This window comes from Apteryx mantelli, chromosome 15 (genome assembly GCF_036417845.1).
Source record: "Apteryx mantelli isolate bAptMan1 chromosome 15, bAptMan1.hap1, whole genome shotgun sequence".
Lineage (NCBI taxonomy): Eukaryota > Metazoa > Chordata > Aves > Apterygiformes > Apterygidae > Apteryx > Apteryx mantelli.
The window spans coordinates 16,367,494-16,428,441 of NC_089992.1; the positions used below are offsets into that span (position 1 = coordinate 16,367,494).

The 60,948-nt window shown below is 38.7% G+C and overlaps 2 protein-coding genes and 1 long non-coding RNA gene across 5 annotated transcripts; 1 reads left to right on the forward strand and 2 right to left on the reverse strand.

Moving 5' to 3' along the window:
* Positions 1-8,486: 8,486 nt before the first annotated feature.
* On the forward strand, positions 8,487-36,365 carry TEX9 (testis expressed 9). Of its 2 annotated transcripts, XM_067305205.1 has the most exons (12): positions 8,487-8,543; positions 8,648-8,739; positions 10,591-10,654; positions 12,171-12,241; positions 15,852-15,900; positions 16,925-17,010; positions 18,557-18,735; positions 22,247-22,329; positions 24,751-24,924; positions 29,426-29,560; positions 30,093-30,227; positions 36,284-36,365. In XM_067305205.1, the coding sequence occupies exons 1-12, from the start codon at positions 8,502-8,504 to the stop codon at positions 36,359-36,361; spliced, it is 1,188 nt and encodes a 395-aa protein (XP_067161306.1). In that variant the 5' UTR covers positions 8,487-8,501; the 3' UTR covers positions 36,362-36,365. The 2 variants fall into 2 exon arrangements, with proteins under 2 accessions (XP_067161306.1, XP_067161307.1); XM_067305206.1 differs by lacking the exon at positions 29,426-29,560.
* A 1,514-nt stretch (positions 36,366-37,879) lies between these two features.
* On the reverse strand, positions 37,880-47,030 carry MNS1 (meiosis specific nuclear structural 1). Its single transcript, XM_013957246.2, has 9 exons — positions 46,970-47,030; positions 46,190-46,317; positions 44,725-44,827; positions 43,670-43,899; positions 42,667-42,883; positions 42,481-42,588; positions 40,911-41,168; positions 39,833-39,958; positions 37,880-37,978 (listed from the first exon to the last, which is right to left on the reverse strand). Exons 1-9 carry the CDS (start codon positions 46,970-46,972, stop codon positions 37,880-37,882), a joined length of 1,272 nt encoding a protein of 423 aa, XP_013812700.1. The 5' UTR covers positions 46,973-47,030.
* Positions 47,031-52,133: 5,103 nt separating this feature from the next.
* Positions 52,134-60,658, reverse strand: LOC136993417 (uncharacterized). 2 transcript variants are annotated; one of them, XR_010885704.1, is made up of 5 exons: positions 60,355-60,658; positions 59,101-59,211; positions 54,786-54,921; positions 52,781-52,875; positions 52,134-52,275 (listed from the first exon to the last, which is right to left on the reverse strand). It is a non-coding gene; the product is annotated as an uncharacterized lncRNA (long non-coding RNA). The 2 variants fall into 2 exon arrangements; XR_010885703.1 differs by lacking the exon at positions 52,134-52,275 and having other exon boundaries at positions 52,497-52,875.
* Positions 60,659-60,948: the final 290 nt, after the last annotated feature.

The following is a 60,948-nucleotide window of genomic DNA, read 5'->3' on the forward strand; positions in this document are numbered from 1 at the left end:
AAATAAGGTGAAGAAATCATCTGATTATAGGAAAAAGCATATACTCCCCAGAACAGAAAGATGAACATCTAACAAAACTATCTGGTAGTAAGGTCTAAGGGACTAATGATTTTGGTCTAAGGTTGAGGCACAAATTATTTTCTTTTTTTAAAATGTAACTTCACACATGACAGTATTTCAGATTGAGATTCGGGGAAGACTACTAATTTCAATAAAATGAATTATTATTTTGCAGCTTTGGGAACAAACTAGGAAAATAATGTTTGCATGTGTCATAACAGCTCCTCAATTAGAAAATGCTGTCTTTTACAGTAGGAGGAATTTCCATCACCAGTGAAGGATATTTCTCTTTTTGATGCTGCCATGTTCTGAAATCCTCTGACTCACCATACTGGAGGACCATATGCTTTTTTATAAATTTTCAATGAAGCAGACTGTTGCATTGCTAAGGGAACTTCCTCTCCTCTTTTTTTCACAAAAATACCAGCTACTTCTACAACAAAAAAGTCATACAATTGTTGTTACAGCATGGTAATATTACGGAAGCTACTTTGAGGAGTGGTCCGAAGACTATTTGCCAAACCTTTTGATCCTTAGTAATCAGAACAGAAGTGCCCAAAATCCAGAGATTAAAGGATTAGGCCTCAAGAAAGACTTGTGGTATTTCAAGAAAATGTGACTGATGCTCACCACTTATTTTTTACAGTGCTGATGAGATTTAGAGTTTAAGGTCCTTTCCTGTTCAGACATAAAAGCTGCTGTAATCAGAGTATTAATAGGGAAAAGTACTCTGGTTGGGGATTCAATATGTTTAAATTGTTGAGCCAAGGTTATTGTTTGGATTAGGTTAGAAAGGATGATACTAAAATACGTAAGCTCCAATAGCACAGCAAAGCAGAGAAGAATAAAGAAAAACTTTTTTTTTTAATAAATAGAATAGAATCTAGACACCGTAAGTATGTCGGTTATAGCTATATGAAAAATAACTTAGAATAGGCTAGAAACCAGGTGTAATCTGTATGTCCACACGGCTACTAGAAACAGAACAAACATTTTACCTGAACTGAAATGCGTATGAAAGCAGAAGTACAGACGCTGGAGATGGAAGAGACATACTGGGTCAGCCTGCCCAGCCCCCAGCGCTGCGGTCCCCCAGAGTCGCCGGGCTTTGTTCCCGCACCCCTTCCCTGCTTCTGCCACCCAGCACTTGCTGTGGGAACAGCTAACAGCCAGCACGGTTGTTTTACTAGAAAACAAAAGATAGCAGGCTATACAGGCACTTAACCATCTTGGTACATTTGTAGGTAACGTCTAAAGACTTTTTGCAGGTTTTACATATCCAAACAGCTAGCAGCTTTTGCACAAAAAAAAATGCATGGCTATTAATAATACTTGGTCTCCTTTGTATTTTAGGGAGGCATTATCTTGTGAGAAAATACCAGCATAAACATACATTCCAATACACAGTCATGCCATTTGAAACACTGCTGGATTATTATTACTGATTAGGGGAGAAAAAAACAAACCAACAGCTGTCTGGGGAATTCCCTCCATGTCTGGATTACTGATTTAATAGCTCCACATTGTCTAGATCCTATCACTCCACTAATATTTGAAAATACTATGAATTAGTTAACATCATTATTATTTTCTCTGTAAATGCATAAAACCCATATATTTTATCAAAATTACTCTGATTTTTAGGTGAGTTCAGTATTAGCTACCACTAGCACTAAAGAGCTCCATATGACAGGAACATGAAATATCATGGATATAGCAATTGTATCTTTCTTAAATAAAAACTAAGATGAGAACTTTGAGTTAAAAAAAATCTGACTTTTCAGAAAGCTGCTAAGTACTAAATTTCACATGCAACCCGTTCCAAAATTCTGCTCTTCCTCCTCTCCCCTCCAGGAAATCACAGCTAGAAAAATGAAGCAGAAATTTAAGGCAGAGAAACTAATCAGCTGTGAAGGGGGGGGTAAGTGTGACAGTTGCTTAGGTTGCAGTGATATGCCTTAGATACAAGTTCCGCATCCCCTGTAGTACACTGAGAAAACATAAAGAGGTGCCTCGCGGCTTTGCATTCCTCGGCAGCCTCTGCCCCGTGCTGCAGCAGCCCTGCCGCCGGCTTCCTTCCTGCTTGCTCCTCGCGGCCTCCCCGCTTGCGCGGTGTGCAGATCAGCGGCAGCTCCCGTCACGAGCACCCCGAGACGGGCAGCCCCGCCAACCCACGTACGCTTTCAGAGGGCATCAGGCTGCTCGGGAGCCACTCGCCCGAAAACACGCGCGCTGACGGAGAAGAGCACCAGGACTGTGAACGCAGCCACGGTGCAACAGAGAGGCTCTTGACGGCTGTTTAAGGCAGGCTGGGGAAACCTAAGCGCTACAGGCCGTCCTGCTCGCAGAGGATGGGCGCACCAGCAGGAAGGGCTCAGTTTGGGGGGGCTGCCGCAGCGCAGCCTCCCCTGCCCCAGCCCCAGTGCGCAGGCTGCCGCAGGCAGCGACCCGTCCCCCGAAACAGTCTTCCTTTCGCAGATGGAAGCGAAGAGGCAGTATTTTACCGCAGGCCTCTCTCCTACATATATCCTAATTGATTTTAGCTCTACCACATACCAAGGGCAATATATAACTCTTACCATCATTCTTTGTCTAAAAATGGTAAGCATTTTTGCATATATAAGACGCTACTTATGCTATTTATTTATTTAGCCTGAGGCTCATAAAAAAAGAACAAAAACATGAGCAAGGTATCAGTTTATTGTCTCTTCAGCCTAATACATTTGCAAGGATTTTTATGCAAAAATCCATTGTCCTAAAACACTATTGTTCCTCTGTTTCAGACAAGTTATGTACATACACAATAAATCCTGTCCCTCCCTATAATGTTGGCTATTGATGGCATTCAGGTCTTTACTAAATGTCCCAATTTTTATGAGAAGCATGGAAAATTCCATCTCATGAATCTTGAGCCGACTGGTAAGTGCAACAAGTCAATAACAATTTTGCTTTAGTAAAAACTTCAGTACTGAGCCCAACATTTTTAATGATGTAAAGATTTTTAATAATGTAAAAATAATAATGAACAGAACTTCAGGCATTTTCTATTACTGTCCAGTGAAAGAGGCAGGTATATACAAGTGGAACACAATACTTACAAATTGTGTAGGTTAGTGTTACATCTCTGGGAACTGAAGTTATATGCTGGAAATAAAGAACAAATATATCTATATAAATTATGTTACTTATGAGTCAAAGTTGTTTTTTTTTAACCAGATAAACTAACTGCTACTACTGCTTTAGGTAACAAACCGGACCAATTGCTGCACTACCAATGACCAAATGTGATGTAGCATGGAAGCATAAAAAGATACAAAAATACTTCCAGAATCTCAGAAGTACATAGATCAGTTCTTCATCTTAGATAATGAGGTTATTCTGATGACAAGTACACATACAGAGATATCTTTCATGATAGAGTATCTCAGATACGAAGTAGAACAAAAGAAAGCAGCACATTTTTGGATCCACTATTTTAAATGGAATATACTTGGATATAGTTCTATTGATTAACCTCTGGTTTTGGTTACTTCATAGAGCAATATAACTTTTTCATCTAGTAAAAAACCCTGCAAGAAACTCATGTTCTCCTCCAAAACCAAAAATCCAAGTAGTCTCACATTTCTGAATTGATAAAAGTGCTGCAGTCAGCACAGGAAGACTTTTTGTGATTGTCTCATAATATGATGTATTCCCTTACTTAATTTGATACATCTTTTTTGGACATTAATCTCTCAAAATGGATGAGCAATTTCTTCTCCAACACATTTTCCATTAAATGCTTATGAAGGATATTAAATGAAATGATGCTTTTATTGACGCACAGATGATTATATCACTGTTGGTTTACTTGAAAATGGATCTGAAATTTTGGTTTATCTATTACAGAAAGAGTAGCCAGGAAAAATATTTTAGATGTTGATTGTAACTTCTGCAGAAAGTTGTGGTTGGTTGGGTCCGGCATGCAGATTAAGATCCATCTCTAATTATTTCCTATCTGTTTAAGTCTAACAACATGTGTAGGATTGCACAAGACAAAGAGAATAGAACCTTGGCCCTGAGATTCTTAAAATCTATGTTGGCATACAGAAATCTCAAGTGGGATTAAACGAGCTTGTACAAATTACACAGCACTACGCATTATTCTCCTTGTAAATATGAACATTACTGCATTGATAAATAACAGCTGTAAGCTAGGAAGAAATCTTTTTAAAGGAAGAACTAAAATAAAAGAATAATAGCTGGAGTCAGACAGATCTAGGATCCTAGTTAAGGAACCCAGCTTTAAGGATGTGCTTCAATGATATTAATAACAAGAGAAGCACATGATTAAACACAATCCTGAATGGAGTTATATGGCGAATTGAGGCTATAAACCTTAGGTTTCTTGCTGAAGGAACACATCTTGCGAGTAAACTGCTGAGATACTGCATATATATTTAAAAATTTTCAAATACAACACATACAATGTTAAATGCTAATTAAAACCATCACCTGTATTTCTCTCCCCAGAAAATAATTCATATTACTGATAATTTTAAAGCAATAATAGATTTAATTTTAATATAGTAAGAAAACACACAACAAGAAAAATAGAAATACCAAATTTTCTTCTAGGTAATAAGTACAAACCAGAACCGTTTGTCATTCCAGTGTTTCTCTGCTACTACATGAACTTTCTTCCAGGTTCTGAATATGTCTAATGCATACAAGACCAATCTCCTTCCATGAAAGGACACATATTTTGCTCACAACATAACTGGGATTCAGTAAATTCTGAATACCACAGCAGTATTTTACAGTTCCTTTTTGGAAAAGCAGAATACTTGGAGGTGAAAAGACAAAATCCAGTCCTTTGTACCACAATGGCTTTCATACCCCATAGAAAAGATACTATGAACAAAAGATTTATCTAAAAGTGTAAAGAGAATAGCTTAATATAAAAATCTCATATTTTTATGTGGGGAGAGGAGGAAGGCCACAAAATTTGTGCCCGCAGAAGGAAGAGAACCAATGGTAGGTAACAAGTAAATAACGCATGTTCTTTGGCCTACACTTTATACTGACCCTCAGCTGTCTTCTACAATAAACTATACTAACATCATACCAGTTACACACTCTTCTGTCCAGAACAACTCAGTTATACTGATTGAGCTTTTTTGTTCTGTATATCTACCTCCTCCTTCTCTGAAAGATAAGTGGTAATGCAGTGAACCACATAATTTGGAATGTATACATTTTTGTTAGAGCCATTTAATTCTGGGATCTTATCTCCCTCAATAAACGTTATAAAACAAACAAAAATTTAAACACATGGAGACTACAGAAGAGTGATGATGTGCTATCCTAATCACGGAAGGATACAAGCAATAGGTCCCAAGCACAGCTCAAAACGATCACAAATGCTGATCTGTTTGAAATCTACATCTAAATCTGATGTATACATAGTTTTGGAAAGACAAAAACATTTTGATTTTACAACCATGTTTGAGCCAGCTTTTAAAAAACTATTATATGGAAATTGTGAATTTGCTAACAAATAATGTTGGATAAATCTCAGACCATACCAATGTTATGCTTTAATATGCTTTTTTTGCAGATAAATACTGAGATAAATTTTCCTAGCTCCTTATGCATCTTGCTATTGGTTGCCATCTCTAATATAAGCCTATTCTCTACCCAGTTACCAACTATGTATTACAGAATTAACAACAACTGTTAAGGTCGCATCAGGTCAACTTCAAAGTGATAAAACCTTAATGGACTAAGGGATCAAGAATATAACACCACCTCTTATTGCTGATTTCTATGTCTCGCCAGAGAAATACTTAAAACGCTAAGAAATATTTATTTAGACATACCAATCTTTTAATATTATTTCAAAACATAAGTAGTTGATTTCTAAACCCAGTTGATACATTCCATACAAAGATATTTCAATAAAACAAATCATATTAAATAAATCATGTAGTGGATCTTATAAAAATTGTGCAGAACCTGCAGTCCTAATATATATGTATGTTATTCTTCCCAGAGAGCTTTAAACAAAAAGAAAATTGTGTTACTGTGTTTGTTAACATACTTAATCATTTATGATATAATAAATTACCCTTCTTTTGCTTATTAACAGTTAGCTAAAAGCTGCCTAGAAAACCAGTGGCTCTAATCTCTCTAATCCCAACCAGTGATTTTGTTGCTTGAGTATCTAACTAGCAGCGATCCTCTAGCTAATACTTTTGACATTTTTAACATGTCATGATTTTATAGCTAGATTGGATGAGAACTTCAAAAATAATAATTATACTACTAAAATTATATTTCATTTTTGAAAAATAAATAGTATTTTTCTTTGGAAAAAAGATGCTGCTGTTGGTAAACAGCACATTGCTCCGTGTAGCTCATCCTGCCAACCTTATTTCCATTCTCTGGATTCCTCTGTTTCTCTTAGAATCCCAAAATATTTCTAAAACCTCACTTTGGTTTTAACATTTTAATCTCTTGAGGAATCTATGATTTATTTCTTAACAACATCTGTCTTTCCCCCTTTGGAGGTTTGGTTTCTACTATTGACCTCTCCCTTGTTCCTCCAAATCAAAAACTTAACTGATGGAGTTAAAATTCCCCTCATCTTTATTTTAAAGGCCATGGTTAACCTCTTTTTAGTCTTACTGTCAAAAAAGAACGATAATGGACTGACTTCTTGGCTATTTTTTCAGAAGTGCTCATTCTTCCTTTTTTCCCCATTTATATCAATACCAATGTTACTGTTGGGCACTTTCATTTTCTGTTTTGATGATATTCCTATTTTTTACCTTTCACTAATCACATTTGCCATGTCTTTCACTTCACTGCCCTTTATCTCACTATGTCACATTTCTACTGCTCAAAGTTATTCTCCTCCAAGCACTTTTTTTGCAACTAATACTTATGCAGAAAACCTTCAACTAGTCATAGCCCTTCCACTTTCAGTTAAGTCCTTTTGTTTCCTCTGTGTGAATCTCTTCATTAAAATCATATACACTCCATGAAATTCAATATATAGAACTGTATAACTCCCTCTATATAGCTACCTAGATATACACGTGGTTTTATGTGTGCTCATGTGTGCAGAGAAAGACAGAGATGGTTATGAACAGACCCTGCACGGTCAACCAGATCCTGCACAGGCTCAGTACTTCTCAGTATCTTGCTTTTCTAATTTTTCCTCAGCGCTACAAAGTGGGTAAAAGTGAAGGACTGAGTGAGTGTCAGGAAGAGAATCAATTAGTGTATGGAGGGGCAGCATCAATTAGTAACTTGTGAAAAGAAAAATGAATGAATGAGCAAGTGAGTGGGAGAATGAATGATGTGTGAAAAGAGGAGTGAGTAAGCGGGTGACTGTAAAGGAGAAAAAAGAAAATCAAACTGTGGGAGCGAGGAGCAAGAGGAATGCAGAGATTCAAAAGCAAAGAGGACAAGGCTGAAAAAAAGCAAAAGCAATCACAGGAACAGAAAATGCACAGCGAGAAAGACAACAGAGCAAAAGAGCAGTAAATCGAAGTGATACAGCTGTCATAAAACAACTGCAAAAGCATAAGCTTCATAAACTAATATAAAGGGATGGCAAAAGGACAATATGTAGCAAGGACAAGCTGCAAGGGGAAGGCTTTCTGTTGTAAATCAGTTTATTGTAATAAACCTTCACTGAATGATAGAAAAGGATGAAGAGAGGTAATTAGCATCTCTTCATGCACATACTTCCTGACCTTCAGATTCATAAACCTTTCTGTGCTTTCACAGTTCTCGCTATGGGCAGACGCCCTCGAGACGTGTCTCTGACTCGGACTGAACCCCTCCACCGCAGGGCCTCGAGGGGCCCGTCACGGGCAGGTCGCAAGGCCTATTCCGGCCTTCAAACACACACTTGTTGCTTTGGCAGTGAGGTCTTTTGACGTTTAACCTCATCCTCCCCGCTGGACTCGTTTTTCAAGCCACCGATCCCCTCTTTCACCTGCTTTTTACATCTCCCTCTCCCAAGGTCTCGGCCGTCCCGGCGCCATGTTGGGAGCCGGGGGGCCGTGAAGGGCTCTCGCCCGAGGGTCCGGTGCCCGCTTTGGGGCTGCAACCGCCGTTTCAGAGGGCTCCTGACGCAGTCGAGCAGCGCCCGGGGGAGGCCATGAAGCGTTTCACAGCTTCGCTCCGCCTGGCGGCCAGAAGCCAACCGCGGCTGCCCACGCCTGCAATGGCGGCGGCCGGCGCCCGCCCCCCGGTGCCCCACGCAGCCACGAGCAAACGGGGCAGCAGAGGGAGCCGGGGGGCCGCTCGCAGAGCGAGAGGAGGGGCGCGGGAAGAGACGGGGCCGCCCCGCCCCGCCCCGCCCCGCCCCTAACGGTCGGCCGCCTCAGCGCCCCGGTTGCCGTGGGGAAGGCGACGCCGCGCAGCAGCGCCGCGGCGGGAACAAAATGGCGGCGGGCGCAGGCCGGCGGGGCGGGGGCGCGGCCGGGGTAAGGCGGCGGCGCTCCTGCCCCGGCGCGGGGGGGCCCGCCGGGGTGGCGGGGGGACGCGGCCGGGGGGCGCAGGCCCGCACGCTAACCCCTCCTCGCTGCAGGTGCGGAGGCCGCCCGGCGCCCGCTCGCAGCCCGGCGCCGCGGGGAGCAGCGTGGTGAGCGGCGCCCTGCTGGCCAAGGAAGAGGAGTACAAGTAAGGAGGCGCCCGGGCGCCGCTCCTCGCCGCCCGGCCCGGCGGGGGTGGGGGGCTCCCCGGGGCCGCGCAGGCCTCCCCGCTGGCTCTGATAAACGTTCATAGTTAGTTTAGGTGTAGCTGGATCTCCCTTGCTTTCCCAGAGTGCGCAGATGAGAGCACTGAGAGCAAACTTAATTTTTTTTTCCCCTTCCTGGGGCACAGCCTTTTATTGCCACTTACACAACGAGCCGGGTGCAGGCCGTGCACAGTTCTAGGCCTTACTTCAGGCATGTAATTCAGGACATCTAATTTCTGCTTTTAGAGCAGTGGCACCACTAGTGTGTGTATTTAAATTACAAATATCCAATTTATCCAAATCCAAATATCCAAGACATATGGCAATAGTTAAAGGGATATCAAATTATGGTGAAGAAAGCACATCATTGCCCCTTGTTTTAAGGCACTAATGTGCCTACCTGTCAGTGGTAAAGACATACCGTGATTCCTTAAAAAAAAAAAAAAAAACCACACCCCACACATTTATATACAGGTTAATGTAAGCTTATGTTTTTGCATGTAACTATGTACAGTATAGTGGCATATTTTAGTTACACGATTATGTGATGTAATCATACCTGACTCCTCTCCCAACCCCTGCTAAGTATACCTCAGGTAAAGATTGCAAATAAAAACCAGAAAGCGTTGAGGAATTAAAGTAGTAGAATATGCATTAAGCAGTGACACAACAGAAAAACCATCTATAGCTATTTTGGCTATATGCAGTTGTTCTAGAAATACTGATACTATTTTTTTTGTATTATTATTTCAGAAGATTTTCCACTATAGTGTCATGAACATTGTTTTTTTTATTCTAGAAGAAAAAAATGGAACTGAATCCTGCTCTGTGCTATACCTCAGTTATTGCCCTCTTTCCTTTACGATAAAGGATTAGTTTTATATACACATTAGTATTGGGTTCTCAAGGAAACCTATACTGACACAAAACAAAATAACATAAGCTTATTTTGTTTGTGGATATTAACAGCTAATTTTGTAAAGGACAAGTAGTTTTAACTTAAATAGAAGGAGGCAAAGTTTCAGTCAGCTTTCATGAATCGTAGGTATCCATCAGTTTCAGTTTCCAATAAATAATGTGTGCATTGACTGTCAGAGACTGCAAATTTTATTTTTTTTTATTTTTATTTTTTTTGCAACTCTGTCAGCCAAGGTGAGAATAAGTCCAAACTGATGTAGAAGGTAAGTAACTTACTATTTTCAGGCACATTTCTAGTAATACTACAGGTATGTAGTTGTTTTATATTGATATAATTCCCAACAAGACGTAATTTTAGAAGAAAACAAAAAAACCCTGCCCATTTTCCTTACCTGTGAGATCAACACTCAAACCAAATCGAACTCGTAAGACAGTCTGAAATAAGTAAAAGATTAGGCAGAGATCAAGAGCACTATGGCTGAATGTTACTGTTTTGTCTTATTTAGGATAGTAAGGCATTTTTTTCCTCCCATCATTCATTTTATTCCTTTTGACTTTCTATCATTGAATTTAGAGTTTCAGTATTCCTCACGTGACAAGAACAGGACTTACCAAGTTAAACAAGTGCTTGTCAAGATTATAGTCTAAGCCTTACTGTTTAGTATGTATATTGGATTTTATTACTATTGATCTGACAGAAACCCAGAAAATTATTGAAATACAGCTTGGTTAATACTCTGAAGTGTATTTTGGTGTTCCTTTGTAGGAGTTATTATTAAAACTTCACTTAGTTCAGGCAGAGATACTGTCATGTCTGCATTTATTTACTTAAGTCTTTCAGAAACTCAGTGACAAGCATTCTTACTCTGTTTCAGGCGATTGAATGCAGAATTAGAAGCAAAAACAGAAAAGCTGGTGCATCAAGCTGAAGAAATAATGGTGAGTAGGTTATGCAGACTGTTACATAATTTAGCCTTGGTTCACATGAACCAGGGTCAAGTTTCAAAAGAAATAATTTAGACCATGACAAGTAAAGGTATTTTGTTTTCAAATTAAATCTAAGCCTTTAATTTTTTTCCAAAATTGTGAACTTTTAATAAAAAACATGCCGAAATAGTTTTGATGTAATTTAATCAGGCGGATATGTGTTCATGTAGATGCTTAAAGCTTTTGTGCAGATTATACATAAAATTATGTAGGTGTCTTTATGATGTTTAAGAAAAGTCTCTGCAGATGGTTTTATGTCTTTAAACAAAGAAAATGCTATTTCAGTATTTGAAAACCAGATACTGCTGCAATAACATCCTAATGAAATAGGATTTGTATTGTTCAAATTGAAAGAAATACAAAGAATAAGCAATATAAATAGAAAATATGTTGTTAGTAAAAAGGAAACTATCTTAAAGAAAAATCCTGTTTGTTTGTCAATATTATGTTTCTCTAACTTTGGTGTGGCTGTGTACCAGATATAGTGAAGTTTTGATAGAAAATTTGGCAAATAGAAAAAGTCTGGCTTATATCCAAAACAGTTTGGAGAAGGAGGAAACATCAAATTTGTCATATAAATAACCTAGGAAGGTGTTCTACATATTAGATATATTCAAGGTTGCAGTCCTTCAAATAAGGCTTAACGAACAAATTTTAAAACTCCTGGAAAACTGTAATTCTCATATGCTCTTTGTCTACTCTTGAAACTTCATTTTTGTCCCTTGAAAACATTCTCCTCCTGAGGAGGATGTGGTAAACTGAGGCTAACTGCTTGGCATTTGAACAGAAGCAGGTGAAGTATCTGAAATAGCATCTAGTCTCTTTCTTTTGAAGTCCAGCAAAAACACCCCCCCTTTTTTTTTTAATATAATAAATGCAGCAGAGAACAAATATTCTTAGGACACTTAAAATACCACATGGCACTGCCAGATTGCACAGATATACATTTAACAACAAAAGAAACAGGACAACTGCATTTAGTACTGGATTATGCTTTCTAACTGTAATTTGGTATCATAGAAGCTATCTAAACATTCAGTGTTTGACTGAATTGTTCTCTAATGTACTTGCAGCAGATCAGTGTCCAAATTATGGCTGTATTGCATGAATAAAGAGTTAGTTTTGAAGCTTATTGTGCAGCATGGAAAACAAAGTTTTTTCCATCTGCTGCACATTGCTATTCCTGCATTTCAGAGAAAGGAGGCAGAGTATCAGCATCTCAGATGATATTGTGTGAAAAGTTTTACAGGCAAAAGGCAAGTACATGTTGTGGAACAAAAGTAAATATTTGAGGATATCAACGATACTTTAAATTTTAGCTATCTTTTCATGTGTTTGAGAAATTCTTTTCCATGACAGCTCACTTGCTTCAGAATGGTAGACTAAATTTCTTGTGATTTACTAATATATAATCCATCTGTTGCAGATTATGTTACCCAATAAATGACTTCTTTTTCCCCTAATAAAGAAAGGCCAACAGGAGATACTATCTAGACCAGTTTCAGTACAGACTAAGTCATGCGAAGCTGACAGACAGAGGTATGTGCTTTACAGTTGTTAGATATAATTTATGGGGAGTTTTGGCTCTGATCCTGTACACTCTGACTTGCCCAAGTCATGGCCCCGTTTCCTCCATTGCAGCATACTAGATTGGAGGAATCTAAAATTTATTATTATTATTTGAAACAATTGATACTGAAGAATTTAGTGTTGTTCCTTGTTTTTTCAAGGAATAGCTTTATTGTTGCTGAAAGTATTGTATCTATGAGGCTAAGTATTGCTGACATCTGTAAAAATGCAAGTAAAGATAACAGGTGTTATTTGCAATACAAAAGAGTAGATGCTCAGTAGTAGGTGGTTTTTAACCAGTTCAGTTGAAAAAGGGAAGGAGTAGATACTGGTTCTTTTGGTTCTAATTTAACTTGGCCTAAATACCTCTGGGATGGGAAGTGCTTGATCAAAAAAAACTAAGACAGCCAGACATTCAGCTGCCACCCTCTGGAATTTGGGTATCATTACACTTCTGAGGCAGATCTACCTTTTGGCCTGTGTAAACATATGCACCGCTGCACTTTTTGGCCTGTATATTCAAACATGTTAGTGCCAGAGTGGATAGACGACATTATTATTTATGTAGCTGTTCAAGGGCTCATATATTGATAGCATAAAAAGTAGGTGAATTTAAGATTTACAAAGTTTATCAAAGATTCAGATCTCTTTAAGTTCCTAAATTTATGATGTGACTAATCTGAAAAATAAAGATACAATGTCAAACTACAAGCTGCTTCAAATATTAAGCTGCAGTTGGGAAACTGTTTTGAAATTATATTTATGAAAGTCTGCTAGAGATGACATAGCTTTTACTCTACACAAAAGTAATTAAAACAAAAAGTGAGGTTTTGTGTACCTGAAAAAGGATTTTTCAGTACACAAAAAGGTATGACAGCAAGTCTGTGATGGAAGCCTGGCTACATCAGCAAAAAGCTTTGCCACTATAATCAAAACTATTGCTGAGCTATTTTGAAACTTAAACAATTGGTCGTGGAGAAAAAAAAAGAAACAATGCATCTTCAATATAGTCATTCTTTGCAAACAAATTCCAGATTTTGCTTTAATTTTATGTTGTTAGATGGATTGAGTACTAGAGAGAAGATTTTTTAAGAACTTCAAACTAGTGTTGAGTTATAGGACTGCTTTACCAAGCAATGTGATTGGAGGAATCAGCCCTACAAACGGAGTTAACAGCTTTGATGCAGTATATTTGGAAAAAAATGGAAGTGCTGGAAAAATTAGGAAAATGTTGATAATTAGCATGTCAGTAGCAGCTGATATGCCAATTACCTATATAAATAAAAAAGGTCTTAAAACAACTGCCATCTCTGTTGTAAACATTTACACAAAAGAAGAGTAGAACACCTATGTTGTACTGAAAAAAATTAGAAGTGTATGCTAGGAATTGGGCACACACATCCATGAGTGAACATTGAGGCTATTCAATTAGATTAGTTCCAAGTATTTAATATATATGTATTTTTGGGGGGTTTACAAACAGAGTCCATAAATCTAAAGGAAGCACTTGAGATAGTTTTGAAAGCAGTTATATTGCTCTGCTTAAGGAGAATGAATGCTAAAGCAACTGGAAAGAGGGGAAAAGACAGAAGCAAAGTAATAGAATCAAAGAAAGACCAGTTAAGGTAGGAAAATTGAGTAAGCAAAGTTTAAAAAAAAAAAAAAGGCGAAAATTTAAGTCAGTTTATTAATTTTTAAAAAGTCATTCTGGAGTTTTTCTAGTTTAGTTTTCACACAGAAACTTGAAGTGCATAGACACAAAGCAGCTCTGGTGACACTGCTTTATGATCGGCTTTTGTTTATACTTTCACTCTTTAGACCATTGCCGGGCTCATGGCGATGGGAACTGTACGTGCATGGGCAGGCGCGCTATAGGCTTGAATAGGATTAGCAAACACAAAGGATTTGCTCATGCCCACGCACCTTGTGTTTACATGCGGAGATGGAATTGTTAAACATTAGCTTCCGTTTCAGTGTCACCACACTCAGCTAGCTACTCATTTATATACCTTTTCAGGTTTTACACATTAATTTCACTTACCAAATGGCTATACAACCATTTTTTGAGGGTTTTAAAATAAGTTGTCACGTGGGGAAGAAGAAAAAAAACGTTAAGACTAATAAGTTTGAGGAACTTCGTGAACAAAGAGTTGTTTTGGTTTTTTTTTAAAGAAAGCCTTGAGCCAATACACATGCTAAGAACAAATTAATCTATTGATGGAAAGAATACTCCTGTTTTCTTGAGCACAAGGGTGTTGTATTTTCCTATCTTCCAGAATAATACATAACTGGTATTTCTGTGGCAGCAAATCCTAGCCTTCTGCATGCTCCTAAAGCTGGCCAATAGGAGGGAAGCATGAGGAAAATAGGGTAAATAGACAAAAACTAATCATCCTATTCTTGAAGTCTGCTGCCAACCATGCAAAGATGATTTTTCTAGGGTTTTTTGGATTAGTAAAATCTGGAGCTTTGTGCAGATAATTTTTGTTGTTGAGTGGAAGTCCATAAATTTTTTAAAGGCAAAATCTAAACATTTATCCAAATCAACTGTATCAAAAAATTATGGTGACCGATATATATACATTTTAAGTCTTATTACAGAACTTTTATAAGCCTGCATGTTAATTGAATTGTCAAAAAAATGTAAAAGGTAACACAAAACTAACCTTCCAGTGCATTAGTATAGCTCCACATAACTCAGACTCTGGAAGTGAATAAAAAAAAATTATCCATATGGCAAGAAACTTGGAATGAAAAATACATGGAATACTAAAACTTTCTGCTTGTTTCCAACATATTTTAAAAGACTCATTTAACATGAGGTTTAGAAGCTAAAAACTATGGTATTCAGCAAAATAAGCAGATAAGAAGGCTGCTTTTTTATTCCTGCTTTTTCACCTGTAAAAATTGATACAATATTTGTTATATGTATTTCAGAGAAAATTCTGTCAGGCTTAATTTATAAGTTGTTTCCATCTCTTAATTCACTTGACGGTCCCTGTCAATTCACTTGACAACAGTCAATATAAGCATACCATAGCACTCCCCCCCAGGATGCAAAAACTGGCTTATATCTTCCTTCTCTCTGTATTAATTAAGGAATTTGAATGTAGGGGGTTTTTTGTTTGTTTTTAATATGCCAGGTAAGTGTATTGACCACTGAGCTTTGATAATTGTTTGTCTCTCCTCCTGAAGCTGTTAATGCTCTGCGTACTGGGCAAGTATTCCCTGGTTCAGGAAGTCATTGATTTAATAACCTGGTAGTTGCAGCAATCACCTGAATTGCTAGGGACTAGACTCAGATTCCTGTAAACTGCTGTATTAGAGGCTTTACTGGAGTAGCTACCCCAGACTCACCAGGTGATTCAGAGAACAGATGAGATAGGATGGAAGGGCAGAGAAAGGGACTGGATTTGTGATCAAATTTAATATATGTTCCCACCTTAGCTATGTTGTTTATTCTGGATATATGAAATATTCTCCTGATTGTGATAGGAATTTTTAATATTTACTGTCTAAGGTTTGTTTTGGTACTCAAGTTCAGTGAATTTTACTTAATTTTTATGTATTTATTTTGCAGAGATTCACTCTGTCCTGAAGCCTCTTCTTTTACACACTCATATGTCAAGGTATCAAACTCAAAACTATCCTGACTGATATCCTGTTCCAGTGTAATTTCCACATACTACTTCTGGTTTTGAGGCTATGCTACATAGATGATATACTGGGGGCAAGGGTAAAAAAAAAAAAAAAGAAAAGTGATGTTCGAAGCAGAGTGGTAAAGAGATGGACCATGGTACCCTAGATTTTGGGGGGGGGCTGTACTACTGGTAGCTGGGTAGACTGCCAGCATTTAATTTCTGTGTTTTACATTTCTCTTCTGTAAAGGTTTATCTGTTACTTCTCAGAAGTGCTCAGTATTTTGAGGTTCTCAATTTAAGAACACTAAGTACAAAACAGTAGAACATACTTCAGTTCCTCCTTCTTCCCCTCTCCCTGATATAACACTAAAGGCAGTACTATTGTCTTTTAAATATAATAATAAAAAAGTAGTCAGAGTAACAATACAAGAAGGAAAATGCAATGGGAAAAGAAAGTTAGGAAGAAACCAATGAAATGCACTAGTCTCTAATCACAATTAGATTGAATCTTTTGTGAGATGAGCTAAAGCTTCCAAAATGTTGTCTTCAGTTGTTTGTCACAGTACAATAGAGAAAGACGATTTCTGAAAATGATTTATTTGGGAGAGATCTACAAACACATAGCTAGATCTTCCTTCTACAGGGAATTCTACAGGAAATAAACGTGGTTCAAAGAAATGCAGTCTGCTAACAGTCTGATAGTTAATATCTTGATAATGACTGACAGCCTTGCTTATGCATGACTTTATCATATGTGTGTGTGCAAAAAACTCCCCCTAGCAAATGGCTATTGGATGTATTATAATTTGGACACATGGACACAATTTGCAAGATAAGACTTGTACAAGTCAAGCTAGGAAAGCGCTGTGCTTTCCTGAGATTCTGAGACTTTGACAGTCATATTTTTAAGAGTATCCTTGAGTCTGAATATATGAAAATTGAAAAAGAAAAGACACTAGCAAAAAGTCATTCCAAACTAATAAAAACCACTACTTTCTGAAAAATTTTGTAGCTACCAAACAAGAAGAACTGTAGTTCCATACCCATGGCTCAGAACAGACCGCACTCTGGAAGGCAAGGAAAAAGGCCGTCTTCAAGGTAATTACTTATACACATCTCTTTTTTGTAATGAGATATTTTAGATGCTGTTTTTGTCTGTCAGTATATTTGTGTAAACTTGCATTACATGAATTCTTGTATATCTATATATGTACATATTTGTAAAAGTTAATGCATCAAACCTTGCTGCCCCACCCCAGTCAGCTCCATCATGTAGCTATCTCAGTTTACCTGCATAGAGCACCTAAAATCATTAGTGAACACATGTGATTAGTATTAAAACAACAAAACTGTTTTTCACTCAGACACTTCTCAAGGCTGACAGGTAAACCCTGTGTTTCAATGAAGGATGCATGCCTACATCTAGGAAAATGTATTGTCTGGGGCAACCCAAGGAAGCACACTTAAGTGGTGTAGAAGAGAACTGCAGTTTGTGACTGGACTTGTGATGGGAAACATTAGGCCCTCTAGGGTCTAATTATAATGCTATTTTGGTGAATTTGGGCTCCCAGGATGGGAGATAGGAGTGATAGTGCCACAGCTGTTAAGAGGCCTGCACTTGGAGCTGAAAAGCTTCAACTCTGTAGACAGCAAATTCAAGCTTGCAAAAGCAAGAAATGGAGATCTGAACAAAAGAAACAGGGAAATCATACATAAAATCCTGCAGCAAATGAAAACTGCCACAAGAGAAGATATGGACAAATACCAAAATAGGATGAAAACTATCTGCAAAATGGGAGAGTGTGGAACAGACACACACCAAGAGTGTCTTTAGCACTCAAGAATCACTTGTGGACCCTTTGGACAGTTGGGCAGTTCAGGAGAGGCTGTAATGCTGACACTGCATCCTGAGATTTAGTAGTGGAGTTGTGCAGATACAGGACCTGCAAGGCGAACCTCATGCCTAGCTGTAGGAGAAAGTGAGCTAACAGGAGTGTTGAGGCTAGTATTGGGATAAGAACTTAGGAACTTCAGTTCCTGGGGGAAACTAATTCATCTTCTGCTTATAAAAGAGATCTGAAGAGATACCCTGTTTAGCAAATAAGGTATGTGTCACCTATCTTGTGTTTGCTGGCCTTATGAAAACTTTGGTAGTCGACTTCTAGGATCAAAGAAGTTTCCTAGTCCAGGCATAATGATACAGAAATTGTAGCTAGTAAGACAAGAGTACATCTAGAAAGGACAGTTGTAGAAGCGAACAAGCTGAGGGAGGGGGAATCAGCAGAATTTACAGCAGAAGATAGTAGCTATGTCCAAAAGAGCATTCCTTTGTTTCTTTCTGTTATTGCAATTTAGTTGTGAAGTTGTTGGATGAGAAAGAAACCATGTTAAAGTCTTCTTAGTAGAATATGGTACTGTTTTTTTGCTTCCTTTATTATAATATATAAACTCCTGTAAGTGTTTAGTGTGGAATACAGTAAGGAGATTTTAGGTAAAGAAAATGAGAAATTGCCATTGATGCATCATTCATGTGCTTGTGAATGATGAAGTTGTATTAGGTAAATGACTTTGGATACTCTTAAATATAGCAAATACAGTTCTTTTTTTGTATTGTAGATTTAAAATCTAGTTTTTTTTTCCCTAGTTCAACAATAAGAAACATAGAAATACAAAATGCTGATGATGTTGCAGTACTAGAGGATTGCACAGATTTTTCTCTAGTGAAAACAATAAGCGGAATTGAAGAAAAACTAGAGAAGGGAGACTTGCCAGATTGTCTAGATGATGATATTATTCCAAGTGTTGGAAATGAAATTGGAGCAGGTAGGTTTCCTCCTATGGCTAAGTAGTTTTTATTTTTGTTTCCTATTAGAAATGAGTTCATTGGAGCTGGGCGGGGGGGGAGTGTTCTCTAGAAATTACAGAGAAAGTTTTTAAACCCCTTAAATTATATTATGGTAAGAGGAAAAGGTTTTTCTTCTTTATGTAGTCCCAAAGAAATATGAGGTTTTATATGAATAATCACATGAAAAGGTGATTTTTTTTCTAGATTTCCTCCTTTGGACTAAGTTACATATGCTGAATAGAGGTAAACACTATTGATTTCACTGGGAAAGTGCATATATATGATTTTAAGCTTGTATTTCTGAAAAGATTAACCTTAGTCCTATGCACACATTCTGCCTTTTGAGAAAAACCCTTTCATCAGATTAATGCTGTAGATCTTAGTAAGTGGCTTAAATGAAGTAATATTTTGGTTACAGTGCTTGAATGAGAATCCTCCAGATACTTTCCTGCTCCAAATGGCATCTTTTTGTTTGTCCTAGAAATAGAGTAGAAAAGGAGATTGCAGCATTTGTCAGTGAAGCTAAAGGCATGGTGCACATCTGTCTTTTTGGCTCTGATGTGGTAAAAGCAGGTTTATGTATTTTCTTACTACATTAAGGCAAGCATGAAGTTAGAGATTCACTGCAGTGGTGCAAAATGCCTAAAGTCTCTCATTTTAGTCTAACAGTTTGGTGTCAACAAGCATGCCAGCATAGAAATAGCTTGATTTTTACCCTCAGGTAATTCCATGCAAGTCTTCCTTTAATAACTCTCCCAACACAGATCCTCAGAATATTTATGTAGTTCTCATTCCTGAACTAAAAATAAATTGCTTTGGACAGCACACCATGTAAATTCAAGGTAACTCAGTGGGAGTTACTTTTGGTGTCTAGTAATAAGAAGGTCTTCTATGTCAAGAGGATGTTTTTGAGTACTGAGGGTTGTTTCCTCTAACTTTAATGATGAAATAAAATGAAAAAATACTCTGGATTGACTTTGTTTTTTGAATTCATCCTTGTGCATTCAGAACATTTTGAATGCCTCCCAGACCAGAGCTCAGTCTTTAATGTGTTAAGTAAGCTACTGCAGAGCACAGTAGTGGTGTCAAACTCAGCAGTAACAGGCTTCACATTGAAGTGGATTTAGATACTTAATCAGTCCTGTAACAGGGGGACTAATTCCCTAGCAGGAGATTGATTAGGCTTATGTGCCTGTGCTTGACTTACCAAGACAATGTGCTCAAACTTCCATAGCATAGTCCTTTCCCTCAGCTTCTGCTCTGCTCTTCCTGGATGTGGGTTTCACGCCTTTCCTTCATAATCACAGGGTGTCACCATGTAGCTAGTCTGCCCTCCCAGTAACTTGCATGATTTTTCTCAGGGTCTATTTTTGTGGGTAATAATTCAACTCTGCCATAACAAGCAATGACAAAAGCACACAAAAATGTAGAATTTTGAAGACAAATCTCTATTTTTATCTAATACACACAAACATATATATATATATATAAACAAAATACCTGAATGTGTTATCTTGCTTCATGCTGTCTCAGGAGCTCAAGACTCTTATTCTTTCCTGTAGAATGGAGAAGTCTCTCTGGTTTTCTTTTTCCTGAAGTGTTGGTTACTTTATAATCTAAAGACCATCCTATTAAGTGACACTCCCCCCTTATCAGCCTCATCAAGTGATTAAAATTGACCAAATAGGAATTTAATTGTTTAATTACCTTGGTCTGTTGAGAGAATCCAAACTAATTTTGGATAATAGCCACCTCCCAAGGATGGTCTGGTTCTTGTGCTTTTGAATTTTCAAAAAGATTTACTACAAAGTGGTCTTAATGAAACAAAGCTGACTAAGATAGAAGGGAAAGTTGTCTGGGGACTAACAACTGAGTGAAAGAGGAGACAAAATAGTATAGAGAAGCAACCATTTTTCACAGTAACTGGCATGACCCTACAGCAATCTGTTACAAACCTTACGCCGTTCAATATACAGAAGAATAATCTGGAAAAAGGGAAAGATAGCAACTAAAGAAATCTATGGATAAAACTGATTTTAGGATAGTTAAAACTGACATTGAAGTTTTGCAAAAGAATCTCATAATACTGAATGAGTTGATAAAATGGAGAATTATATTCACCATTAAAAATGCAAAGTAATGCTGATAGGGGAAAAAAAACCCTTATTGAGGGAAATATGAAAGATTCTGTAATGAAATCACCAATGGTAAAGGGAAAACTGTCTTTTAGTAATGCAAAAACTAGCAAATACCACATTAAATTGGATTTAAAACAAGCTATACAAAGTGCTTTATTTCACATAATGCATAATTAAATTGGGAAGCTCTTTGTCACGGAATGCTGTGGATGCCAAGCTATAACACATTTCAAGAAGAAAATTAGATGAATTAATCGTATAGAGGTACATCATAGACTATTAAAGTTGATAGCTTGAATATGATTCCCAGCTCAGGAAGTCTAGCTAGCAAGGACTTAGCAGGAAGAAAAAAGACAATCTGTTTGTATCTTATTTTTTCAGAGTGTTTCCCTAATTGCTACTTTCTGCTGGCCTCCAGAGAGTTAGGCTAACAAGTTGCAATCAGCAGTCGATAAGGGAAGGTGGGAGCAGTAAAAAAACTTCCTATTACAAGCAAACTGACAAATGTCAAAGCAAAAGCATGTTGACACCCATCCCTTCACATTCTGTTCAAGATACTCCTTCTCCACTTTACTCTACAATCTACAGCTAGAAATAACCTCCTAGAAATAGTGCTTTTTCCTATGTAACTTAACTCATATTGTTTCCATGCTTTGTGCCTGTGGAAGTTCAGAGGAAATTCCTCATGAGCTATCTGGGGAGAGGATGGGCAACAGAGGGTAGAAGAACATACTCTGTTCCCACGCGGCTTGTTTTCTTGTGCCATTAGTATATTTCTTAATTGTCGAAGAGCAAGAAAGTACCTCATCGGGAAAAACATCTGATTAGACTGGTTCAATTTTAAACTAGTAATTGAATATTGTTAGCAGTGCACTTACAGTAATGTAGACTTCTACATGGGAAAGGTATTTACCTTGCTTTTTATGAGAGTTTTGTAATCTACATGTAATTCCTTGTTGTGAGAAATTTAAAATCACTTAGGGTGTAACTACACAAATTGCAGCAACAGATAATTGCAATGTAGACATGCTGCTATTAGTTTTCAACTTTCAGAATTACCAGTCGTTTACATTTTAAAGATGCTGAGTTCAGTCATCAAAAAAGAGAAATCTATCCAAAGCTTTGCCTAAGAATGAGAAACTTACATGATTTTATTTGGAAAATTAAGTTTTAATTTGCCTGTTTCTGTTTAATAATTGTAAACAGTCAGCGTAATGTGTTTTTAAAAACAAGAAGATGAAAATGAGTTGTTCTTACTTTGGTTCTGCTTGATACTATCTCTTCTGTTTTACATGATATTTCAGAGAGTACTTAGATTGTGGGTATCAAATGTAACTTTTTATGTTCACAGAAGCTCAAATCAGATTTCTTAAGGCAAAGTTACGTGTTATGCAGGAGGAGCTGGATAGTGTAGTATGTGAATGCAGGAAAAAGGTAAGAGTTGAGTTTTCTTATCAGTAGAAACTGCAAATAATCACAGTAGGTTTCCTTTGCCTTTAGGTTTCCTATTAGGATTTTTTTGTTGCTTCATCTTCAAGTATTCAAGAGCTAAGGTTCTCTCTTTAAAAATTTTCTAAGAACTTAGAGTCAGGAGTAATACTTTTAATATAAATGTGATCTTTGGACTCAAAGCTTGTCAGATCCACTTCATGAAATGAATTTGAGGCAGGAAAGCACCACTGAGACTGAAGACATGCTGCAGTGCAGGGACTCTCTGGTGCTGCAGGGTGTCCTCTCCAGCACTGCTGGGGAAGGAAGCATAATCAGAGCCTGAAAAGGTGGAGGAGGATATGGTAGCAGTCAAATACAGATTTGGGGTACAGAGAGAAGTCGAGTGGTGTCCAGAGCTGGGTGACAAGAAATGTTTAGGGCAGAATGAGGAGTAAAAACGTTTGAGAAACTTAGATACCATGGGTGTCCTTGGCAGAAAAAAGTTTCTGATGGAACTGCTGATCTGTAGTCCAATTTAAGTGGGATATTATAACCAAAATAGAAACCAGGGTTTCTCCATTTTCAAGATTACACTTGCTGCAAGGACTGTATTTGGGATTGTGTATTTGGGCAGATCATAACGTGAAGTTAAGGCAGGGTAAAGCTACACTGATACCTTACTAACAGAATGTGCTGCAAGTGAGTTTTATGATCTGCAGTGTCTGGCAGTATGTTTTCTGGTGGTGTTTAAACATCTATTGAGCTATAAAACCTAAAAGGGTTTGGGTCCATCTGCCTGAGGGATCACCTCTTTTTCTTGTATGTGTAATCAAGCAAGGTTTTTGAACTAACTCTCCCTTTCTCACAAGTGGATTATTCTTAGCAGTGGTCTCTTAACTTCAGAATGTTTTTTCTGTCTAGTTTCCAGGCCCAAATATGATGATCACATTCAGGACATATGGCAAGACCCATGTGTTTTCTCCCAAGCTTTTGATTTAAGGTTAAGGAGCAGGATGATGTTAACTAGGTTTTTGGGGATGGATATCTAGAGAACATCTTTAGAAAGAATCAAATTTTGATGTTTTAGATCTGTCCTTTATACTTTATTATTCCATTTTTATCAGTACAGCTGCCTGTACATTTTAATACTTTCATTTTGCTGTGATCAGAAGAAAATTGTTACATTAGATTTTAAATCAAATACCATTTTGTCAGTAGTTACTGAACTTCATCATTCCATGTCAAAATACTACAGAGCTCAGGGGCTCTATCAGATGACAGAAGAAAACCTTGTACCCATTCTCTTGGTTCCATAGCACAGAGCATGTAAATGTATCATTTTGGGTACTGGTTTGTGTGTTGTGGAAATAACTGTATTGCATTCTCAAGGTCACACAAATTTCATATTTGTGGTGCCTTGAGACAGATTTTTTGTTTTGTTTTGTTCCAATTCACAGTACAATTTTTATAAGGAAGGAATAAATCAGTTTTAAATATAAATAAGTAGGAGTTCCTGAGGTACATTCAGTCACCTGATATTTGTGGTAAAGCACGTGTCCTCAGGGATTAAAGGGTAGGAGAGAGACTCATTCTCGTAGAAACTCCATTTTAGCATGTGCCTTGATTTCTTTCTTTCTTTTTTTTTTTTTTTTAAGAAATGAAGGGCTTAGTATATCTGTGAACTTTCTTACGTTAATATTCACTTATAATATTTAAAAGGTTATAGAAGAAAAAATCCTTTAAATCATAATGCTTGAAGTGGGATGTAATTGTCAGTAGGTCATGAAGCTAATACAGGATTCACTTGATGTTAAGTGTAACCTGCATTAGAATTTTTGATGTCCCCTGGCACATTAGTTTGCTTTTAAGCAGAAACCAGATAATCTTCTGAAGCATAATGGATTGATTTATCAGTAATTGTATTCTCTTTTTTTCCCCAGATTTTTTCCTAATGTGTGCATTCAGCTATTGTTACAAAAATGTCGGAAAATATTTATGTGCCATTGTTATTAATATTTTTCTATAAAATTTTGATAGTGAGTACTAGTAAGCTTTGAATTATGGGAGATCACATTTGTTTTACATACTACAAGACAGTCACAAGTAAAAGACTGTAGAAAATTAAATGAGGAGAAAAATATTTGTTTTCTAAAGTACTGCCTTGGTAAACTGTGGCTCTAAGGGTTTGGGGTTTTTTAATTTTTTTTTTGTCTTAATTGTTTCCTTTTTCAAAGTGTTGTGAAATCCATCATGCAGGATCTTGCCATTTTTTGAAATAACAATTAAAAAAAGTAGCACTGGTTATCATCATATCTACAATACATACATTTGTATTGCCTTTTATTTACAAAACATTAGCATCATGTTATCCTACTGCTTCCTTGCAACATTCAAAAATTTTTTTTAATTTCCTACTTCCAACAGGGTGATGAAAATCAGAATTTAAAATCTCAGCTTAAAGATACTGAGGAAGAGAACACTAGACTGCAACGAACAATCAATATGCAGCAGTCTCAGACTGAAAAGTACAAAATGCTGTCACAAGAAGCAAACAAAAAAAGTGAAGGATTACAACAAGAGATCATAGCACTAGAAAAGGTATTGCAGATACTGCTCTCATTTAGCTCAAAAAAGGAATAAAAAGCATCAAATCACCTTCTTTACCTGAGTTTTACAGATTTGTGTCCAACTATTATTTCATTAAAATTTCTATCTCCGATAGTAGTTTCAGAAATTGTATTTTTAAAGGGAAAAAAGATACTCTGTTAGTTGTTTTTCTCATGCTTCTACAATCATGTTTTTCTGTATTTTTAAATTAAATTCTTCTGTAAAAGATCCACAAGAGGCGAAACAACCTATTCAGAAACTGCAGTCAAACTCACAAAGGAGGAATCTTGAAAAATGCAAGGAAATTTTATTTTTATGGTTTTAATTATAATTATTAAAAATTAATTCTATTAATAGTTTTATTATAACTGTAGAACGTGTTGAATGATTGAAAAAAAAAAAAAAAACCCACCTGCAGCCTGTATTAATAATTTCTGGAGGTGGAGGAGGAAAGCATGTCTAATTGTTCTTGAAAATGGACTGTTTCAAAACCAGTCGCTCCAATTTGGATGAATCAAAATCAGCCTGGCTCCTACTGTAGGCCACATATGCAAAATTGTATATGTGCCTAGTTACAGCAGATGGCTCACATACTCATCTTTGTTTGTTTGGAACCTAATCTAGGAGCAGCATGTGTTTCTTCTTTAATTACTCAGAGCTAGAGAGGCTGACTTCAAAATGAAACATGTAATATAACCAGGATAATGCATTGTTTAAAAATTTGTGGAAGACTGAACACAACCCTTAGCCTAACAAACTCTTATTTATACCTCCATTAAATATTACAATGCAACAGTACAGGCATACTTTCATCTTAATGGTGTGTAATATTGGAATTTTAGAACTAGAATGTATTAAGTGTGAGTGTTCTTTTTTTGCGGGTACTTTGAGGTTTCAGTTCACCTAAGTAAGTATCCTAACTGTTGATTCTGTCAGGAAAAAATACTCCGTAGTTATACTTATTCTACTCTTTTGCTCATAGAAAATAGGGCTAAGAGGCCTTACAAAGTCATTTAGTCCCTTCTCTTAAACCAGAACAGGATAGATTGTATCTGAACCGCCTTGGACATAAGTTTGTTTAACCTGTTCTTGAAACCTTCAGTGACAGCAATTTCCATAATTTCCTCAGACAATCTACGCTGTTGCTCACACACAGTCACAGTTAGAACGTTTCTCCCAATGTTTAGGAGATGTCCCTTCTTTCACATATGCTGTGCAGCCTGTTTACAATGGATGTGGTAAAGGTTTATTCCTGTCTGCTGTACAGCTACTGTATCCAGATTACAGTCTCTTTCCTCAATTGTCTTTGCTCGATTTACCAACCTTGGTTGTTTCAGTTATTCCCAATAAGTTGTATTTTCAGGAATTTGTCAAGGTCACTTGTTAGACGTGATCATGACAAATAGCGGTAGTTCTTTAAAATATTGGGAAGGCAGAAAAGGCAAGCTTGTACAGTATATGTAATGAATGGTTCTCTTCAGATTCAGAAGTGATTTTAAATATTTCTTCTGATATAAAACTTTTCTAACCAGCCTGAAAACATGGATTTAAAGAATCATCTTGAAGTAACTGCTTAAATCTCCTACGGATTTTGCAATCTGAAAACTGTTTTGTTCTTTAAGTATGAAGTATTATTCAACAGTACATAATATATAGTTGTAGATGAATTCTAGGTATGTGTTAAAAACAATTTCATGTGAGTTGGAGTCTGAATGTGTGCTGCTGTCCTGCTAAACTCTCAAGACTGATACTTTCAGTGTAGAGAAATTTTTCTGTGAAGTTCAGATGGCCCAACGTAACCTCTGGTTTTTGGGGAACTTTTTTTGCCATTTCATTAAGAAATTTAATTTTTTATTTGTAGTCTTCTCAGTATCCTTAGCAAACAAAGATCTTAACGTGTTTACAAATGCATTAATATCACTATACATCCCAAGCTTGTAACTGTGTGTGCCCATGTTATGTGACACCCAGCTGATGGTTGTCTGAATTAATCATTTGAATAAATGTTGAAGATTCAAGTGTGATTTCTGTAGTGACATAAATAACGGAAAACTTAAGTTGAGAGACATGCTTTCCCAAGGTTGCTTAGATTTTCAGCAACTAACATGGCTTCTTTCTTCCTCTAGCTGCATTTTTGTATGTACCTAGACAAAGGGTCTCACCTAGTTTTCATGGTTTACCTGTAATAACATGGTAATTTGTTTGCTCTTTTTACATTTCATTCTTTTGGTGTTTGGTGTCTCCAGACCTCTCTACTGGAACACACCCACCTCAGCAGCAGCCGACTTCTGGTGCTCCCCCGAACTTCTCTCCTTTTCTTTCAAGCATTCCTCTTTTTTTTCCCCATCTAGTGGCTCTGGTAAATAGCATCACCTCTCCTTTCTTTTTTGACCATCATAGTTACAAAAACATTCCTTTCTCTGTGTTCTCTCACTTGTTATAACCTTAGACAAGGGTCATGGAAACATGTATATTTTGCACTAATTCCCTTAAGGCTTTGTGCAGGGAATTTAATAATTTGCCATGAAGAAGGGCTTGATGTTAGGCAGACATTAGCTCTGAAGAGTTTTGTGGGAGACAGCAGCTGCAGAACATTCTGAAGGTAAAGTGCTATGTGTGCTTGTACTGGGCAGAAAGAAAGCCTGCTAGAAGGTTACTTATAGACTCACTCACTGGCATCACACCCTTTTGATATTCAAGTGCCTCAACCATGCCGAAACAGTGGAGAAAAGCAAGAGATTGAAGTGGGATGCAGTTTTGGAACATAGGAGTTGCATTATATGAAGAATTAATCCACCTTTTAAAGTATAGAAGAATTGGCAGAAAACTTTCCTGGTTATAAAATAAAATACTTATTTCTGGCATTTTTAAGATGAAAATGTTGGAGTCAAATATATTTAACAATATACCCTCACTGGATGGCTTGCAAAATATCCTTGATAAGGTATTATATATGACAATAAATGTCAAAAAGCCTTAAAAGAATGATTACGCTTCTTTGATTAAATGACATGAAATGTTTGAAAGGCTATATTCCAAAGCTTTTTGTATCAATGCAGAGTAAAATACCTAGCAGTAAAGATTTAATTGACCCTATTCACAGCTTCATTATCTTGATATAAGACGAAGAGATTTGCATACTGTGCAGCTTGTTTTCTATGGAAACCTGGGGAGCAGTTCCCAGCAAATGAATTTGCTTTCCTTGAAAATGTATGTGCATGTGCGTGGTCCGGGGAGAGACTCCACTGCCCCACTGTCCAGTCTTTTACCCATCTCTTACCAATCAGATGAACAGGTTATCAACAAAATTTAGTAGAACAAAGGCTGTTTTTGTGAACTCTTGGAGGAGGCACACTCAACAATTGAATTTTGAAGGATTAGTGAAATACAGCTTATTCTGGATTTTCACTCCTTCTGTTTTCTTCAACCATTTTGGAGAAGATACAAAGGCTTCCAGAAGCACCTGGTCTGTCATAATTTGCCAAAATGTTTTTGCCGTATAGATTTGTCAATTAGACATTTACTTGAGGTACAGTATAAGAATATTAAAATTGTATTTTTAATACAAAAAAAATGTATTTTTAAATGTATTAAGTGATGTGGAAGTTTAAAATAACCACCACAAGTGCTCATGTGGAATTGAGAGACTAGAACAATTGCTCAGAAACAAAATAGCCTGACGGTAAAGGCTTAAAAGCCCCCCCCCCCCCCCCCATTTTGGTTGAATGAACCTGTCTTTTTGCACCTACTACTGGAAGTTTGATAGGATTAAAAAGAAAAAAGTCTACTGCTTTTCCACAAATGACAAGATGTGCTCTTTCTGCCAAAATTGTTTCTTTCATTTATTCTACTTTGTCTTTTATCTGTATTCCCTGATTTCTAATCTCATTACTCTGTTCCTCAACTTGGTCTCTTTCTCATTTTCCCACTCATAGCACTGTGAAATACTAGCACCAGAGATGAGAGGGAACTGTTTACCCTGTTGCCATAAACACTTGAACTATTATCTCCTAGATGAAATAGTTATCACCCTCAGCCATCTTCAGTTAGGCTGTTTTAACTTTTTAATGCTAATTACTGATTTGTGCTAATATCTGGGGAAAAGAGGCAAAAGAAACAGGTGGTGAAAAAGCAGCTGGGGATACTAGTCACTGTTCCAAAATCTGTCACAAGATTGGGCATACAACATTTTTTTCTGACAGAGTACACAAGGTTTTTTAGTTAGTCCTGTGGTCTTACATGATCAGCTCCACAATATTCAAAGAGAATATTCAAGATTAGAAAGATAGCTTTTCAAGATTTTCAAGAAAGAAAAAGAGGTAGATGTTATAACAGTGGAATAAGGGGGCCTAGAGACTGATTCTGTTTGGAGGCCAAAAAAGTCCACAGCAAGATTTCAAGAATGAGCCTTGATGTAAATGTATTGCTTATATGGGATCCATTAAATACCATTATTCATAATGTCTGTTTTTCTCTTTGGCTTCTTACATAGGAATTAGAGAATCTAAAGCGTGTACAAAAGCAGGCCTCAACCAGTCAGAGTGCAACAGAATTTCGCTTAAATAGGGCCATGGAAGAAGCAGAAAGGTATAAAGTAGAGCTGAATAAACTGAAGCAAAGTAACAAGGTACAGTGGCTTAGAAAAAAAAATTCAATTTGTAATCACTCAAAAATGCTAGAATGAGGCAAAAGGCTTGATCAGCTTTGGAAGTATTTTCTCTCTTGTAGACAATTTCAGCATTAACTTGTAATCAGTCACCAAACGGCTTGATTCAGTATCTCTGATGATACTACTAGAACCTATGCTGGAGGTAAAAATACATAGAATAAAGCTATAGTCTATCTGTATTTTTCCCTTTTGTTTGAAAATTAGATGTGTTTAGAAAGAGGGAGCAGTACATATACATCCCTCATATATACACTAGCAAACAGTGATATTAATGTGTCTTGTGTTTGCTCAATAGTTCCAATAAGTATTGTTATCTTTGAGTTTTTCTTTTCTTTTAGGCTTTGGTGAGGGAATATTTTGATTTGTTCTGTTTCTTTTCTGAATTGTCACATGTGGCTACTGTTTGTCATTTTGATATGGTATGCCAAGTTTCATTGGTTAAAACACCACTTCCAAGAATAACAAGTTTCTTCTTTTTTCTCTGTGGTAGGATGCAGCTAACCAAGAACTCAGAACGATTGAAGAGTTAAAAACAGAAAACAAGAAACTGCAGAAACAAAAAGGAGAGCTAATGACAGGTTTTAAGAAGCAGTTAAAGTTAATCGATATTTTAAAGAGACAAAAGGTAAGAACCCAAATACTGTTATACTTCAGTTAACAACTTTAAGCTAAATGTGTCAGTTGTCAGGTAACATACTGTATAATGAGCATGGAGACCAGGAAATTTCAATGCAAGAGCAGCAGCCTCACTTTTATGAGTGCGTGTTGCCAACATTGTCCTTCATAGCAAAGGCTGATCCTCTCTTGAATTGACTCCATTCCTAACTTGGAACATATCCTGTCCTGGTGAAAGACTACTGCTGATAAGCTTTGGGACTAAGAGTGTCTGTTTGTTCAAAAGCAAATACAGTGCAGGTAATAACAGCAGGCTCCCAGTGGGGCTGTGTTAGTAGAATCCATCTTGGCATGCGAGGTTTTTTTTTTCATTCATCATATTGTTGTATCAGCAGCTATTGCAGAATGCCCTCTCAAGATTAAGCTATTACATTTCAGACCTAAATTCTTCATGGGTTGCCTCAATGTGTGTCCTTCTTTACTAGTAACTTTATGACAGGCTAAGGAATTCATTGCCTCTGGGTAATTTATATTCCAGGGTTCTGTATATATGCACTTCTGCCCAGGTGTAGATCTCCCTTTGTGCCAAAATATATGTGTGTGTGTGTGTGTATTTAGACTAAGTATAGATTTACTGGACAGAAAGAGGAGTTGACCTATATCCTTTTATAATTTCTGAAATATCATGGAATATTCTGGAATCGCACAATATAGTAACACCTGCATGGCTGCATGGGTGTTCCCATCCACGCCGCACTTGCAAATAGCCTTATTTTGATCATCGTTTGGTTCTACATTCATTTTGTATCATCTCCCTCCATTCCTCTTTCTCAGGTCATAAAAGGGAGGACCAGGGGCTATTGCCTTTTAGTTTCTTTTAGTAGTAGCTGAAGCTGAAATTGAATAGAGAATTGGTGGTAGAATACTTGCTGAACATCATCGTTGTTGAGGATTGGTCCTGAATAGTGGGTTCAGGTGAAGATTTGGCATATTGAGAAATTATGGATTATGGAAATTATGGATCAAAGGAGGAGTCAACTCTACCTGTTTCTTCTTTAGCATACTCTCTCAGATATGAACAAGTCCGTGGCTAATCCCATAATTTGGGATTGGAAAGATTTGGAAGGGAAACTACACACACTGTGGTATTGAGACAAACTGAACAGGAAAGATGGATTAAAACTTGTTTAAATAATCTGATGGAAGTAATACACTTTATCTAATCCAACATTTGGTGTAGCCTTGATGAAATTCTAAGTGATTCTTTTTTTATATACATACTCTTTTGTTGCTCTATCAAAGATAAAATTGCTTTTCTGAATGACTAGTATGTGGTTCTGAAAAAAAAAAAAGGTGAATAATGTAATCATGGAATTCTGATACTGTTTTAGGAATCAGGATTAGATGAGTCCTAACTGTCTGCTTCTTTGAAAAAAATATATTTTTTTTCAGTTATGTATTAATATCTCCTGCTCAGGATAAGGATAGTAATTAGTGGTACAGCTTTAATTGAAAACTGTCATAGTGAACAGTGGATTTGTAGTTCAGATAGTTAAGGATTTTTTAGCTATGATCTATCATATTTGGTAAAGCTCCACTAATGTCTCCCCAAAGTGGGGTATTTTACTTGGAAAGAGACACCTTGGACCCTGCAGAGTGGGTAGATACCTTGCATCTCTCAATATATATTTTCACAATAGACCTGCCAAATGAGCTTTGATGGCACAGATTGAAAGATCTGTAGGTTTTCATGAAAGGAGATTAGAATGAGAGGAGCACATACTGAGCTATGTTGCCCAAACCAAAGAAATCTTTCCACTTACTATCTCATCTAGGTCTTATAGTTTCATCACACCTTTTATTTACAAAAGCAGTGCATTAAGATTGCATGCTACTGTTTGTATTGATTTTCCTTGTAAGGCTGCATGACACAGGTGAGTCGCTGAGCTCCAACAGTTATTTGCAGAATGAAAATCTGCAGGACTATGTGCTTCAGAATTGTCTATATAGGATCTTAACATTATAGAGAGGTTGATTTCTGATTGCTTACTGTGCTGAATCTTGATCAGTGCAGGTAGCTGGAGAATGTGTTAGAATGAAGAACACCAGAGATACATTTTGTGATGGAAATAGGCTTTTCTTTAAGTACTCTCAAACCTAAACTGTCAAAGAGCTGAAGAATGCAGTGAATGCTGACTTGTTGAGTAGTAGCACCTTAGAAGAGCAAGCCTTTGAGATAAGGAAAGAGAGTAATACTTGCATTTACCCTTCAGAGTGCTGCAGTGATCACCAGACATCTTGTAAACACTCTTGGAACTTTTGAGCCTCCATAGAGGAGAGTTGTGCATGAAGTGGCAATTTCATATAGCAAAGTGCAGATGCTTATTCTAAGAATGGAGAGTTGCAATATGGAAACATACCACTGAATTTGAAATACAACTCTAACAAACAAGGGACAGAGGAGGATAGGTAATAGGAGTAAGCCTGAAACTGATGACATACCTGTTTGGGATAATACTGATACCATTAATCTGTTTAAAAAGAATTTTCATTCACCTCTTTTAGGATACCTGTTTTTCAGTAAGTTTCTAAATACTGCTTACAAAAAAATGGCTGCAGAAGAAGCTAGTGAGACTTCTGGGGTACCACCAGTCTTAGGAGAAAAAAAAAAAAAAAAGAAAAGAAAAGGACTGCAGTTCTGAGTCTGCTGCGTGTTATTTGACTGAACCAAAAAGTTCACTATCTCAGACAGTAAATCTCCTATAACAGTTTGTGCCTCTTAGATAATACTGGAGTATTAATGTCTGCAGACTTGTATTATTTATTAGTTACAGTGCTGCATATTGAGTGTACTGATAGGCGCTTGTAATGATGTTTGAGAGTAGTAATTAGAATTTGCAGCTCCCTTCTAGAGGGGTGCTTCTGTAGCACTCTACTTTCTGTAGAGAAACTTGGAGCTGCTCCTACCAGCAGAGGTAATCATGCTTCGAAAGAGTATGGTCATTTCAGATATTTTTTATTCACTTTGAGATGTTCTATCAGATTTTGTTCAGCTTGAGAACCAAGTGCATTTTTGCAATGCGGTCTTTCTCTTTTTTCCATTTCTATCTTTTCCATACAAGATGCATCCTTCTATAGCCGCACTCTAGTCCTATGGTTGTTCCAAACAAATCTCCAGAATGCCTATAAATAGTTTCAGTGTTCCTGAAGACATTTCATCTGTTCAGCAAATTACTTCTCTATTTGTATTTCATATGACACTATTATAATTGAACACTTTATCTCATCCTCCATTCCCTCCAGGATCCAGCTCCTTGACCAGGTCACTTATTACTTGTTGGGTTTTTAGTTAGTGGCCTGCAGAGCTAAGGGTGTAACTGTTCTCACTGAGTTGGGAAGCCAGTGTTGGTCTGTTGCTCGTATCTTGAAAGCTTAATATAGCTAGGCTAAGAGGGACTTTAACGGGGAGCTTCATACCTCAGCAGCACCTGCTGCAGCTCACCTGCCTGCGTGAGGGACTGCGAGAAGGTAGTTACCGTCTCCTGGCGTTCCTTGCCAGGCTGCGTCGCCAGACCCAGGGAGGCCTCCTCCTCGCTCCACGAGTTGTATGGCCGGGCCTGCAAGAGGAACAGCGATGGCAGCCTGCTTTTTTTTCCTATATGGAAACAGGTCTTAAAAGACACCTTTAATCCTCCAGTTTCTGAGCACCTTTGGTCTGTTTCTTTAAATGGCAGTACTTGACAGTCACTTCCCTTTTCTGACATTCTGGGGGCAGAAAATCATTCTTTAGATTTCCTGAAGGGAGATGCACGGGCCCTGACTCATCTGCTGATGGCCCAGGTTTTGTAGGAGATGGAAGGAAATGACCTAAGGAGGAGCTGGGGCTACTAATGCACTTCCAGTAGAAGAGATTTTTTTCCTACCAGCAACAGGGCACAGAGGAGATCTTGGGAATTCATCTAACAGAAATAGTGTTAGCTTAACATTGTTTGGCCTTTCTAGCTCTTCAAGTTTGAGAATGAAAAAGATGTAGTATTCACTCAACATATACTCTGTACACAAACTAGCCTGTCATTCTCTGGACCATGAATTCACTGAAATGGGTGTCAAGGCATAGTAGTTCTGTTCCCCTGTGAATCAAAAACATAGCCTCAGATGAATGTTACAAAACTCGACTAAATATATTTAACAAGCAAACACTGTATCAGAACTGCAGATAGACAGAGTAGAGGAAGCTACTTATCCTTTGTATTAAAAACATTAACTACTTACAGAAAACATGCTGTTAATTTTCATCCTTGCAAACAGACTGTGGTTGGAAGAAGCTGAAAGAGAATGGCACTAACTCTGCCTTTTATAACTTCTGGTAGGAAGAGAAGGGAAGGGCAGTCAAAGCTCACATGTGACCAATATACATAATCACCTGAAGAACTTCAATTTTATTTTGCCAAAGCCTTTTATTGAATTCATCAGAAAAACCTAGTTTGGACCATTTGTGTGCCAGATTCAGATGCATGTAGCAGGTGCAGCTAGCCTGAAGGTGAGGATATGCTACCACATGAAGAATGATAAAGATCTCAAAAAGGCATTGAATATCAGCAGTAGGATGAGTTGCAGCTGGCAGCAAGTAGTTGCTGGTGTTCAAATTGGTCTCTCAGACCATTCTCTGCTTGTCTTGAAAGTGAGATTTTTGTAGAAATTCTTAGTTTTAAAAAGGGATTAAGGGAAGTTACTGTGAGCTTTGCAGAGCTGGAGGGTACTGTATTACATGTGGGAGTTGGATCCTCTTTCTTCTGTTATGAACTGACAATATGTATGTAAAAAAAATTCAGATCCTTTGTATACCCCAGCTGTTTCCTGTGCTTCAAAACATAGCTGTCTTATTAAAAAGTACATTCTAAATAAAAACTATTTAGTTTGGACACTTTCCTTGCCACTTTAAATGAGCACAGGTAAAAAGATTGTGTCGTTCTCAGTGTGAGGATTTGCTTCCATCAGCTTTCGGGGCTTTCTGGCTGCTGCCCCTTTTTAATGGGTAGTTTGTTTTGTTGGGGCATAGTGCCATTTAAATACTAATACTTGTTTTCTCTTTAGCTACCTTGATATTTTTCCAAGTAATTCCATTTTTTGGATCTGAAAATAGCTTGTTATAAGTTAAAAAGCTGGTTTTGGCTAATACGTGTTCCCTTTAAAGTACTGTTCTCTGCTTTACATAGTAGAAATACAGAATCCAGGCTACTGTAGCTGAAAGTCATGATGTTTACACGTATACATAGGGGTGTGTGTATCTATCTGCCTATTTGCCACGGTGGATTGTAGTTCTATGATGTGTATGTGTTTATACACACACACACACACACACACACACACACATATATATATGCACACGTATAGCAACATAGCAACCAGTGGTCAGCGCCAGGTATCTCTTTATGTTGTATCGCAGTTACTCTTTGTTTTATGCTGATTATGTTCATTTATAACAGCAGTACATTATTTTGCTAAAATACTAATCTAATGCTAAATTATGTGCACTAGAAGAAGCACTATCATTCTGAGTATGAATATCAATGATATATTTGCTTTGTAATAGCTTTAAAGTTGAGATGAATATTGATCAGCTTGAAAGTGTACAAATTTTCTGAAGGTGTCACAAGGGTTGTCAGATTTTTCAGTAATTTCCATGCCCTATTAATACTGTAATATCTTTAAAGCAATGCAAGGAACTAAGGAAAAGCTACAGGTCTTCATTTACTAGAGTGGAAATTGCAATATTTAGCACAAAAAATGTGTTTCCCCTTCCTCTCCACTTTTTTTTTTTTTTAAACATGTTAATACTACAAAATAGCAGAAAAATTGTTGCAGAAAAATATGAATAGCAGCTGCAGCTTGAACAGGTGAACATCCATCAATACCACAATATGAAAAAGTAGACTGATAGAGCAAACTAGATATCTTAAAAAACTCGAAGCAGCCTTTAGATATCCCAGCTACACAGGACTTTATATTAGTCATTCATGCTGTTTTGTCCTCTGCTTCTAGCTAATTTAATTTCTTTTCTTTAAGATGCACATTGAAGCTGCTAAGATGCTTTCTTTTACTGAAGAGGAATTCATGAAAGCGCTGGACTGGGGAAATTCTTGATTCAATGAAAAAGCAACTTGAAACACAAGTCAGATAGTACATTATTTTGGAACTGTAGATAAGTACCCCTTGTTAATTATACCTATATATCCCGCTAAATTCATTTTGTTGATTTTGCTTATGTTGAAATTGTTTAACTTGTAAAAGCCTTGCTAGCTTAAATTGTGTTGTAATATCCTCTGAAATCTAAATCTCTGCTGAAGTGGTACTGAAATTGTCCATTCTGTAGTGAGCAGACAAGCACAGAACATGCAAGGACTATTCCAACAAGTAAACTCTGTTACTGGTTTGTTCTGTTTCACTATTTAAAAACTGCCTTAGATAAGGTGATATTCAGGCCAAAGGGAAGGCTGTGTTTAATTTCAAAAAACTTCTCATTGCATCAGGAAGAAAGGAACCTATGATCCATTTGAGAAGAAAATGTCAGGTCCATTTTAAAATAAGTGTTTTGAAAATAACTGGTATTATCTGTTCTCTGCAACAGATCCCCTCCCCCCTGCCCCAGCTAATCAGACTGGCAATCTAGTTTAAGCATCAGCATCTCTTTTATAGAAGTGTTGATAATTTGCTTATACCCTGGCTGGCAAAAACATACGTGAGACTTGCCCCTCAATCTCAAATAGGATCCATAATTCAATATAGTTGTATTGTTTAAAATTGCTGCTTTATTTAGTCAAGATGAAAGGCTGGAATCTTTCCCTGGCCATCAGATACTGCTTAGGGATACATGGCTCTATTTTCACAGGTGCTGTATAGACATTGCCTCCTTAAAGACCTTGTAATGGTGTCTTCATAATCAAGAACTAGGTAAAAGTTTGAGTGTAGATGAGCTGAACATATTGTGTGTACATTAATGAACAAAAACTGTCCAAGTCTGTGCTGCTTGCTTGAATCTGTCATACCTCAGCTATTTCAATTGATTCCTCCCTCAGAGTAATTTAATAGGAACATGAAACATAAGTGACAGGTTTATCACTGAAAGAAGGGAATAAACAATGATTCTGACCTCAGAACGAAAACTGTTTGTACACTTAAGACCCTACTAGAAGCAAAGGAACATGACTAGCAGTGAAACAAGCAACTCGGACCTGCCATTTGAGATAAGACAATCTACATTTAGATTAGTATTTTAATAGTGTAATGGCAATGTAGATAAACCTTCAAATTAAAAATAAAAATAGTGCTTTAAGATAATCATATAGTCCCTACTGAGATAGACAGCTGAATTTACACTAGCTTAAGTTTCTGTAAAGTTACTGGAAAAAAACATTTTAAACATTGCTGCAGGACTAACTTCATTGTCTTACGTAAAGTGATAGAGAAATCTATAACAAATAGTTTATTGGTGAGGGGAAAAAAAAAATACAACATATACTTAAATAAAACTAGCTGCTCATCAGTTTAGAACTCTGGTCTTAAAATGGAGAAGGAACTTCTCACTGTTAACAGCAAATGGAAATTTTCATTAGAAACCAGATGACATCTAGTGACGAACCAGAGGATGAGATGGGGGAAATTTCAGTGCTCTGCTGAAAATGTATTGCCACTTCTCTTCTGATAAGCCAACCTGAATTCCTCACCAAGCATGTTAACGTCATCTTCATCTTTGAGTATTCCCTGAAATAAGGAGAAAGAAACACACATGAGAAGATTAAACAAAATACAGAGATTATTACGGATCCTTGAAATTTCCTGTGGAAGTGAATGTAATAGCTTGTATCCATGGTACTTAAGTGTTACCTTTAAAAACAAACTCTGTGACTGTTAAAATGTCAAGAATGACAGCCCTGAAACTCTTCATCAAAAATTCAACAGATGCATTTCTAATCAGTAGCTTTGGTGCTAACCTAGAACTATTTTTGTTCTTCAAGCAAATGATGGCGAGAAGCCAGAGAAGGTTCCAGCATTAGCACTATACAAAAGACAACATTCATCTGTATTCTGTTTCTAATAAAAGTGACTACAGTTGGCAGAGCACAGGTTTAGGCTTAGGAAAATCAAGTAACTGCATTAAGGAGGCATTGGCTGGGTTGGGGCTTTATCCCCACCTTTACCTGTGTTGAAATTAGTCCATGCAAATAAGCTATTTTGCAAATTAGCTGGTGTTGAACAACTTAATCAGAAACTGTGTTTTGGAAATGAGTGTTCTTTGGGGAAGGGAAGCAGTGGGACACAGGAATCACACATTTCCCTAGCTAAATCTCTAGCTGAAACTGTATTAATTTTAGAGCTAATGCTTAAGAAAAGAAAAAAGTTAACACCAGTACACAAAACATTGCTTAAATCTAACTGGAGTTGTCTGATGCAATTTAGATAATTTTTAAAAAAGCAACCTGTTTATTTTTGTAAAATGCATGATCCACAGAACATACCTTGCAGTCTTTAGAAAAAAGATTACAAATTGTATTTGTATCTGATGCTTCAGTGAGGTACAACTTTCCTATTTAACTATTTGGAGTGAAGTTCTGTGAAACATGATCACTCTATTCAGATGTCGTGTTGAAGTGGAGAAAAGAACAAACTAGAACATCAACACCATGCAACAGGTAGGAGCTCTGAAATAGCCAAAGCTTCCTCCAAAAGTAAATTCAAACCAGAAAATTATATCAAAATACTGCCAGTTTGAGTTATCTTTTAAATAATTACATTAGTAATTAAGCCTTTAAGTAATGACATTAAGTAGTTATATTAGGTTCTACATGACTCATTGAAAATTCAACTCCAAATTTTACAAATTCATATACCAAATTAGCATATCTAAATTTTAATAAAAATTATGCTTTGCACTGCTAAATTTACAATGTTTTTCAGTATGCAGAAAAGGAGAGTGTATTAAAATATCTGGTTAATTCCCTCCCTGCTGTAAATTCATTTTTACATTCCTAAAGCAGCTCTTTGTTCATTTGTGTACCATCAGGTGATACTGCTTCCATCTTTTTAACTTTCAAAAATGTAAGGATGAACGGTGAGCTCTGAAACTCTTCTGCAAGCACTGCAGTTTACTGCAGTGTCACAGAGAAGAGGCCTCGTTTCCATGGTCACAGAAGACTCAGAAGACAGGCGACATTATAAGAATCCGCTCCCAAAATCCCAACCCAGAAATTTAGTGCAAACAGCCTTTAAGATATAGCAGAGACCTTTTTAGCTGGGACAGAACTGCTTTAAAACTTACATTCCATATTCCAAAAACTTTGGATGTGCAAAGGGCTGTGTTGACACTTTGAGCATGTTCCATACAAGCCATTAGTACTGGAATATGGCCCCTTCAAAGCCCCCCGTACAGCAAGAGTTCTTTTTGTTCTTTGCTTCCCAAATCAAAAGAACAAAAGTGAGCACAGGGGAGGCTGACACAATAAGGACATCCACTGATTCCAGGTAATTTACATAGTATTGCAACTTCACCTTAAACTATCCAAGAGAAAACTGATTTGCAGAACAAACATTTAAAGCATTAAAATATAATTCACTTACTCTAGGAAGATAACCTAATAATTTAGATGCATGCTCCTTCAGGAGTTTCTGTCTCTCTTCTTCAACAATTACACGAATGTTTTCTTGTCTTCTCTCTTCTAACTGCCTTTCTTCAAGTTCACGTTCCTGCAATGAACAAGTTTTCATTACTGTTCAGTTTCAGTTCTGTGAATGTTCATTTTCACCACTATCTACATTAGTGTATATAGAAATTTTTCTTAGTGGAGTAAATTTTTGAACTTTCATTTCCTCTTCTGGGTCTGCAGTGTCTACAAGGAATTAACTAACTCCTGGTCACAGCAAATTCATTTGAAAAAGATGAAAAAATGGATGTCAAAAACAAAGCACTGTTTAAACAAGCCATGTTTAGTAACTAGAAAAAAAAAAATCTCAGACAAGAGGGAAGCCTCTGAAAAGCAAGACATGGGGCCAGTCTGTTATGTAAATGTTTACTCTCATATTAGAACCCCTTTTTAAAGATCAGTAAGTGAAGTTGTGATTCCAAGTCAATCTGTTTCTACCCTAATATTCTAACTCAGGAAAAACAGGCATGTATTCTCATGCTGATGACTAGAAATTGCAATTCACATTACACATATGATTTATACTCTAAAAAACAAGTCCACAAACTGCAAAATAGAATCTCATGACTTGTTCTTAGTTTACATGTGAGCATTTTCTTTCTCAGATGCTAATCCAAGAGACTTAATTTAGCAACTGAAATCAAGGCTGGGTTTTCCCCCTTCTCACATATTATCAGTGACAGAGCTGTACAACAGTTGCATTGCTGATCATATACCTCTTTAAGAGCTATTTGCAGAGCACATCATGTATACAGGGATGTACAGGTGTTACTGACTCTCGAGCAGAACAAAGTTAGCTCTAAAAAGACTTCTTTCTTGTCAGCAAACCAAACCACAGTCTTGCTCCCTGCTTTGTACATTCTCTGCAATTGCCCTGTCACCTTTCCCTAATTAACAGTAGCCTTTGTAATAGTTACTTAGGACAGGGAAAGTATTGACCTATTGAAACATCACAGCTCAGACTGAAGGCAAAAGTGAAAAATAACTTCTCTTACTTTATCTGCAAGAAACTGTTTGTGACGGTCTTCAATAAGTTTTTCCACAGCCCTTCTGTGTTCAAGCTGTTTCATTCTTCGTTTCTGAGCGTTCATCTGTTCGATACGATCATCCTCTGCAAATTTGGCTAACATCTCTTGTCTGAAGGCTTCCTCCTCTTCTTGCATAGCTTGTTGCACTATCTTCTTTAAAGCAAATTGCTCTTCATATGTTTGCCTTAAGTCTAGGCGTTGCCTTATTCTCTTTTCAATTTCAGCCTAAAAATGAAATTCAATAAAATACTATATATTGAAAAAAACTTTGGAAAAATTTTGATTACTGTCAGACAGTCCATTTGATTTGTTGTGGCATGAATTTACTGTATTCATTACATTCTAGCATAAATAAATGCAAACACTCTGTATTTGACAACAAAGTCTGAATTATTAACCAGTTTGGTCAAGTAACAAGTCTCTCAAAATTGTCAAAATTAAGTCCAGAACAAAAGGAGAATTATTATTTTTATGACTATGAAGTGAAACAAGAAGACAGTCCCTTGAACAGCTCTCTAAAAATAACAGTGTTAATGTACTTGAGTCTGTGTTACATTTTATTTGTTACCCATGGCAAGATAAGGAGAGGGCAGCATGTGGAAAAAAGCAAATGGACATGTGAAAAGCAAAGAGCTGATTAACCTGCTTAGGTTAAACCTGCACTTTAAAGTTACTGGCATTCTCCTTCATGAGATGAATAAATTTATAAAGGGGACCATAAGGGTCCCCTTCACCTTCGCTTCTCTTCCTGGTTGAAATAAAAACATAAATATATGTTAGGGACTGCAGAGGAAACTCATCAAAGGAGGGAATTTTCCCTCCCAAACTAAGTTACTTTACAAACTGCTTGTCTGACTAAGAACATTTAGGAAATAAAGGCTGTTGGAAACCTACACTTTTGCCAGAACAGGAAGTGGAAACAATTCAAATTCAGTTCATTTAAAACATCTAAAAATGTGTCAGCATTAAGCTTTTTGCTTTGAGACACCTTACAGACCACAGCAGGCTCAACAAAGTCCCTCAAAACCATCCCAAAGCCACCAGCAACACAGCAAACATAGCAAAATCTGAAATGTAAAAATGACACTAACCCATGAACAACCCTACCAGCATTACTAAAGGAAAAGTTTTGGAAATGGATGTTACTTGCCCCTTAAAGGGCATCCTAAGATGCAGATGGAAAAGCATCTGGGAGCCATAATTGGTTTATAAATTATATATTTTACTGCATTATACACTAGTACTATATATTTTTTCATCTAGACCAGCTCCATTGACCTGAGTCTTCTGCAGGAATTATTGCAAGGTTGCAATACTTGTCCTATCCATTCAGATTTTACCTTAACAGTTTATACACAGGTACTCATAATATACACATTACTTAGAAAAATCCTGGTATCTAACAAAAAGAATTACTTTTACTTCTGAAGTTTATATATACATATCCGACAGGAAAAGTCCAGGAAAAATTAAATGCCCTCCCCCCCCCTTTTTCTTTGATTCATACATATTACTTCAACTACCTGCCATCACTTACCATCTCCTTCTTCCTATCTATCTCAGCTTGTTCTTCCTGATACAGCTCTTGTCGTACTTGTTCCAGTTCTTCACGCTTCTGTTGTTCTCTTTCCAGACTCTCGGCAATCTATTACAAGAAGGAAGCATTTCTAAATGCAATATAAAAATACACAATATTTTTTCTATAAATTTCAATCTTTAATACCCTGCTTTGAAGTCTTTGTTTTTTCTCCTCATTTTCTCGAACTTTAGCCATCCGATCTTCTTCTCTTTGTCGTTGCATGTTAGCAAACTCCATGATTTTCCTATTTTCTTCTTCCATCTCTTCCCGTTTCCTTCTTCTCCAGATAGCTTGTTCTTTTTTAAATTCTTCAATATATGTCTGAGTTGTTCTCATTTTTTCTAACTTAAGCTGTTTTTCCCTATATAACAGTGGAAAAAAATAGAAGTGTTTAAATAGTTACTTCACATGTTGCAGTGGGAGATACTAAACAGACCATATGGTCATCATCAACAGTACATTCCAGAGATTAAGATTCAAATGACTCTCCTTGCCCCCTTAGGTGGAAATAACTTATTAATGTACCACCTGCAAAAGAAAATCTCATGTTGAACACCTTTACTCAGGAAGACAGACTGTTCACTGGTACTCACTACCACTATGCTCCATCAAAACAGGAAGAGGAGGAGGAAGGCAGCCCAATGGCTTTAAATAATAATAATAAAAAAAATTAATCAGCAGCTGTGTTCAGTTTAGAATCCCTTAACTTTTTTTTTTAATTTATACTCAACTCTCCATCCTTGCCTATGAACATCTCCTTTCCTATCCATGTCTATAATATAAGCATAAAAATCAGATCACAGAGAGGCAGGGACACAAGGCAAGATGGAAATGTCTGAGATGCAGTCATTTCCAGCATCATGGTCCCAAAGGAAGCACTCCTTGAAATAAGCTAAATTTCACATTTAGGGAAAAAGAACACAAGATTGTCTGAAATGGCAAGAATATTCTGGCTCTTAGACAGCAAAATTCATGCAAGTCAGTCTCTTGTTAATAAAACGTGGCTAAGAAACTTTCCTGAATAGAAACAATGTGTTAAAATGGGCCTTCGTCTGTAAAATAAATATAGACGATTTATTTTTTTATATAGAATTATATGAGGCTTTTGTTTTAAAACAATAAACAATAAAAATTCAAAGTAACTAACATTTGGTCTTCCTCATAGATCTTTCTTACGATTTCATCAATCATGAGTTTCTCTTTTAGAAACTCTTCATAAGCATCCTGCTTTTTCCTTTCTTGTTCCTCAAGCTGTTTCTCCAGTTCTTGCTGATATATTATCTTCTCTTTGTTTCGCCTCAGCTCTGCAGAACTTTCTTCTTTTATTACCCTTTCGTACTCTTCCTTCATTTTTTGGGCTATTTCAGCCTCACGTTTCTTAAAAAAAAAAAAAAAGAAAAAAGAAAAAAAGAAAAAAAAATTTCTATTTACTCCCATTAGTATAACTTGCAATGAACAACTGTAATGTAGAGAAAGTTATACTATACTACAAAAATAGGAAGAATGTTTTCTGCCTTAAGTATATATAATGCCTCAATACACATTCTATAAGTAGAACCCTGAATACCTAAACAACTTGAACAGAACTAACAGTACCTAAAGGAAGCTACGTATTACGCTACAACTAGGTAGAGCATTCATTGTGTAAGTGAAACTAGCTCACAGCAGCATGACAACTGGAATGTGGTTTAACTCTGTACGCCGTCTGCAATAAAAGTGTTTTCTTTATAGCAATTTTTTAAATTGAATTTTGTATAAACTTTAATAGGATCAGCTGCCTGATCATCAGTGTTATTCCACAAACAAAAGTTCACAATTCTTTTCTAGAGTTATTCAAATGAATATTTAATATAGCAATAACACTTCCAACAAGCTGCTTCCGAGGTAAGGATTCACCACAAGAAGCACTTCCTGCACAAAGGCAACTGTGTCTCACAATTTAACTTCAATAGATCATTACAGAACCAATGAAATAAAAACTATGTCCCTTCATACAGCTACTTTGATTGCACCAGAAAATGAGTCTTTTTCTCAAGGTTGTATATTACCAGCTAATTAGCCCTTCATAACAACAACAGATTTGTAACAACCCTTGAATTCTAAACCTAATGATATTTTAGAGAAAAAGACCATCAGCTTCAAAGGAGAGTTTCTCAGCACAGTTAGACAAAATGAGAACAAAATGGGAATGAAACTAATTACCATTTTCTCATATTGTATAGCTTCTTTTTCAGCAATCTGTGCAGCTCTTTCTTTATTCATATAGGCAGATTTTAGTTTTTTTTCTAACTCTCGAAGTTCAAGACTAGAAAAAAAGAAAGAAATTCATCCTATTACAAGAGGCAGGTACCTGTGGGGAAAAAAATTGATCCATCCCTGAAAGTGTATTGAGAAATCAAATCTCTCTACAGGTGAGCTGATGTGACGAAGTCCTCAAACAGAAAGAAAGAAAGTGACAGCCACTGAACAGCCAATTCAAAATTGAACTACAGATTCCAACTAATTTGAATTATAAATATTTGTAATTGACAAACATTTGTTACTGTACTTTGTCATGGATTCCATAGAAATGAACTACAGTATTAATCAATAATAAAGGTTTAGTAATGCTAGTGTTAACAGCTTACTAGGAAATTAAAGTTAGGTGCTCTTCAGCTATGCAGATAAACAGAGAGAGATGTCACACGTGTAACAGGATGAAAAGAAGGGAAACAAAGATTTGCACAAAAGATTTTTTAAAATATGTGCTGAATTTATGGCCCTGTTCAGAAAATTCCTTGAGGGAAATTCTGGCCCACATGAACAGAATGCAAAGTTAAATGAATGCTGACATAAGCCAGGCAGCCAAAGCGTCAGAGAATAACGTTTGTTTCATTGCATATGCTGGAGATCAGAGTCTTAGAATTTGCAGAGCCCGAGGCAACAGAAGGTACAGCGGTCAGGCAAGAAACAAGGGCTTGTATCAGAGATGCTTCGTTTAACAGTTACGTTATAAAAGACTATTTCCAAAACATTTTAATAGAAAACATAACCTGTTGGTAATCCAAAGTAATCACTGCAAAATAATCACTGAGGTCCTTTTTGCAACAACATATTCAATGCTAGTGGAAATAGATTCAATTAACGGATTCAATATAATCAGATAATGGATTCAATTCTTCTTTTGCTACAACGTTCATAGGGCCTAGCCCGTCTCCGTCTAACTCCGTCATCTCATTGTGTTCAAACGTTCAATGTCACACCTCCCTCGCCCTTCTTGCCTGCTTTGCATCCATCCCAACACTCTTCGCTTACACCTGGAGCATCCTCTCCAATCACAGTCTTTTCCTAACCACTTCTCAAAACCTACCTTTCCTATGTTTTTTCTGCAAAATCAAAAAAATCAAAGGTTGTTCTAAAAAAAGCCAGTACCTAAATACACATCTGATTTTAGTATACTAAACTTTCCCCTTTCTCTCCCTTGCTTGAAGATATCTGACACTGTAATCTTACGGTACCTGATACAAGGTTCAGTCCTAAGCGTGATCAAGAAAAATAAAAATGAGTGACAGGTACACAAGTGACTAAATGGTTTTAGAAAGAGAGTTTTCAAAGGCAGGATTGTTTTACAAAACCGGATGGTTATGCAGAAGTTAAAATAAGGTAGTTACATTTTTGAGAAAAATACCTGTTCTCTCTTACTTGTTGCCTCATCTTTTCATCTTTAAGCTTTTCATGGTTTAATCTCGCCAGTTCAGCTGCCAGCCTTTCTTCCTGCTCCAGCTGCAGCTCTCTCTGTTTTTTGTTCTCTTCTGCCTAATCAGAGCAAACAGTTCTCGTAACAGCTCGCCCCCAGACATCTGTACGCTCGTTTGCAAGCGGGCAAGCTGTAAGACTAAACACTTGCTAAATCATTAAAGGGGGGGGGGGGAAGAGACACCAAAATGACAGGAAAACTCCGCTCGGCACAAAGGGAGGTGACGCCCCCCTTCGCCCTAAGCAACCAGCCCGCGGTCCAGCAGCCGGAGCCGCGGGGCCCCGCCGGGGCCACCAGCCCGCCCCGCCCCGCCGCCGCCGCCTCACCCGCAGCGCCGCCGCCTCCAGCCGCCGCTCGCGCTCCGCCGCCTCCCGCAGCCGGGCGACTCGCCGCCGCCCCGCGCGCTCCTCCGCCTCCGGCAGCCCCGCGCGCTCCTCCGCCTCCGGCAGCCCCGCGTCCTGCCGCGCCCACGCCTGCGGCCGGCAAGGCAAAGCAGAGACGACCGGTGCCGCAGCGCCCCTCACCGTCCCGCCCGGCCCCGGCGCCCCCCTCCCGCTCCCGGCTCCCTCGCCACCCCTCGCCGTCCCGCCCGGCCCCGCCGCCCCCCTGCCGGTCCCGGCTCCCCCGCTGCCCCTCGTCGTCCCGCCCGGTCCCGGCCCCACCATCCCACACCATTCCGCCTCCGGTCCCGGCTCCCCCGCCACCCCTCACCATCCCGCCCGTCCCGGAGTCCGCGCCGCCGCCGCGCCTCGGGCCGCGCTGCCATGGCAACGAGTGGCGGCAGCCAAGCGGAAAGAAACGCAGGGGAGGTCGGATTATAACTTCCGGGTGAAACCCGCGGGGACGCTATGCTCTGATTGGCCGAGCGGGCGGCCCAGCATTAATCACGTGGCTGGAGAGGGGAGAGCGTCGCGCGCCGCCGCCGAGCAACAGCAGTGCCGGGCCCGCCCATCGTGGGGCTGCTACGGCCCCGCCCCCGCCCCGCCCCCGCCCCGCCCCGCCCGCGGGGCTGCTCGCGGCCGCAGGGCGCCGCCCCCGCCTTCGCCGCGCGCGCCAGGGAAACGGCCTCGTAGGGGGGCAAGGACGGCAGCGGCAACGTCGTTTCTCTTCCGAACTCCTCTATAAACAAGTAGCCGATGCTGTAATTTTCACACACGTGCATATATAACAGAATCGGGCACGACCTAATTGCCCAGAAGGGAAGAGAAGCCTCTGACCCTACGTCAGGCCGAGAGGACGCGGGAGGGAAACGAACTCAGCACAAGTGGGGCACAGGGAGCTGGAGGAAACAGGATTACCACCATGTCTTTAAAATCTATTAATTCAAGAACATTTCTTGAATTGTTACTTTAAGTGAAAGCGATTTCACTTTACTCATCTGTAACTGCAAAACGTAGGTGGCAGCATTTAATTACGAATTTCTCTCTTGTGTAGCCATTATGGTTGACTCTAAACAAGTAGGAGGGACTTAGTCACTGGAAAGAAAGCAGTAGACAGCACAGCAGTCTTGAACATCACCAAAATATACAATTCTGTATGATTCTGGTAAGGTTGCTTCATATATAGTATGCTTCATTCGAGCCTATGGGGGGGGGGAAGGAACAACCGCTTTTTCCACCAAAAGGCACATCTGACAGAGCACAGTGATTGCTCATCCTGGGAAATTTCTCCAGAGTGGCTTTGCTCCAGGAAGGATAACAACAGTGTGGCATCCCGTTCTCCAAATTGAATCTACCCACTTTTACCACTTCTCTCACCTTTATTTTCCTTTCTACACAATTCTATGAAACTAAACACATTAAAGCTGATGAGAAAAATGTTTTCCCACAATGCCTGAAAAAATTGTAAACTGTAGGAGACCACATCTTTAACTATATTGATGCAAGCAGAAAGAGTTAAAGCAGAAAAACATCCTTGACCTTCTCTCCTCCTTTTCTAGCAGTATTGCCTCCAGCTCTCTCTAAATTTCAGTGTTTCTTCAAAAACAGTCAAAGTAGTAAGTAATTGTCAGAAACCCATTTCTGCGATCCCCAGCTATTGACTTATAAAGAAAGAAGTTTTGAACTACCCTGGGACAGCCTTGGCCCTCAATGCTCAAAGTTTGTGGGGGAAGGGGAGCAAAAAAGGTGCAAAAGATACTTCTGCTCTCCCTTCTCCTGAGTAAACAGCTGTAAGTCCCATCAAAACCAAATGGGATTTTCTTTGTTACCAAAAGATAAAATCAGCTCCCCTCACCTCTGGAAACTACAGCAAATAACCTTCAAACATGCATACAGTTTTCATCTTTGCACATACAACTTCCTTGATGTGGAACAGCAAATCTCTAAAGAGAGAGAATGTGAGTGGGAGAATGAGTGAATGAAGATTTCAGTCTCCAGTGAAGCAAGGCATTCAGATAGAAAACCGGGAGTGAAATGCTTGAAAAAGATACATATATCAGAACCCAGTGCATCAGTTCACAAAGCACTTTTAAAATTAAGAAGTGGCTTGTATTTGCATGTTAGCACAGTATATGTGAATAGTGTTTCTTTCACAGAAGGGACAGAACACAGCAGTAATTTCCAGTAAGATCCCAAAGGGAAAATATTTCCAGGTTTCCAGTCCTCAGTGCCTCATTATTCTTTTATATCCCATATATTTCAGCTTTGCTGCAGTGTGTTTATAATACAAAGAAGAAAATAATGCAACTGGAGAACTCTTTTATCCTCATACCTTATGGCAGTTTGTGTTCAGAAGCTCTTACCTTTAATGCCCCGATAGCTTTCCTCAACATAAATTAAACCACAGGGACAATATAACAAATTTACTATGCATGCAGATTTCCAAAGAAAGGTAAGTAACCTTTCAGCATGTACAGTCACCTGGTGTAGGGAACAGGGAAGGGAAAATACTCCAGAAACCCTACAGAAATACCCATTTACCCATCCTTGCTCCCTTCATTAAATTAAATACTTAAGCACAGAGAACAATCATTTCCCCCTGCTTCAGATACAACAAGGGGTCTTGAGACCCACCAGGCTGCTCCAGGCTTTGCCCAGCCAGGTCTTTAAAACCTCCAGGGATGGGGACCACACAGCCTCTCTGGGCTCCTGTCCTCATAGGGATTTTTTTCCCCCTTATATCCCGTCAGAACCTCCCCCTGTGTCAATTTGTGACCATTGTCTCTCCCGCTCCCACCGCGAATCTCAGCAAAAAGCCTGGCCCTGCAGTCTCGGTAACATCCCTGTAGGCACTGGGGGGCTGCTGTTGGGTCCCTGACACCTCCCCTTCTTGAGGCTGAGCAAGCCCCATGCCCTCAGCCTCTCCTCACCGAGCCCGTGCTCCAGCCCCTGACCTCATGCTGAACTTGCTCCAGTTTATCAACATCTTTCTTATATTGGACTGGTCCAAAATTGGATGCAATATTCTAGATACAGTCTAACAAGTGGCAAGTAAAGAGGAGTAATGACTCCCCTCGACGGACTGGCTATGCTCTTGCACGCACAGCACCGATGCTGTTGGTCCCACCGCTGCCAGGACATGCGGCTCGCTCACGTGCCACAACCCCCATGGCCTTTTCAGCAGAGCTGCTCCCCACCAGTCCGACCCAGCCTGGCAGGCGGGGGACAGTCAGTCCCTTGTTGTGGGGGGGGGCTAGTCCACCCCCGGTGCAGGACAGTGCTGGTAAGGGTTCATGAGTTCCCTGCTGACCTGCACCTCCAGCCTGCCCAGGTCCCTCTGGATGGCAGCCCTGCCCTCGAGCGTTATAAACTGCATCTCCCCATTCAGTGTCGTCTGCAAACTTGCTGAGGGTGCAACTCTGTCTCCTCCTCCAGGTCATTCATAGAGACATTAAACAAGACAGGTGCCAGGATAGACCCCTGAGAAACTCTTATCACCCTCCAGGCAAAGTCTGAACCCTTTACTGCTATCCTTTGATCCTGAGGATCCAGTCAGGTTTCACGTATCTAGTCACTCCTGATTTGCTCTAGGTCTCCCTTGGCAGTGCCCACACGGGTGAGCAACAAAGGGTAACAGACTGAGGGCTGGATGAGCCTCAGCAGGCTTCGTAGCACTGAACCGGGTCCCCAGCACACAACGAACCTCCTGCGAGAGCACGTCTGGCTGAGGGACAGGAGCCTCTGCCCCCCACAGAAGGGGCTCTCCAGCCCTTCTTCTTGGTGCTAATGCTCAGCTCAGGCCCAGCTAGCTCGGGACCTTCCCTTAATGGTGCTTTGTAATTCTCTGTGCAAGAAACCTCACGGAAATCGAAGGGGTGAGAGTTCAGAAGGCTCAACAGCTCTGTGCCCTGGAAATGTTGGGGCAGAGTAGAGTTCATAACAGCAGAAAACTGTTACATGAAGCACCTGGGTAGTGCATCTGCACCAGAGAAAGCGTTTCTGTCCTAGAATATCCAGTTCTCTTCACCAGCATGGTCTTTATTAGGTGATCCACATCCGTGTGCGGGAAGTGCCTGCTTTCGCTACTCCTCCTGCCTGCGCTGTACTAGCAAGTTGCGTGTTCTGGCTGCTCCTAGCAGTGGCCTCTGTGGGAGGTTCTCATGTGGAAAGAAATCCTGCACTACACTGAAAATGAGCCTACCTTTTCCTTATGTCAAAAAGCAGATATCCTTGATTGCACCAATTGATTTCTCAGTTAAAGACCTAAGAATTTAACACTTAAAGAATAGAGTTGGATCTCTGACTTGAGCTCAGTCATTTGCTCAATACATATGAATAAACAGAATAAAAATGTACTATTTTTGCATCCAGCTAGGCCAGACTTCTTAAAGCCAAGTGTGTTTATAGGCAAGTTTTATTTCCATTATACAAATTAATGAAGTTTTTAGAATAACAGATAACAAAATGTCTCCCTTACTATAGTTTTGAAAGGAAAGAGCCCCAACTATATAATCAGCATCAAACTCCTGTTTCATTCAGTATTTCTTCTTGCAGCAGCCTGATTATAGGTTATGGTCATTCTCATTCCTTCCTCTTAATAGAACATTAAACACTCCCAAGGCCTGAAAAGATTCAGGTAACCAGCAGCCAACTGTAGAAGCGTAAGTAACCATAAACATAGTAAAACTCAGCAGTCCTTTCTCAGAGTTAACATAGCATATTAATAAACAATTCAGTTCTCAGTCTCAATATCACCACCTACTGATGAACTCACAGCAGAAATGAAGATTGCTGAGGAATGAGAATTTTGCTAATGAAAAAAAAAAAAGATGAAATGGAACATTAAAGGGAAAAAGATTCCCTTTATTTTAGGGGGTTAAATTTAAGGTGATGCACAAGCACACACCAGAAAAGGTTATTAAATGAAAATGGTGAAGCCATTTTGCAGGTTTACCTCTTTTTCTAGGGTGTTTTACCAGATGATCATAACATGTGACAGTGACAAATGCATTCCAGCTGAGATAAGATATGTGCTGACTTTGCAACATTATAAACCACTATTGGGGATAACGCAGCTTCTCTGTGAGGTAATTTGCCTTCTTCGGATGAAAAGATAAATGTGAATTTACAGGGAAGAGTCTGCAACATTTGAGCAGTGCTATTGATCTACTAAAGACCTAGATAAGTCACAGAGAAACTTGCTTTGCCTGATGTTAGTGATGGATGGGATAGCAGATCTAGCAGCTAAGAGGCTATCACTGTCAACAGAATCTTAGCACTAAGAATATATATATTTTTTAATTATCTTGCAGTAGTGGGGAGAATATGTTCCATGGTAGCAGTAGACAGAAGTGATCTCTTACTTATGATGTAAACTTATGACTGTAAACAAAAATATTACAAGGAACAAAAATATTCAGTTCTTCAAATACGTTCAACAAAAATACAGCTGTATTTGACAAGAAACTGTGGTTTTAATAAATATTTAGCTGCAGTATTGAGTTTTCAAAGAATAAAGAGAATTAATGGAGTGTCTCAGGCCAGAAAAGATGTTTGTGGCAAGGACATGAACGGAAATCAGTGTTTCAGGGGCACATGTTCTTTCCTTTGTTTTTGGGCTCCCATCTCTGCTCGGTCCTACCAGTGAAGAGTAAAAGCTGTGAGCTGTACACCTAAAAACTGACATAACTAAAATATTACACTGCATTTATATCTGCAGCACTGTATAGCATGCATTTTTGGGTAAATCAGTTCTTACCATTTCCTATTAATATTTATTACTGACATTTAAATTTATCAAGCACTCACCTACTATTCTGAGGATAAGAGAGACAGTTTTTAACAACTGAACACATAAATTTCAAAGATTTCAAATAATTTTACTCCACAGCAGTGACATTACATTCCATTATTTCTTAGACAGGGGGACTTTTGCTGGTTGGACATGAAATAGTTGTTTTTCTAGTTTAAAGGGCAGGAGAACACTGACTCCTTAGGTAGCTTGCAGAGAGGATCTTCAAGAATAAAAATTGTAGGATAGTGCAACTACACCTGATTCTGCTTCTGTGCAGGCAGATGGATCAGACAGTCCCTTCCAGGCTTATGTGTTGACAAAATCATTTTTCATCCAACAATCTCTTACCTCCACACAATCTTTGTCATTTCTTTGTTTCCACACTAGCAATGCCAGAAAACGTAAGTGCTTCTTGAAACATGCAGACCAAATTCATTTGGACTCTGTAAGACAAAGACGAGGAATCAGGCACTGTTTCTTCACTCACAGTATCAAACCTCTTTCCAGCCAGCACTCAGCCTAAAATTATCTGTTCAGGATTTGTTCGGGGTGAAGCCTTTGGCAGGTTCCTTTCACGCCTTCTTTGGGTGCTTCTGTTTCTCTGCAGTTTCTCTCCCATTCTTATTACTCCAAACAGTACTAAGTTCTTGGCTTCTGTGCCCCTCTCCAATTTTGTTTACGCAGCTTTGTAGTGTTTTAAGTGCCCTATATTTTGTATTGCTTCTTATTGTTTCCCTATTTTAATCTACAAAGCAGGTGAATTGCTTAGATATTTCCTGAATAAAAGACATCAATTACACCATCAACATCAACCAGTTTTTGTACAACATCCAACATAGGAGCGTGTTCCATTCAGTGAGCTGGGAAATGAGCTTTTATAGCATACAGAAAAGTCTGAGCTGTCTTGCCAACTGGCTGCCTGGCAAGTAGATCTGTTAGGGTTATGGAGCAGGGCATTTCTCTTGTGCATTTGGCACAGCCTTGCTAGCATTCAGTGATTAAAAAACAATTAGAAAGCCATGTCCACCATGCTCTTTTTAATCCAAATAGCAAGCACTGGGGAGAATCCAAGCTGCAACTACCAGGCACTCTGCTTTGCCTGCAATCTTTTTTTTTTAAGCAAATGTCCTAGATAGAGCAAATATATTTCTTCTGTATAAAGAATATTGTAAAATCACTACTATAATGACACTTCTGGTTTGTGCACCAAGAACTTTTCCCACTTAATCATATTAAAAAAACAACAACAAACAATCCCATACATTTAAACAGAAAAATTCAGATCACGTATTCTAGCAAAAGGACTGAATTCATTCTTAAGTAATGGAACAGCATTGAATTTTTAGTTAAGAATATAAATGTTTGTAAGCATGAAAGTTCTGCTTGCAAAAGCCATCCAAGAAAGCTGCATTTAGTTACTCAGATTTCTATATGTGAGCTCTGGTTTAATTATTTGTCAAGAAACGCACCTCAAAATAATAAGCCCCATTTGTAGCTTTTAATTTGGAAGCAGGAAGATTAAATACCAGACTCGCATATATCCTACTGCTTCTTTGTCTTTCCCGTGCTGCGTTTAGAGGTGGCATTTGAGTGATCAGCTGGCAACAAGTTCATCTGCAGAAGTGCTCAGCTGAAAGGGGCAAAGGGGAGCGACTGGGAGGGAAAACTGTCATTCCCCCCAACCCAACTTTCATTCTTCACCTGAGCCGCTTTTGATTGTGCCTTCAGCACTTTACCAGGTCATGGTTTCCTTTTGAATATTTTGTATACAATGCCATCAGAATGCCACATCTCTGGAAAGGAGATTCATCGTTTCTGAGACTGAACAAAACACTGAGAAAAAAATTGCCAAATATGAAACTTTACTCTTCATCTTCTCCCTACTGCAGGTGCCCCAGTAAAGTGTGCACCTAGTCAAGGGAGACTGCACATGCTTCCTGGACTGCCTGCTCTCTTGTAAGCTCCAAGTCCAGATGTTAGTACATTTTTTAACTTAAGCACAAAAGATAGCGCCAAGAAATACACTTAAAACAGAACTCCTTTCCTTCCTGCAAGATACTGACAAATACAATAACCCCAAAGAGTTCAGTTTAAGATTTGTGAATAATTAAAAAGCTGAGGAACTCCGAAGTGGAGCATAGCAGAGAGGGGAGAAAAAAGGTGGATGACGACATTTTGAGAGTTTAGCAACAGAGTATTTAACAAACGAGTCCGTAACCGTAACCTTAAGCTACAACATCACTAAACTAATAGAAAGGGCTTCTGAAAGGCAATAATAAAAAAACATGCATCAATCCCAGAAAGGGCTGAGAACGATGTGAAAGTAATTCTGCTGCCTAGGTCCATCTCTTACCCTGGCACTTAATCCTGCCAGTCTGCCTTGGAAGAGCCCAGAGCTGGCAAAGACTCTGCTTCCCTGCCCAACGCTAGGACATCTGGAGGAGTCCCTGGGCGTGTTTAGTAAATTCCCTGATGTTTTATTCAAAAGCCTGTAGAGAAAAGAAGAGTACACAATGGTTAATGATACATCTCACTGCTGGTAAAACAGCAATTTTAAACTCCAGAACAGCAAACTGGCAAATTGCCCTGGTTATTGCCAGGACTCTCTGGGACTGGCCCAAGTCCATGGTGAGGTCTGACTGTGGGGCATCAGTAGCCGCTTGCCCTCCAGACCGATCCAGCAGGCGAGACCCCTCGCGCCGGCCAGCTCTGCACCCCTGGTCCCACAGCCCAACAGCAGTGGTCACCCATCCTCAAAACCTGCACCGACTCTCCCATCCCTCGCTGGTCCCTTCCTCAGCCCACACGCCGAACGGAGCCCAACAGCAACTTGTCTGCACAGGAACCTTGGGCAACTTTTCCGCAAACAAGGGCATCCTCTCGCTCGGGCTTGTCTGCCCGCATCTGCATCTAGCGGCAACATGGGGAACTAATGATGTGCGTTGTTCCTCCTGAACAGGTGACAAGCAGACAGTAAACTAATTGACCTCTCTCAAATTATCATAATTATATTCCCATATACTCTCTTCTTAACTCTGCCCAGCATCCAGAAAGCTGAAAGCGCCTCCCCAGCGGGCAAGGGGGCAGGACGGGTTCAACCTTCCACAAACGGCTTCACCACAGGCCAGAGCCTCCCCTCTGCTTCGAGAAACGCTCCCGGGAGCCAAACTCGTACTCAGGACTGAGCCCATCTCAGTGCTCCATGCGGGTGCCGCCAAGGTTGGTCCTGGAGCCACCGCAATAAAGCAGCCTTTCTGTGCGCACGTGTGTGAAGGAGAAGACATAGCAACACCATAAATACTACACGTTTGGAACAAGACAGGAAGATGAGGCAGAAAGTCTTTCTCTCATTTCACTAAGAAGATTTCAGTTTGTCATATAGAATTGTAAAAAGGAAAAAAGATGAGATAACAAAAGGGCTTTCTCCAGTAAGAGACCATTCGCTTCCCATTTGATATATTAAGACAAGTTGCTTCTTGAAATCAGAAAACAGTGTACATACACTTACTGTAATGAGTAACTGTACAGTTTGTATACAAGGAATATGGTTTGCATTCCTTGTACAATAAGCAAAATGTTAGTACTTTTTGAAATAAACAATTACACTGAAATTATATTTCTACAATTTAGAAATCAAACCTAATCTAATTTGCTACAGCTGGACACCACCTGCAGAGCACTGTTTAAGTACTCTGAACATTACATACTTATCTTTTAAATATTGATAATGCCATTTTTCATTTATGTGACATGAAGTCCCACAGGGAATAATTATGCTAATAAACCTTAATGATTCTTGCAAATAAATGATCAAACAAAATTGCTACTGTTGATTTATATTAATGGATGCCTTTAGGAGGAGATTTGTCAGGATGTGCTGCTTCTTGAATCCCAATTCATCTTATTTAGCAGAAGAACGTACATAGTTTGTAAAATAGATTAAATGTTTAAAATATAATGTGTTCATGAAGTTTCGGCAGTTCATAATGTTCAAGTATCATCATCTTGCCTTATGGCAAATCTGCATTAAATGGCTTCTTTGTATACAACTTTCTTTAGCCCTTTCTTTTCCTTTTTCTGTCCTTTGGGGCTTAAAAAGTCCTTTTGAAGATCTTTTTCTTAACCTTTCTGTTACCCATGTAAGAAGTAGTGATCATTTTGTGGTCCTAGTGGATGAATACCACTGTCAAACAATTTTGTTTTCCCAGCAATGAGTCTAGAAACATTCTTGGTGCTTTTACAAGGTCACATCATCTGAAGTTCAGTGACTTAGGGAATTTTACAGGGTATGTGAAGATAAACTCAGACAATTTCTACTTTTCTGCTACTGTCTGATATACTGGAAATTTCCACCCCTCACCCATCTATGCTTTTGAAATTTTAACTAAGTTTATTTATAAAATTCCTTTTTATGTGGGCTTGCCTTTTAGCTAATACATATGTTTAAAAGCAATATCAATGTATTCCTGATTGTGGGGCAGGTGTTATCTTAGCAGTGTCACAGGAGAGGAAGTTGAGGAAATGAAAGACAGGAGAAGAAGCTTTAAGATTATGAATTTTAACTTTAGTGGGTCTAGAAGATGGGTATAAGCCCATGCTTTGTCTTTGTCCGTGTAAACCATGTACCTAGATGCTCATGGCTGTGGTGGAGCAGGGTGCGAACGAGGCAGGAGCCTGCTTTCTCCACCTGCAAAACACCTCTGCCCACTGGTGAGAGTTGTACAGCAGGCTTAATTCTTTGCCTGAACAACCTTAATAGATTGACTTCAGCAGGATGCGAGCAGAGCGAAGGCCTAAGATGTTCCTGCCTTCGAGGCAAATAATATAGTTAAGTAATCTCTAATTTGCTGGAACTTCCACCTACCTGGAGATTTTTAGCATTTTTTTCCCTTTTTACCTCCTACTGCTTGTCAGAAAGTTCAGTGTTTCAAAGAAGAGCTAAGTAGTCTACGATGCAAACATCTTTTTCCATAATGTAACCAGCTCCCATGAAACATGATATTGCATCCACAACAGGCTGGTGTTCCAAAGACTTGGCATGAACAAATTTTAATACTGCCTGGATAATGCAGTCATGAAATCCAGATGAAACACGGCACTAATTCACTCTCTGCAGAAGGGTACAAATGGCCAGAGTGCAGGGATGAAGGTACCTAAAAATGCTCCAGAATAAACTGATGGGTTTGCATTATTTCTTCAAAGAGAAGCATTTCTTGAAAGCCTATGAAGCAAGATTTTTCCTTTGCAAAGCAGACCTGGAAGCAATGGAAATTCCAAATACTGAAGGGCTGGAATATTCAGAGTAATTTTCTTACATTCTGTGGACTGACTCTAATTTGTCAATTCCGCTTTAAACACTGGTACTAAAGCCTTTCTTCTGAGATTCGGAGTGCCAGTCCTGCACACGGCAGGGAGTTTGCTTGTCCTGCATTTCTCTTGAACTAAGAGAAATGTGCAAAGTCTCTATTCCATTCTTCTCTTGCATGTGTGTTCTTTAATAGCTCTACAAGCAACTAAAGGGGGAACATATCTGAAAATGTAATTACCTTTTGTATGTGACAACAGCATGGAGACATTGAGCAATTAGCAGGATTGGACACAGAGTGAGGATTAGGTGTGCCGAAACTCTGGCTTTGTCTGTAATTTGCTGCATAGCGTTCAGAAAGCCATTTTATCTTACTGCTGTCCTGCATGTCTGCAGTGATACTTGTCATACTTACATAGCAGGACTATCATATGGATATAGTTTATTAGTTTATAACTGTACTGCACTTGAATGCGTATATCATTGCCTATTAAATGTGTTGAAATTCTTAATGGAGCTATCAGGACTTGCACTTCCCCAGCTGCATAATTGCCATTACTCTCATCAGCCTCTCTGCTCCTTTCCTGCTCATTACAAATCATAAAGTGAGACTGATCTCATGCGCAGACTGATACAAGTTTTCAGGGAGCAGATGATGGCCCTTTTTCTGGTGAGGTTCCCAAGGCAGTTTGGGCTCTCAGGTCACCCAGAGGAGAGGGAGGCACACCAGTCCCAGCCACGGGGTGCTGCACTGCAAGTCAGGAGCCTTAGTCCTGTCTCTGGTTCTCTGTGCCCCTGTTTTTCTACCACCAAAATGGGAGTAGTCATGCACCTGAATTTCAGTGTATAAAAACCACTGCATTTACATATGCACATATATAACTTCATACATAAATGAAGAGCCAGTAGAGACTTTAACGCTCAGATAATGCTCATGTGACATGTTGATGAGTGTCTGGGAACTGTGGATAAAAATCTGAATCTGGATTTGAAGTCAAAGGGATTTTGCCACTGGCTGAAATAGGGCCAGGATCTGACTCCCAGATTTATGCATGTCACTTTTGTGCTTTTAACATCAAATATTACTTTTCCATTTAATTGATAAGTAATAGTTTGCTGTCCCCAGATCTATTCAGATGCATACTACAAAGAGACAACTGCAGGTTACAAAAGCTCATTTTAGTATTTTCACAAACAGATGGATTATCTCTGTCCTCTTTCTGGTCTCAGTTTACCCATTTGGCAGCTCCTTCCCGTCCCACAGACACTTACTCTCCAAAGTGCTCTTTCAGGCATTCCTAGTTCCCAGCTTCAGGTTTTCTTGTTGCACAGCATTTTTCAGGCCTTGCCTTGCTTCATTTACCTGTGAGAACTCTTCCTCCTCTTCCTCTCCAAGGGGCGACTTCTCTCTCTGTGGGTCTGGAATGACATCTCTCACCAGGCTTCCCCAGGACCCGAGAGCTCTGTTGGGACTCTTTTACAGAATAAGCAAAAGGTGTGAACACCACTGTGTTTGTGGAAAGTATGTTAGCATCAGCCCTTGAAGAGAATTTTATACAACCCAATTCAGTTAAATAAGACGCTCTTCTCTTTGCCCCTCCAACACTGAGATCCTCTCTCTGCTTGATTTCATTTGGCCAGGGATGTTTGATCTGAGGTCATTTTTGGAATGATCAGTCAGTGTTTAAAAAGCATTTGATATTGAGCAGAGTTAAGTTGCCTGAATCAGTTTCAGTCTCTTGTTTGCCCTAGTTTCTACTATAGATTTTTGCTTCCTCCTTGGAGCAGCATGACAACCTTCTCTCCATAAACCAGGTGTACAGAGAGAGCAGTCACTGCTAAACTGCCTCATCTCTTCCTTCCAGGTTGTTTTAAAACATGGCAGCTCATTGAATCCCTCTGCTCCCTCACTGACTTCACACAATTTCCAGAAGCTGGTTGTTTATTTGAAATGCAGTCACCACTCCTTCTTCCACCACCTGGCCAGATATGTCTGCTTTTATATACTGTAGATGCTGTTCTAACTTTAGCTTACTTGTTCCTTAACAGTTTATGCAGTTTAGTTAAAATTTATGTACAACTTAGTTACATTTAGATAACATAATGTTCACTTATACTTCATTTTTATGAGTGTAAACTGAGATACCAAATGGATGTCACTCTCTCAGTTCACTAAGAATTCATATGCTTTCTTTAATGCTGATACAGTGGATTCTGTTTTTTAATACTCACCCATTTTATCCTGTGTCTTCTAAATAATTCATGTTTATTGATTATACTTACAAGTGACACTGCATTTTGACACCAGACTTCACTAGCAGCTGCATAAAACAAAATTATCTATCTGGACTCTTAAAACTCTTATCTAGACATGAAGATTCACTCTGCCTTCTAAATATTTCTCCTTTTTAGAATTGATGTCAAAGGAACAATTCACTCCTACCTACTTGTTATGTACAGTCCTCCAGGTAACTGGCACATTTGTATTTTATAGCAATTTTAGGGAGGAAGAAAGAGGAAAAACCTTTCTTAGGAATTTCAGTATTTCAAAATATGGTGCACAAAAAACCCTCTGATTTTCTTTGCCTTCCAGATAGCGTGTCAAGTGAACGCCTACCTTGTTTGGTTCCCAAGCTGGATTAGTAAATCGCAGGAAAGCACCTTGTTACTCTGTGCACGCCTGGGAAGTGAACGGTGCCCAGCTCAGTCCAGACCCAAGGTTTAGGAAGCAAGTACCCCTTGCCCAAGTCCTCTTCTGGACACCTCCAGCTTCTCTCTTACAGGACGGAGTTAAGGGGCTTCACAGCAGCTTGTTCCCAACAGTAAGCAGGAAAAAAACAAAGCAGAAACAGCATTATTCCAATGTGCTTTCAAAGAGGGACATGGGAGTTGAGACTATGAAGTGAGATGTCTAAAATTCTATGTGATCTCAAATAGTCCCAAATATCCAGCAGTCTTGGATGCAAAAGACCCACTTTCCATGTCCTGGACTGAATCAGGTGGTGAATTTGCTTCTCTGTCTCAAAAAGTTGTTGAATGGCACAAAATGGCACAAATCCTTCCCAGAATATGAATTCTTATTTTCTAGCCAGTCTTAGTCAGTGCTAAATGACTGTCAGTGTACAGACTCTACTAGGCTGTATTTAGTCTCAGATTTGAACCATTTAATTTAAGTTGATTTGAATAAAAACAGGAAAAAAAATCCCACAGA

What these genes read in the sequence shown, in the direction of transcription:
- TEX9 (XM_067305205.1), top strand. Translation starts at nt 8,502, where the DNA reads ATGGCGGCGGGCGCAGGCCGGCGGGGCGGGGGCGCGGCCGGG. An exon ending in GGAAAAAGGCCGTCTTCAAG is followed by an intron (nt 17,011 to 18,556) that starts GTAATTACTTAT and finishes TTTTTTCCCTAG; the next exon opens with TTCAACAATAAGAAACATAG. An exon ending in TATGTGAATGCAGGAAAAAG is followed by an intron (nt 22,330 to 24,750) that starts GTAAGAGTTGAG and finishes TACTTCCAACAG; the next exon opens with GGTGATGAAAATCAGAATTT.
- MNS1 (XM_013957246.2), bottom strand. An exon ending in AACAAAGACTTCAAAGCAGG is followed by an intron (nt 42,589 to 42,666) that starts GTATTAAAGATT and finishes TTCTTGTAATAG; the next exon opens with ATTGCCGAGAGTCTGGAAAG. An exon ending in TATTAGGTTATCTTCCTAGA is followed by an intron (nt 37,979 to 39,832) that starts GTAAGTGAATTA and finishes TCCTTATTTCAG; the next exon opens with GGAATACTCAAAGATGAAGA.